Source organism: Gossypium arboreum, chromosome 1, assembly GCF_025698485.1.
Source record: "Gossypium arboreum isolate Shixiya-1 chromosome 1, ASM2569848v2, whole genome shotgun sequence".
Classification (NCBI taxonomy): domain Eukaryota; kingdom Viridiplantae; phylum Streptophyta; class Magnoliopsida; order Malvales; family Malvaceae; genus Gossypium; species Gossypium arboreum.
This window is the reverse complement of record NC_069070.1, coordinates 23,225,136-23,297,224: the sequence shown is the minus strand read 5'-3', so window position 1 is coordinate 23,297,224 and position 72,089 is coordinate 23,225,136. Positions and strand designations below refer to the sequence as shown.

The 72,089-nt window shown below is 32.8% G+C and overlaps 2 protein-coding genes across 5 annotated transcripts; one reads left to right on the top strand and one right to left on the bottom strand.

Moving 5' to 3' along the window:
* The first annotated feature begins 20,244 nt into the window (after positions 1 to 20,244).
* LOC108480273 (uncharacterized) lies at positions 20,245 to 25,463 on the top strand. The gene is made up of 4 exons (XM_017783202.2): positions 20,245 to 20,511; positions 20,697 to 20,873; positions 21,750 to 23,084; positions 25,045 to 25,463. Exons 1-4 carry the CDS (start codon positions 20,497 to 20,499, stop codon positions 25,072 to 25,074), a joined length of 1,557 nt encoding a protein of 518 aa, XP_017638691.1. The 5' UTR covers positions 20,245 to 20,496; the 3' UTR covers positions 25,075 to 25,463.
* A 21,515-nt stretch (positions 25,464 to 46,978) lies between these two features.
* LOC108483479 (TORTIFOLIA1-like protein 3) lies at positions 46,979 to 51,163 on the bottom strand. Of its 4 annotated transcripts, XR_008282915.1 has the most exons (6): positions 50,200 to 51,162; positions 49,977 to 50,085; positions 49,167 to 49,699; positions 48,249 to 48,624; positions 47,683 to 47,888; positions 46,979 to 47,453 (listed from the first exon to the last, which is right to left on the bottom strand). XR_008282915.1 is itself a non-coding variant. In XM_017786911.2 (5 exons), the coding sequence occupies exons 1-4, from the start codon at positions 50,980 to 50,982 to the stop codon at positions 48,265 to 48,267; spliced, it is 1,785 nt and encodes a 594-aa protein (XP_017642400.1). In that variant the 5' UTR covers positions 50,983 to 51,163; the 3' UTR covers positions 47,015 to 48,115; positions 48,249 to 48,264. The 4 variants fall into 4 exon arrangements, 3 of the variants coding, with proteins under 3 accessions (XP_017642400.1, XP_017642399.1, XP_052883884.1); XM_017786911.2 differs by having other exon boundaries at positions 47,015 to 48,115; positions 50,200 to 51,163; XM_017786910.2 differs by having other exon boundaries at positions 47,015 to 47,888.
* Positions 51,164 to 72,089: the final 20,926 nt, after the last annotated feature.

Sequence of the window (72,089 nt, the reverse complement as noted above, 5' to 3'; positions counted from 1 at the left end):
ATGGCACAACACATCCTTGAATTTGATACAAATAGGGGAATTGCTACTATCGTGTCACAACATGCATCTTCTACGACACGACACACAAGCCATTTTTGGCAACTTTTCATTCTTAATTCAATGTGATATTCATATATTTTCACTAAGATTAGACGATAAGTAAAGCCTAATATAGTTTCTATATATTGCTTTACCAGATACACCACCATCCAAGTTGTCATCGCCACATAAAGCAACGTTTACCACTTTTTTCGTGGGATTCCGTGAATTCTTTACTTCTTTTGTATTAATTTACTCCAAAATAATGACCAACAACCGACACAATGAATAGTCGGTTGCTTATAATTTTGAAAATCTTCAACAAAAGGAAGAGAAACACTTGATAGAGATTCAATGAGAAAAATAGATTTCAAGAGAGAGGTTTCTAGCCCTTAGCATCATTGATGAGTGAGACTAGAGATATAATCAAAACACTCAGTTGGGAAAAATACTATATGTAACAGCCCGATTTTGGGGTTAGTTGGAATAGTGGTATCAGGACCACAAATTCGAAGTCAGAGAAATTATTTTATTATTATTTTCGATTCATAGCATGTTTATATTAGTACATGAAAAATTTGGTGGGCTAATTTTGACGTTTGTGAGCCCAATTGCGAAAAAGGACTAAATCGCATAAAATGCAAAAGTCTTAAATTGATAGTTAGAGGTTTCAAATAGCTATAGAATAAAATTGGGGCTTTAAAGGGAAATTAGACCCAATTATGATAGCATAGCCAGCCATGAGAAAAAGATGAGACAATTTTCAAGGTTAGGTGGAAATTGGGTGGCTTATTTGACTAAAAAAGAAATAAAATAAAAAAAAGATGACATCATCCCTTTTTCATCTTCTTACCCAACCAATTTTTAGCCATTTTTTGGGGTGTTTGGACTTAAAAATTTTTAGCAACTTATCATCCCTAGAAGTAAGTGATTTTCATGTCCTTTGTTGATGATTTTTGTATTTTTGAGACCCTTGAAGCATGAGCTTTCAAATGAGGGGTAAATCTTGCAAAATGGTTGAAGGTATAGGGTTTTGACACTAAAGCATTTAGGGTGTTTTCTGAAATTTTATGAAAGAATATGAGTCTTAGTTGTGTAATAGACAACTTTTGTGAAAGGTGCTACCATGAAAACACCTAAAGGAACTATTTTGCACAAGTTGTAAAATAGTTGATAAATGTGTGAAATATGATGAATTTGAGGTTGCTATAAGAATAAAAAGAGTTCAGCTAGGCTAAATATGCAAATAAATTCAATAAAAATTAATTTTCGAGCATAGGGGTAAAATGGTCATTTTGCCAAAGTCTAGGGGCAAAATGGTCATTTTACTGAAAATGTGAGTTTTTAATTTCTTAACTTTGTTTAGTGACTAAATGAGTGTATTTTGCTAATATAGATCAAGAATTTTCAAATCCAAACCTAGACTAGGGGAAAGCCAAGCAAGTCGACTAAACCGACTAGTCGTATACGTTTTGTAATCCGAGGTAAGTTGTATGTAAATAATACAACTACATTGTTAATGTATGTATTGAATTATATTTATTTAATTTAGCATTAATTGTTTGGTTGTGAAATTGAGAATGTATAATGATAATTGAGATAGTAGAAATTTCGTTGTAACCTTAGGAAGTAAATCGGATATTCATGCCATGACGTTTGGGTCATTTGTGTGTGAGCTAATGTAAGACATGTCTGGGACATGCATCGGCCACATTATGAGAGCTAGTGTAAGACAATGTCTCAGACATGGCATCGGCATTGAGACGAGAGCTAGTGTAAGACATGTCTGGGACATGTATTGGCCTTGAGACGTAAGCTAGTGTAAGACATGTCTACGACATGCATCGGCTACGAGATGATAGTTAGTGTAAGACCATCTTTGGGACATGGAATCTGCACTTTTACCTACGTTTAAGGCTTAATGAATATCCGATAGTGTTCCAAATGGTTCAATGGTGAACGTTATGTTCTTAAGCTAATGAGGAAAGTATAACCGTGTTGTAAATAGTACAGGTACCTAATTGGTACGTATGAGATATGAGCTATAACCGTGTTGTAAATAGTACAGGTACCTTGTAATATCCTGATTTTGGGCCTAGTCGGAATAGTGGTTTCGTGACCATAAAATCCGAGATAAAAATAATTATTTTATGATTATTTTGAGTTCTATGATATGATTGTATGATTGTGTGAAAATTTCATGAAGAAATTTTATGCATAAAGTGCTTAAATTGAAATTAGGGACTAAATCGAATAATTTGTAAAACTTGCATTCTAGAAGTTTCTAGTATGAAATTGTTTTGAAATATTAATTAGGAGGTCTTAAATAGAAATTTTACCAATTTCTAAGTCTATGGACAAAATTGGACATGGATGGAATTTTTGGAAAGTTTAGTAGTAAGGGCATTTTGGTCATTTAGGGTAAAATGAATTAAAATACAAAATTAAAAGCCAATTTTGCTCATCTTCAACCCCATGGCCGAATATAGCAAGGAGAAACCATGGCTAGGGTTTTCAAGCTTCCAAGCTCGATTGTAAGTCCGTTCTAGCCTCGTTTTAATGATTTTTACGTTTTGGAGTCCGGTAGCTCGATTAAGCTTATGCTAGCAATAATTCAAACTAGGGTTCATATTTGGAAAAATACCCATAGGTTAAATTTGTGTATTTTGGTGTTTTATGATAGAATATGAGGTTTTAAATTATGTTAGACAACTTGTGCTACTCGGTTTTAAGCGAAAACTAGCAAAGGGCTTAATCGGTAAAAATACCTAATAGTCATAAGTACATGTTAGAGTGAGAATTTGATGTTTCCATAGAAGGAAAAATGATCAGCATGTCATAAAACATAAGAAAATAGGCTGAAGTTTAATTTACGAGCTTTGGGGCAAAAGTGTAAATATGCAAAAGTTTAGGGCAAAGCGTAATTTTTCCAAAATATGATTTTGGGTCAATTTGAATAATGTGAGTCCTAATTAGACTATATTTTAAATGATAGAGCAAGGAAAACTGAAATTCGGGCTAAAATGGAAAAATACCAAGTTGTGGACGAAATGGTAAAAGTAGCCATTTTCGCATACGAGGTAAGTTCATGTGTAAATAATGTAGCATAATTGTTATTTTTAAGTTATTGATTTTAATTATATGATATGCTGATTTTTTTTATCGTGAAATATTATGCTTTGTGGTTAATGTTGAGTAATATGCAAATTATGTTTACTACTTGATAAATATGAATTGCTACCGAGTATCGGTTCCGATATTCCATGGAAGACGGCAATGTAAGATCGAGGAAAAAAGCCCGTTTGAACCTTAGGAATAGATTAGGATACAAGTGACATGTCACTAGGATGGTTGAGCATCCGAACTCGTTGAGTTGAGTCCGAGTTCACTTATGGATGCGAATGTCCGAACTCGTTGAGTTGAGTCCGAGTTCGTGAAATGTAGCTAGGCATCCGAACTCGTTGAGTTGAGTCCGAGTTCACTTATGGATGCGAACGCCCGAGCTCGTTGAGTTGAGTCCGAGTTCACTTAGGGGCGGGTTACATGATTTCTTGATTACATATGAGGCACTTATGTGCAAATTATCCGTGTATCCGAGTTGTATTCGATGTGTTCAACGGGTGAAATTTCTAGTGAAATGAAAGAACACTTAAGATGCAAGCGACGTTTTGGTAAGTGTTGTGAAATGGACACTTTGGACAGGTATGTTCTTAACCCTCGGGTTGATAATAGATACAACAACGATAAGGTAGTAAGATGATGAATGATGTTTAGAAATATGATATATGTTTTGGTGATACCATGCTAAAGTTGTTTGGTATAATTGTATTGTTATGTTACTTGTTATTTACATATGAACTTACTAAGCATTTATGCTTACTCCCTCCTCTTTATTTACTGTAGTTTTGAACAAGCCAGCTCGGGAATCGGAACGGGTCGAAGGTTCGATCACACTATCCAAAGGACTTTCATCTGGGTAAATGGCTTGTAAAACTTAAGTATGGCATGTATAGCAATATATTTATTTTGTGTAAATAATTTTATGATATGGCCATGATTGGTTGAGAAAATGTTTGATATTGATAAGTCATGGTGATGGTTAAATTTAGATCATGTTTGATATCATGCAAGTTTAATAGGTTATCTAGTTCATAACAACTCATGAAAAGATGAAATTTGCCTTAAAACAGAATATTGCTGTAGCAATGACATGAATTTGAAAAATCACTAAAAATAGTATAAATGGAATTAAATGATGAGCAAGTTATGAAATTTAAGCTTAATGAGTCTATTTTCATATGGATAAAAAAAAAGAGGCATATAAATTATACTTTATGAGATATTTGAAACCTTGTGAAACAGGGCCAGAGTGATTTCTGGATCCTCTATTCTGACTTTAAAAATTCATAATAAATTGTAAAAATATAATTAGAAGTGATTCTTTATATTTACAGATTCCTTATTAAGTCTATTTTTAATAGAAACAAACCTCGTAGTCATTGAAATTCTGTATAGAGAGATATCTGATTCGTAATACACATATGTCAGAACAGTCAAACCCTGAACCAGGGGAGACTTTAACTAATAAACTGTACTAATTGACCCAACCAAAAATTCTATAAAAAAAATTAGTAAATAGATATATGAGTCCAGATTTAGGGAAAATTTACGGATCTTGATTTCGAGTTTTGTAACTCGAGATATGATTTTTCTTGTAACTGTGACGCGAGTAGCTAGAAAGCTGTGAATGTAGAAACAAAAGATTTGAAGTTCTTAATTTGATAAATTATGTTCGGTAACTCCTCAAGCTCGACTCCGACGACTGTTTCGGGCGTGGGGGCGTTACATACCTAATTGGTACGTATGAGATATGAGCTCTCTATATATATAACTTGTGATTGGTATGGACGATAATAAGTAAGTTATACTTATGCCTACCTTGGTATTATGAGCATGCTGGTATTGGTATATTGTTGTTGTATATTTACTTATATGCAACTTACTAAGCTTTTATGCTTACTCCCTTTTCCTTTCCATTTCCTTACAGTGCTGCCTATCCAGCTCAAGGATCACCGGGAGTCAGAGATATCGATCACACTATCAACCGAAGCATTCGGTATAGTTGGATTTATATTTTTGAATATGGCATGTATAGGACTTAGACTTTATTATTGTGTTTTTGAGAATTGGCCAAATGTGTTGGCTTGGGTTGGAAGCACTTCAATTTGTATTATGCCTTGAGTGATGTCTAACATTCATTTTGGAATTTATAAAATATGCATTATCATGGTGGAATGAATGTCTATTGTGGTAGATTTAATTTGAGAAATTGTGCTCTCTTTAACATTAGTTGGAATTTGTAACACCCCTTACCCAAGACCGTCGCCGGAGTCGAGCACGAGGCGTTACTAGACTTATCTTACTTGTTCGGGGCATAATTTTTTTAAAAAAAAATTAATTCACTCGAATTCATCCAATAAATCCCTAAAAAAGGCCTTCGAGGCCCTAAGAAGTGCAATTGGAACAATTCGAGACCAAACCGGAAACATTAAAAATTTTCCAATTACTTACACAAATCAAAACAATTTATTTCACTATTCATAATAAAACTGTCCATCTGCATAATAGTAACTAAATTAATTATAACTCGAGTTAAAAAAATTGAAATTTAAATCAGTAAATTTTCCCTAAAAATAGACTCATATATCTTCTTACCATAATTTTTCCAGAATTTTTGGTTTAGCCAATTAGTACAGTTTATTCATTAAATGTTCCCCTGTTTCGCAGTTCAGTGGACCTATCTTCTCTTCACTTAAAATCTATTATCTCATTATACAGAATTTGGATAACATTTTCGTTTGTTTCTAATGAAAATAGACTCACTAAGGAATCTAGACATGTAAACTATGACTTTAATTATTTTTTTACAATTTGTAGTGATTTTCCAAAGTTGGAACAGGAGATCACGAAGTCACTCTAAACCAGTCTTACAAAAATTTTAATATCTCAGAATATAGACTGCCTTTGCTTGCTCTGTTTCTTTCCTATGAAAATAGACTCAACAAGATTTAATTTTTTTATCTCATTCACCATTTAATTCCATTTTTACATTTTTTTAGTGATTTTTCAAAACCACGTCACTGTTGTTGTTTCCTAATTGTTCCGTGGCCAACTCTTACTCTTTCATAGTTTCTTTGCATCAAGCCTCATTTAGGTATACATAATACCAAGTATTCATATGTGATTCTTTAATCATATCATAAAGACATGCACACAAAATAGTCACGTCCCTATACATGCCATAACTTAAAGTATTTCTAGTCACAAAATACCGAGATAACTAGTTGATAGTGTGAAGCGATCTCCGATGTCCTTACGATTTTCCGAGTTGGCTTTACGATACTATAAAAAAGACAGAAAAGAAAGGGAGTAAGCATAAAGCTTAGTAAGTTTGCATGTAAATAAATAACAACATTCTAAATGAATTATCAAGATAACCTAAACCTTTTGAACATGGACTTATCTTACCTTCCCTTTGGTACACTCTTTAAATTTTTCCATTGAAACATTTGGAATACTAAGGATACACGGGTACCTTTCCTTTTTAAACTTACCATTTCTATGTCTTGACATGGTCTTACGTGGTATCCTTGACTTATGAACTCACCATTGCCATGCCTTGGCATGGTCTTACATAGGATCTTTGCCTTATAGTAGTTTATCAATCCCATGTCTTGACATGGTCTTACATCATTTCCTTGCCTTGTAGAACTTAACAATGCCATGCATTGGCATGATCTTACTTGGTATCATTAAACTCTAATGTCATGACATTTATATCCTACGCATTCCTAAGTTTCAACTAGGACTTTTTAAGTATCATTTCTCCGTCAATTCTTGCTTGAATCATCAAGGAATAAATTTACAAAATAAATATATAGATGCTGAAAAATAACATCATTAATTATAAATAATAAAACATTTCATTTATTTATCGCAAACTTACCTCGATACAAAATACGATTAAATATTTTGATTTAGTCCTCAACCTTTTTCTTTCCTCGGTCTAACCCTGAATTTCGTTCTTCTTGATCTATAATAGAAATTTTAACTTATTTAATATTCATATTTATCAAAATAGTCCTTAACTCTAACTTTGGCAAAATTACAATTTTATCCCTAAACTTTTGCATATTTACACTTTTTCCCCAAGGCTCGGAAATGAAACTTTATCCCTAATTCTTATGTTTTATGACATGCTGATCATTTATTTACCTACAGCAACATCAAATTCCCACTCTAACATGTACTTATGACCATTAGGTATTTTTACCGATTATGCCGTTTTACTCGTTTTCGCTTAAAATCACTTAGCTCAAGTCGTTTAACATAATTTCAAGCTTCATATTCTACCATAAAACATCAAAATTAACATATTTCACCTATGGATATTTTTTTTCAAATATGAACCCTAGGTTAAATTATTGCTAGAATAAGCTAAATCAAGTTACCAGGACTTCAAAAACGTAAAGAACATTAAAAACGGAGCTTGGAATCACTTACTATGAAGCTTGGAAGCTTGACAAAACCCTAGCTATGAAGAACCCTTGAAATTTTGGCCTAATGAAGAAGATGGGCACATTTTGCCATCTTTTTCCCTTTTTTAATCTTTTAATTACCAAATGATTAAAATACCCTTCATTAAAACTTTAGTTATTTTTATCTATGTATGTCCATTTTTGTCCATGAAAACCTAATGGTCTAATCACCATTTAAGGACCTCTACTTCAATTATACTTTTCAATTTAATCCTTTAGCATTTAAAACTCATATTTATCAACTTTTGCAATTAAGCCCTAGTAGGTAAATTAAGCATGCTATCTATAAAATTTTCCATCGATACTCTAACACATGCATCTAATCACTTGGTAAATTATAAAAATTAATCAGAATAAACTTTTCTACCTCGAATTTGTGGTTTCTTAACCACTGTTCCGTTTAGGCCCTATTTTAGGATGTTACAGAATTTGTATAGAAATAGGCAAGTAAGGGTGGCAATGAGGCTTGGAAAATAGCCTTATATTATCCACACGGGTAGACACATGGGCGTGTGTCTAGGCTGTGTGTGACATGCGGTCTGCCCCATGGACGTGTAGTTTGGCCGTATGTCCCCTGCACGTAAAAATTTCAAGTTAGTATGCATGAAAATAAACACACGGGCAAAGACACGGCCCTGTGGAGGACACGGCCTAGTACACGGGCGTGTGCCATGGCCATGTGTCATTTTGGGAATGCTGACGTCAAAAACAGAATACCTAGGTTTTTGCACACGGGCTACGACACAGGCGTGTCGTGGCTGTATGAGGGATACGGGCCAATGAAATGGGCGCGTGACTGGCCATGTGAAAACCCCTATAGGTGTGAACTAGAAATTAATTCTACACAGGTGTGAGACACGGGCGTGTCCCAAGGTGCTTAGGTCATGTGAGCCACACGGGCCATCAGCACGACCATGTCGAGTTGGTCACACGGGCATGTTGCCTTTCCACACGGGCGTGTGCCCTATTTTAAGGATAAAATTTTCATAGTTGGTTTAAGGACCCGGTATAGTCCTGAATGTTTTTCAACGGTTGATTTAAGGCTCGTAGGCCCACAATAAGAAGTTTAAGGTAGAAATTAAAAAAAATTAATTTCGACCGAGTCTCAATGGCTTAAGATTGTTTGTATCCATGAGATCTAGTAAAGGTAATGCCTCGTACTCCGGCCCAGCGTGGGTTACGAGTTTGGGGTGTTACACTATACACCCCAAAAGAAATCAGCATGCATCCTGATTGTCCAAGAATTTTACGCCACCTTGAAAGAAACTGAATCAAATCAAGAATAGGGCATGCCCTAGCATTGATTAATTGTCTAAGGAAAAGAAGTTCCGGTATCACATTTGGAAATATCAAGGTATTATGCCACCCCCTATATCTCTCTATGATTCTATACAATGAACGGATCTCATGCAAATTCTGAGAGTGAAAAAAGATGACATAATCAATCTTCTAATGAATGGACGATGTGCATGGGAACTACATCTTGGAATAAACTTCCCAACATCAATCTCGCAAGAACAACTAACTCCAAAAACAAGAATGTGGTTGTAGCTTAAAACTCTCGAGCTTACCCAGCCTCTATTATGTTTAACATAGATACGTTCCAAGCTACGATGTTGTATGTCATACTATAGAAAGAAAGAATTTGTGTTGGTACATGGATCTACAGGAGCATGTTGTTTTGTGCTAGGAAAACCAAGGTCGAATTACTTTTCCCACATTTAGTAATGGCCTTATGTAAACAAGCACGAGTACCAATGGAAAAGTTAGAATGTTCATCGAAAGTACTATACATGAAAAAAATAGGAAACACTTGGTGGGAAACAGGAAACAAAAAAAAGGGCCATTAAGTTGAAACCTAATCTAGGTACAAACTGTTGGGTCACGGGGATGCCCCGTGGCGTATTGAAAAAATTATTCTGGTAATCCAAACTAGGAATCCATGCACGAGGAATGAATTTGGAAGAAAACATTTGAAAAATAAACTTTTCGTAATCTAAAAAATAGGAAGGAACCACTGTTGTTTTAATCCACTTTGCACGCTACCGATCCAAAGCCGCAATAGAATCATCCCGACCTCTACGTAGTCCACCCTATTGCAAACGAACGAACAAAAACTCTTACTGAATGTTTCAGAGAGTTTTTTCGAAAAGAAAAATGCGGCTGCTATACCTAGGTTCCTTTTCTTTTGTGGTCAATGTTGGTTAACACTTTTCTGCACCCTAGGGTTTTATTTTATGACTCCTTTCATTTTATTTAATATTTCCTAAAAAAGAAAAAGGGAATCATTTTTTTATGCCATAATATATATGAAAATATCACATTGTAAAACCCTTTCCAAAAGATATTAATTTCCATATATATTTTATGTTTGACCAAAATTGATTATTATAATACTTTATTTTAATAATTTCGGTAAACAAATCATAATTAATATTTTATATGAATCAAATTCATACATTTATTTTAATTATATTATCTATTCTTGTGCAACGAATTTGTACATATATTGTGTTTATTATTTGACTGTCATATTTAAATTAATTCAATAATTAATATAATTCTCGTGACAGTTAAATTTAATACCAACTGTGTTCAGATTCTGTTCATTTCAACCATAGGATGTAACCCTGTAGGCTCTTGCAACATTGGTAGTAATACTAAAACACTTCTAACGTTACAAACAATGAGTGACATCTAGCAATGCATCATCGCTACCCAAGTTACAAGAAGTCGTGGTTCAACATAACCTTTTTGTGATAAATTTTCATGTATTATATCCTTTTGTCTTTTATATCTCTATTAGATACAAGCCATGGAATAATCACAATTGTAAAGTCCAATATCATGTTCCTTGATACCTGAAGTAGATACAATAAACAAATAAGTGTAATAACTCATATTAACTTATTTGAACATGGCCATGCATTTCTAGTCTCACTTCATCAAGTGACCTAAGATATTGTTCCCATTATGTAGGAGGGACAAATCCAATCTTGATTAATCATATCTCACAGCATAGATTGTGACATACCCAACACTAGTCTTTATAGTACAACCTGTTACAATAGATGTTTAACTGTATCAAAATATACGGCTCGCTATGTTGGGACAATGATGATCTCAAGTTTAAGGATCATATACATAGTTATCACTATGAGTAATGTTGTGACTATTACATAACAATCTAAGAAACATACATATAGCGGGTCAGTCCAATATGTCGTTCTCTAACATATACTCATGTATTGATTTTGATATCCCTATGTCAATGACAACACTTTGTCATCAATCAACTACATGTTAGTCTTAATGCGTTATTTTTGTTCAAGCCCACAATAATACTCAACTAAGAACCTTTTAAGAATAATCATATTATTATCAGGACATTGTTATAAAATAATTTATTTATATACGCAGAAAAGAAACTGAAATAATAATGGTATTGCCTTATATTAATAAATGAGGTAAAACAAGTATGCTATTACAATTATCTTATGATTGGCCTTTGGGCATACTCTAACACAAATATGTTACTTGATTTGGAATGGATGATTCAATAATGTAAAAAGTGAAGCCAATAGATGAAGAATATGCAATGACAAGTAGAAGGAAGCCACCATGATTTCCAACTGATAAGTACAAGGAAAATATCAAACCAAGCCAAGAGAGGGAATTGGAAAACGAGGAAGATCCCCAAAAAAACCTCGAGGAGTCAAAAGGCAAACCAAGAGAATCTGATGAAGTGTCGGATCCTGAGTCTAATTGATTTTGAACATTTATATATTTGGATTTTGTACTTTATTTTTATTTGCATGATTTTTTAATTTTTGCATTATTTTAATTAGTAATCCAATCAGTTCCTCGAGTAAAGAAACATTAGACATTCCATCTTCTGAAACCAATACTTTTGATGTTATTTTACGTACAATAATTTCTATATGCCTATTATGGGTTTGTACCCCCTGAGATCGATAAACATTTTGGATCTTATTAACCAAAGAGAGACGACTTTACAATATAGTTAGCTCATCACCAATCACGAATCCCCAAGGAATTCTAAGAATTCTTGTTATATATTCGTTCCAACCTTCAATTCTCTTTTCTAGGTTCATCAAAATTGAATCAAACGTACTTCTAACACTTGTTCCACTTTTGGAAGACCCTGCATTATATCACCAGATCCTAATTTTTCATATATAAATGTAACTAACATATCTCCTTCATAAAGGATTTCTCCGTCGCCAAATAAGGTATAGTTGATCTTATTACTATAGAATCAGCTTGAACAATAAAAACATGACCCGATTTTAGGCGTGGTCTACTTTTGGCTATACATAGGTAAAATAGATTAAATATACCAAGTGATAAAGGTAGATACGAATAGGTAATTATATTTTTAAAAATGTAGGATATTTGAATTAAATAGAAAATACTCAATAAAATCCATGGTTAATGAAATAGTGTGGTATGACTAGTATAACCCTTATAAAAAGTGTTTGAGAAAAAATCTCGAGTATGTTGGCACATAGGGTTATCGGGGAAATATTACTACATTAGAGTTCAAAGCATGGGGGAAAATGAATCGATTAGAAAAAAGATTATTCGAACTGACTATACTCTACAAAAGCAAGTATTATATTTGTATATACATTTTGATGGAAAATATATTTGATTTTCTTTGACTTGTTTACTTTTTAATTTATTGAACTAATTTGTTTAGGTGTAAATAACTTTGAATTGTTTAAATCTCTGGCTAGAGTTATATATTTAGGCAAATCTTCTTAGTGTCAATGCTCTAATCCAATCTTGTGCATTAAGCTGGCTCAAGTACATTTTCTTTTTTTGCACGTTTATTTGTTGTTTTTCGTTTCAGTTTATTTTTGGGTAGTTTGCTTGAGGACAAATAAAGACTTAAGTGTAGTAGTATTTGACCTGCTGTCAAATGCAGTAGTCAATTTGGGTCAATTACGCACTTAAGGAGCTTGTTTTTTATGCAATTTAGGATTTTATATTTTTTTCGGTATTTAGGCCTTATAATATAAATTAATAAAATAAGTTTTTTTAACACATTTTGTAGGTGTTGTGACCCAATAGGTTGACAAGAAATTGTGTTGATGTGTTTAGTTGGGTGTGTAAGATGAAAATATAAAGCCAATTGGCGTGGAAGCAAAGGATGAGTGATGCACAAGCTTCTTGAGCCGTCAAAGCACCAAACAATTGACTAAGCCCAGAACTAGGAGTCGTGTTGCGCCATAGCCTTGGTGTGGCACAACACATGTCGACGTATTGCCCAAGTAATTCAAGGTTATTTTTGTCCACACGGTCAAACTTAAATAAAGACCTAGGGCTGTCAACACCTCTAAAAATAAGACACTAGGGGTTGAATGTAATTAAGTCGTCTTAGACACCTTTAAAAACCCTCGTAATTTAGAACTAGTTTTAGATTTTTTTTTTCAACTTTTAGATACTTTCTTGTTTTTCTTCTTGAATCAGTTTTGATTCAATGACTTGTTTATTTAACTAAAGTATTCACTTTATATTATTTTTTTCACTTGTTTTATTTCGTCATTCTAATCGAGAGATTTTATACTCTATTCCCCATTTGATACTCAATCCACAATTATTTAAATCTCTTTTCTTTTCCAAACTGATCATGTTTCTTACATGGTTTATTTAATTGAAGTTAAGGTTATGAATAACATGAATGTCTAAATCCCTTAGGGAATATTAACGAGTGGATAGGGATGTGGTTAATGGAGGATTTGGGATTTCTCAGGATAGATTGGTTGGTATAAATTATGTGTTCTTAAAATGTTAGGCTTGACAACCTAATCAGTTATCATAGGGTAGACGAGATCGGAAGATGGAGCCAAATTGAGTAACTCTTAATTTATCCTAGTTGAGAAAGTTATGTTGGAGGATAAGTGAGTATCAACCAATTGATTAAGTTAATTAGAGTCAAAAGGTAATAATTATCTGAAGCAATGACCAATCTACTCTATAACTCCAATTCGAAGTTAGTTGCAAGAACTAAAGCGAGTTAATCTTCTTGATTGGTTTATCAGTTTAATTCATTTGTTTATCCCTTATTTATTTCTTTATTAGTTATTTTTTTTAATCCTTTTAATCTATCTTATGATCCATCGAATTATTGGAATTAACTATTACTACTTAGACTTAGTATTGTAAAAAGTATTGCCATTATTTGTTCGATCCTCCATTGGGTATGATCCTCGTAATACTTATGATATTTCATTGTACAACTATATTACAATTTGACCCGTGCACTTGCGGACATCCCTGTTCTCAATTCTTATATTTTTGGTGTTAGATTTATTCTATAAACGATAACTCATTTATAGGCGGTCAGTTGTGGTGGAGCAATTGGAACATAAACTGCATATCCAAAAATTCTAATATGAGAAATATTTGCCACTTGAACAAAATTCAATTGTAATGGGAAATATTTATTATAACTTGTAGGCTTGATGCATACAAGTGTTGTTGCATGTAAAATAGCATGTCCCCATGCTGTAATAGGGAGTTTTTTTTCTCATAATTAATGTCCTAGATATTAACAGGAGGCGTTTGAAAACAATTGGTTAAACAATTTTTGTGTATGAGTATGAGCTACAGGATGTTTAACTTTTATCCCAAATGAATACAATAATCACTAAAAGCTTAGGATGTGAACCCACCAGCATTATCAAGACGGATAGTCTTGATTATATAATCATTATGCTCTTAGTCAAATTATTTAAGCACGTAGTATCACAAACGCCAGATTGTGAGTCAATAATAAACACACATATGACCACCTAGTAGATGCATCTATCAAAACCATAACATATTTGAATGGTCCACATGGTGGATGAATGATTTCACATATATCACCTTGAATATGTTTCAAAATTGCGGGAGATTCAATCCCAAACTTTTTTATAGTGATGGTCTTGATTGCATAATCATTATGCTCTTATTCAAATTATTTAAGCAAGTAGTATCACAAACGCCAGATTGTGAGTTAATAATAAACACACATATGACCACATAGTAGATGTATCTATCAAACCCATAAAATTTTTGAATGGTCCACATGGTGGATGAATGACTTCACATATACCACCTTGAATACGTTTAAAAAATACGGGAGATTCAATCCCAAACTTTTTTCTGATGATGGTCTAATAAAATTTGGATGTTCAACCCCAAAATTTTTGTTGTAATTTTTGTAACTCTTTTTGAATATGTTTTGTTTAAATAGGTTTACAAGTATATAGGGCAAAAAAATTGACAATGATAAGTCTATGATCATGTTGAACCCGAGAACTCCTTTGAATAGAAGACAAAATTTTAGTTCTATGCTCGGAATGTGTATGGTAGAGACTCTTGATAGCTACTTAGGATTACCTTTACCCATTAATGGAAAACAATCAATTACTTTTACTAACATTATTAATCAGTGTACTTGCAGGATCAATAGTTGGTCAAAATAGTTACTGTCCTATGGTGGGAAAGAGGTATTCCTTAAAGTCATTCTTCAATCCATACCTACATACGCTTTCTCTATTTTCTTGCCAAAAAAAGAACCATTGAGGAGCTTCATTCAAAATGAGTCGAATGTGGTGGACGAGTAACGAGAAGACTCACGGTTAGGCTATGATGGTCTGGAATCGTTTATGCTATCCAAAAGGGATAGGAGGCATAGGCTTTCGGGATATGCACTTGTTTAATTTGGCCCTCTTAGGAAGACAAGTGTAGAGACTCGTTAATTTCAAAGACACGTTATGTTTTAAAGTCTTGAGCGCTAAATACTTTCCCGAGGGAGACGTTTTCAAGCCTAAACATTGCGATAAATCGTCGTTTACCTAGATGAGCATTGCTAAAGCGGCAGCCGCGTTAAAGGATGGTTTTTTGTGACAATTCGGGGATGGCAGTATGATAAATATTTGGTGGGACCAATAGGGCATTGAGGGGCTTAATGGGAACTCTATTGATAGGTCTTTGTTGACCAATTATGAAAGAAGAGTTAATGATTTGTGGGACCAACATAACAAGCAGTGGAAAATGGAAAAGGTCATTGAGCTTTATGGAAAAATTATAGGGGAGTGTATTTGCAATTTACCCATTCCTCATAATGGTATAAAAGACAGCATAACGTGGATGCAAAACCCCCATGGGTTCTATACTTCGAAGTCAGCCTACTCCTAGTTATCTTTTAAGAGAATCAATTTTGGCCCTTACAGACTCCTCTGGGGAATCATTTGGAAGCTCAAAATGCTTCCTAAGATTAAAGTTTTTAGCTGGAGAATTGGCCATAACATTTTACCAACCTACGACAACATCTCTCACATCTGCCAGAATTTTTCCACAACCTGCCCAAGATGTAAAAACAGTTTAGAGACACTGCTACATGCCATGAAAGAGTGCCCCAAGGTCCGTGAAGTTCTTATTATCAGGGGTTTAAATAACAGACTTCTTGACAGTAGCTACGACCGCTGCATAGACTGGCTGGAAGATACACTTTGTGAGCTCGATTCAAAGGCTGTAGTTGATTTTTTTACTCTCTTCTGGAATTGTTGGAACAACAAGAATAAGATGGTGTTCTAGGGCAAGGAGGATCCTACTATGGTGGTGTGGAAGAGAGCGCAGGCTCTTAGCAATGAGTTCAGACTTTTCAACTTAAACGATCCCCTGTGATTCCCCTTACTCTGGTGTGTAAAGGCTGAAAGAAGATCTCGAATGATTTTGTTAAGGTTAACGTTGATGCCGCGATCTTAGATGGGTGTGTTGGTTATAGGGTAATTGTGAGAGATGCTAATGATTTTGTTTTGGGAGGTTGTTATGGCTTTGCTTATAAGACTCTCAATGTAATTTGGGAGGAATTGGAAGCCTTATCTATGGGGTTTGAAGCTGGCCAAAATAATGAAAATATCCAAGCTAATAATGGAGTCTGACAATGCAACCTTAATTAACACAGTTAGAAAGCATGAAAATGATGTTACTATATTGGGCCAATGTGTTAATAATGAGTGTATGGTCCTTAGAAATTTTGAGTCGGTCTATTTTAATTAGGTTGACCGTAGAAGTAATGAAGTTGCTAATTTACTTTGTAAGCTAGCTATTAAAAACAGATGTGATTTGTACTTTAACATGGATTATCCGTTGGAAATCCACAATATTATTATTCGTGAAGCAATAAAATGAGGTTGATCTTCGGATTGTTTTTATAAGAAAAAAAAAGAGTATCAATGTTCTTCATTAAAACAAACAAAATTCACTATAAGAAATATTACAAATAATCATAGAAATATTGAAGACCTTGAATCAAAGAGAAATGAAATTTGATTCTAATCAAGAACTTTAAGCAAATTCGTATTGATAATGTATTATAAATTAAGAGAATTATAAAAGGACAAGAGAAAAGTGTAGAAAAATGAAAAGATAATTCAACTTTCACTTGGATACCAAAAAGTTTATATATCTATTTATAAAGTTTCAATCACCATAATTTACAAAAATATATGAACATCCATTTGTCAAAAAAATTAAAACAATATCATTAATTTTGTTTTTATTTTTGAACTTTTCATGAAACAAAAAAGTTACCTTCCTACCTAATACCTTCAAAAAAAAAAAAAAAGTTTAGATTCATGAAACGGTATAAACAATTAGAAGTTTACATGACATTTGAGGATTACAAGCCTGTCAAAGTCAAAGTTGAGTTCTAATAAAACTCTGAGCATGTCGACACTTTTTACTATACAGAATTAAACATGAATTCTGAAATTTATAGCATACTGCAACTGTAACTTGTACCAAACACACAAACTTAGTTATGTTTATCAAATCAAGCAACTACAAACCTTATATAATTTTATCAAATCATCATATTTATAATCTTATCAAACATTAATTGTATATGTGATATCCATTTAGCTAGAAATATATGATAAAGTACCTACATATGATAGTGATAAAAGGATGATTTTATCATAATTTAATTACTGAAATTTTTTAATAAAAAATTATTTTAAATTCTAATCATATTTGTTTTTTTTTGTTTTTATAATGTCTAACTATTCATAGCCACTCTCTAATCCACAAATAAGAGGATAATACGTTTTAGCGTATTCGAACCCATGTTCTCTTATATTGACAACAATTTCCATATCAATCAAATTAAAATTCAATCGGCATTAATAAAACTTTAAAGCATAAATAGTTGACATTATATTATAAAAAACTAATAAAAAAAGCAGAAATAAAATACAGCATACCCATCATAACTTTTTCTAAAACATCAATTGCGTTTTGTCAGTATTTACATCTTGACATTTTAGGTCCTGAATAAATATGATTTTTAATACAAAGAAGGTAATTTTAAATAATATTGTGTTCACAACATGTTATAAATAAATAATAAAGAAAGCAAAAAAGAAAAAAATAGGAGAACAAAAAGAATTATGCATTTTATTAATTAATAAGATATTTATAATGTTTCTCCTTTTAATATATCAGACATTTTATCCTAATAGATATCCAATTTATAATAAAATAAAATTAATTAAAAATAATAAAAATTAATAATGATATAATTTTTATTTGTAAAATTTAAATTTGATAATATTATTTTTCACATGAATAAGATTTTCAAATGTAAAATTAGAAAAAAACCAAAAAAAACAAACTAAACATTTATTTAAAATCTTTTAAATAAATAAATTTTACTTATGTGTCATGTCTACATTAGGAAATCATGCCACACAAGCGTACATTTTATATAATATATACGTGGAGAGTGATCTATTTATATGTCAAAATTAAATTATTTTTATATCATTTTATATATTTTGTACAATTATTTTTAATGATCAAATCATTAAATTTATCAATATAATTACATTTTTTATGGGTGTAAAATTTAGAAAAATTTAATATTTCTATTATATTAATATAAAATAGTATATGCATTAATATTTATTGAACGTTTTAAATCTTTTTACATAAAGCACATATTTAAAAATTTTAATTTACATTAAAATTTACACATATGATTTATATAAATAAAATATAAAATATGATGGAGCTGTGGTTAAAGTTTTATCACACTCATTTGGCATGGATCTAAACTGTACTACCTCCATCCCCACCTAGAATATTGTATAAAAAATCATTAAAATATTAATTGTATAACATTATAAGAAAGAGTATGTAATTTTATATCGGTATAAATGGATACAACAAATAAATAAATGTACACTAACAAATTAGTCACCCAAATATTAGTGTGTTTCAGTTTCAGTCACTAAATTATACAACTTCTCAATTTCGTCACTAATATTTTAGATTGTTTTTGTTTTGGTCACTCTTCATTAAATAGTGAATGGAGTTGATGATATGACATTTTTAACTAATATAATAACATATTTAGTCCTCATTACTTATACATAGTATCAATTTAATCTTAATTCTAAATAATTAATAAAGTTAACTCTCTATATTTACAAATTCTATTAATTTGTTTATTAAACACATATAATTAAATATAATTATAATTAAATGATTATTTTATGTTATGAAAAGTACAAAATATAATATTATTTAAGGAAACATATACTATTATTTTATATATATTATGAATTCAAATTTTTTTAAGCTATGTTAGTGAATATGAAATTTATGGGCACGAGACTGAGAATGATGAAAGCTTCTGCAAACTTCTTTGCTACCAATGCGGGAATTTAACTTTCTAGACATCAAGATTTACCGAACCATTAACCTTAATCTCCTCAAAATCACGTGCCTTAGCAAGCTTCATTACCAGCTTAACAACATTAATCTCTTAAAAGCAAATGATTTAATTGAAGTCCAAATTTTTGTAGGTTAAATTTTAAAACAATTGCAGTCTAGTTTTTAGTAGAATCTGTTGTCAGTCATTGTGTGATTATTTGTGTTTTTTATCACTAAATGTTGTTTTTGTTTCTTCATCTCTCGTTTTCTTATTACTGAAGGCACAAGTTATTAATCTAATAATATTGTTTAGTATCATGTTATTTAGATTCGTGTAAATATAATATACAAGTACATGCTGATACGAAATAATATAAATAATATTATATTTTTTACTATTTTATAATAAACAATAATTTAATTATATATGTTTAAGGATTAAATTAATAGAACATATAAATATTGAAGAGTTATTATACCAGTTAAAAAGTCACATTATCACTCTCGTTAATCATTTAGAGTGACTAAAATATAAACAATTTAAAACAAGAATAATAAAATTGAAATTTTTATAATTTTATAGGTTACCCAACAAATAAAAAGATTATGCGGAGGTTGACAAGCTTAAGCTTAAATTAACCGCTCGCAAGTCCCAAGTCTCAACTCAAAACTCCAATGTGGCCTTTGCCGTTGCCAACTGCTTTTACTTTCACCCAACTTCCAGAGCCTCACTTATCTACCCATTACCTCACGCTAGGCCCTCCATCAAGCTACCGCCCAAACGCAAAACCACTTCACGCATCGAAAGCCACGTGTCCATCAAGTTCCTTAGTGGACCCCACTTCGCTGGCGCGGAAGGAAGAAATAGAATAGAACCGGAAACATGTTATAACTTAAAAAAGAATAAGAAAAAACCGCCGCTTAAGTCAGCTGAAGTCGCTTTGTTGGTAAATAAAAGGGAGAGTGGAGGGTAAGCTTGGTATTTGGAAATAAGGGGTCTTTCAGTTCGTAACAGACAGCTGCTGCTAGGGAAGGAAAACAAAACCTCCGTTTGCATACTGTTGTTGTTGTTCGCAACTTGGTCTGAAGGGAACTTAATCAATTCGATGCATTAGTGGCTACAATGGCGGATTCTCAGGTAAAGTTTCTCTATTCTTTTACACTTAATCTAATCTACTTTTTGTTCTTTGGGTATGAATTTTGAAGCTGCTTCTTCTTCTTTTTTGTTAGAAGGACTTGGGTTTTGATTTTTAATTGGTTCAACAGGAGTATTTTCGATGTGGGTTTTCTTTGATGTTTTCTTTTTTTTTTTTCTTTTAACAGAAATTGACGGCTTTGAAAAAGGCGTATGCCGAAATCATTCTGAACACGGCTAAAGAGGCGGCGGCGAGGATAATGGTGTCGGAGAGAAAGGCTCTAAGATATCAGCAAGAGCTGTTCGCTGCTAAAGATGAGGCGTTGCGTATGTTGCTTAGGTTGAAACAAATGTTGGATGCTAAGGTAACTATTGGTTTTTTAAGATTGTTTTTGTTTTTGTTGTTTGACGATGTTTCAGCTTGGGTGTTATAATTTCTTTGCTCACTGCCTTTTGCATCGTAATGTGGGTTTCGTCTCATTGTGTGTTTTGTTTGGTGATAAATGTTTTTGATGTTTGATCTCATTTTTCTGATATAGTTTTATTGAACTCTAATAAGCCTTTTTTTGAAATAAAAGCTGTCTACTAAGGTTTCATTCTTGGTCACTAGAACTAAGAGTCCAACATTCCCTCAACAGATTGCTTTCAATAATATAGACATTTCAAACATTTATCACAGGTGTAGCGTGCTTGAAGGAATGCAAGTTTGTCAATTGGAATTACAATTTTTGGTATGCGTTTGTATTTTGTTTATAGTTGTATTTGCTTTGCCTGCATTGGGTTAGTTTTCTCTTAAACCCATTTAGTTTTCTCTTAAACCCCAGAGGCTTTTATGAATTGTGGTGAGAGAAAATGTATTCGATCATGCAAATTCATTGGTTTATGTGTATAAGAATTGTCCAACAACTTGTAATGGTGAACTTGCTAAAGTTGAATGTATATGGCCTAATTGATCGAGTAGGTTCAAGCAGCAAATCATGATTTTGTGTTTCTTATCTTGGATTAGAAATTGTTTTGTTACATATGTTGTGCTCCATCACTCCAACTCAGCTATGACTGTGGTACCCACCTGACATGGATAAGCTCAAATGTTTGTGAATTTTTTCCTTATGTTTGAAATTGTTATACTCTCATACGGTTACCCGTTCGACTTATGTAATATTTATATACATTAAAGAGTAGTCAGTGCAGTGACAACAATGCTGAATAACTGACGTATTTGCTGTCTGTTATGATTGTAGGTTAATGATGCAGAGATGATGTCCTTGAATCAACAGAAAAGAATTGAAGAGCTCGAAGCACAACTGGGAGAGGCTGAGGATATAGTTAGAGATCTTAGAGCAGAGTTGAGAGAAGCACAGGATGAGTTGGAGAAGCTGTCACAAGACTCGGTGCGTTATTCGGATGAAAAAAGGTTGAAAGATGATGTTGCTGCTTCAGTAGAAAGATCACTGGAAAATACAATCACTGAATTTTGGTCTGTCAGATCTTTACCTGATGCACAAACTAATTTAGTGACTGTTTCTGATATCAAGAGTTCAGTTCTGAGCGGAACTAATGTGGGTAATAAGTGTTCTTGTAAGGATAATTGTTATGTTTGTAACCCTGATTTTGCCTCCATAGTGATGAGACGAAAAGAGCCTGACCTGTATAGAAATGGGTGCACTCATAGGATTCGTGCGCTTGAAAGGTGCCTTTTGAATGAAAAATTATCTCTTTCTAGGCAAGTAGATGATGCAAAAAATGAAAATACCGGAGAAGGTGAAGAAGGTAAGGGTATGCCCTCGAAACTTTCTACAAGAGCTGACATGTGCAGACTGGAAGGAAAAACAGATGAGTTGAAAGTGATGAACAACATTACCCAAGTTCTTCCTCTTAGTTTTTTTCATATGAAAAGGAAAAGAGCTGCTAGATATAAGAAAAATAAAGCTTCCTCATCCATGAATGTACTTGATCAGGTTGTAGCAATGTGCCAAAAACCTGATCTATTGTGCTCAGAAAGTTTGTCGCATGATGCTGAAAGTAACGCTCAATTTGGGGAGGACTCTAGGATCATCAAACATGATACTCAGAAGGGTCCTCATTCTCCTAACACTAGTTCACCTTTAGATGCTGCTAAAGTAATTGCTGAATCAGGATATGAAGATCAGAAGGATGATGTGGAGTTTGGGAAAGCTTGCGACTTCAATGATAACAAAAATAATGATAAATCGCTGATAGACAAAAAACAGTTGATAAGGCAGGAAAGTGGATCTGCCGAAATTTCAGGGGATCCATCTTGCAAAACAGATCTTGAGACAGTTGATGTGTCTACAGTGAACTTGGATGTTAAATCATCTGAAATAACTGAAAGGTCTTCTCCTCAACTGTCAAATAATAAGTTTCTCATGTACACATTCAAAAGAAAGAGGAAGAAGGATTCTTTGAGCAGCCCTGACAGAGATTGCTCACATGATGATGACATTTTGCACAAGAAGATAAAGGAGAAACAAAATGGTTCTCTAGATTCAGAAAAGTCCACGGTGACATCTGAAGAATCTAGAGATAATCGGCGACTAGCTCAAGTTGCTCGTCAGGTTGGTTATCAGTTATCATATGCGCTTTATACTTTCATATTTGTGCATAAACTGGTGTAGGCATTAGCTAGTTCATGTTTCTGTGTGCTTGTGGTATCTTAATATGAAAGAAATACCCTGTAAATAATTTATTGTTCCTAATATCTTAGCGTTATCCTCTTTTTTCTTCAACTCTAAATAACTTTATTGCCTTTGATACCTTTCTTGTGATCTTAAAATTCCTCTTAATCTCATAGATTTTATGGCTATAAAAATCATTCTAGTCACCAAAGTTTTGTCCTCCAGATAGGTTGTTGATTTCCTTGTTCTGTAATCTCAATTTAAATATTTTCTGGGTTTCTTCTGGCTGAAAGTGTGACAGCATAGATTTAGAGACACCCTTGTTTGTGTTTTTTGAAGATGCTTGCAGCTTGTTCTTTGAATGAAAATGAGTGCATAGCTTATCCTGATTTTCATTTATGTATCACTAAGTGCATCCTTCTCTTCTCTGTTCATTGAATCGCTTATATTTGGTTTCCTACTTATTGTCATGTCAGAGTGAACCATATGTAGGTTTGACCAGCCATTTCGATTCTGTTATATTTTTCATCTAATACCTCATGGATACAACTAGGTACAAGAGAAAATAAACAATCATATTTTTCCCTCTCAAATTAAGCCTCTTGCAGGTAACAACAGGCGTTGTGTATAAAGCTAATAATGCAATCAGTGCTAATGCTAAAGCATGACCATCTAGCTTTATTATGATGGTGGTTTCCTATTCTTTTTTTCAAAATGCACTCTTTGAACAAGATTTGTTGAAACCTGGGTGACCAAAAGAGTCACTAGTTTGTGTTGGATTATATTATTCGTGATTCTTTGTGGTTCTATTATGGCATGTGCCTAGGCATTGCTGTTTAATGCAAGGCGACAAAGGGACCTTAGATCCTTTCGTGTGAGACACATTTGATCTAGTGCACATCTAGTTGCCTAGGTTCCCTTTTTTCTAAGGTGGTAGCTGAAAAAAAAATAATAACTTGCGTTGAAATTTTCTTTAAATTTCTTTAATTTTCAATTTTCTATTTAATTATACATTTATTAGTACAAAAGGGATAATCAAACTTTCTTCTTCACAATGTTAGTATTCAACAACATACATGGTATCACTAAAAAAATCAATTTGCATGTCTTTTTAGAAGAAAAATTGGATCAGTCTTGCCTTGACAACAGCGGTTTATGGTTTGGTTTGCACCATGCTTGCCACATATATATATATATTTTTTTGTTCATGTATTCGATTGATTGAACTTAACAGTATCAACAATTTGCTTTTGTTTAGAGATAGACAACATATTTGCCTCTGGTGTTGCAAACAAAGATGACGTCTTCCTGCATCTTCCCTAATGTTAAACAGTGAACGCTTGTTTGCATTTAGACAAATGTTGTTTGTATTAAACATGACTTTCTCATAGACAAATTGGATTTCAAGTTCTTCATTCTTCTCCTAGAGTAATCTTGGTTTCTGTTTGAGCCTTCTTTGGAGAGTTTCGAGAATAAATTCTGTATGTTTCTTGAAAATTCTGCATGATCACTATGTTCATACTAAATATTCCGTCTAGAAGATTTCATCATCTCTCTTTGTCGTTCTCTTAGGCTTTGCCTGGTAAGAAGGATGGAAAAGAGTGAGGATGGAAAATTTGTTAATCAAATGGTTAAGATTCATAATCACTTACTTTATAGCTTAACCATTAAATTGAGAGTTTTTCTATCCTCCCGCTTTTCCATTTCCGTACCAAGCAGAACATTAAACTGGTGTCGAAGTGTAGCTGTCACTTTTAGTCCTGATTTTGACAACCTATGTATTTAGGTCTCGCACGCATGTATTATCCTTATCAAGCAGCATGTCACCGGTGTTTAATCATTTGATATCTGTTCAAGGTAGCTACACATATTGATTTATCTGTTGGTTCTATTTTTGCAGCTCATATCATTATCGGAGAAGTTGAGGTAGTATCTGCTCCTGCTTGGTGTATCCATACGGGGATGCTGAACCGATGCAGTAAATCGTTCCGGTCCCCTCTAGGTTATAGGTGTTGAGCCAGTTTTTATACTGGCTGGCTGAACCAGGAAGAGCTATAGGTGTGGGATTAATCAAATAGTTGCATCCATTATGGACATTATTGTTTAGTGCTGTTTTGGTCTCATTATCATTAATATAGTATATGTAGAATATTTATCAAAATTCAGTTGTTTTGAATTAGCTTTACTAAAAATGATTAAAATTGCAAGTTTTGCTCATTTTATTTCATGTAGGTTCGGATAATGTATATCCAAAGATTGACAACTGTTTTGATTTCATTGCAAATAGTTGATTAAAATATTTGAATATTTAAAAAAGAACATTTCAGATATTCACGAATATCCAAATTTATATTACTAATTATCACTTCAGAAAACTTAATGATGATTAAATATTAAATATTCCAGTCAGGTCTTCATGGTAGTTGTTAAGTCCAAACATTTTTACAGTGTTCTATGGTTGCCATTTGTTGTTTGGAAGTAGTTGAGTTTGGTTCCCTTATCTTTTGGAAGGCACAACTACAATTTAGTTGTTGACCAATTATCATCAAATCCGCAGATTTTGCCCATATATATGTAAGGCTATTATCTTATCATCATTTCTGTTCATGATTTAATATAGGATAATTAAAACCGAATGATAATGTTAAATGATAAAATTGAAAATTTTATAATTCAATAATTAAAATAAAATTATGTTTAAAGTTAAATGATTAATTATATCTAGTTTATCTTAAATTAAATTAGGTAAGTTTTTCCATAAGAAGTAAAATTTCCTTTTAACATTTTGCTACCAAATAAAAAATATCAAAATACTCAAACATATTCATTACTATTTTTTGTTTTTATTAGGAACAAAAAATATTAATTCTTTATGCGATAATTAAGACTGAAAACAAACCTTTGCTAACCTGAGGAGTAAAAACAAGCATTAATCCATGATTTTTGTCTTTAGAGGAATATTTGTCTTTGATTTCAACCCTCTATATTAAATACAATTGTTTCTTGAAAAGCACTTCTAATTTCACATTCGTGCTAACCCTTGTGAGCTGACCACCAAATCTCTCTTTCAAAGGAGTTGGTGAATTTTCAATAATTCAAATATCTGAACACGTCACGAAATCCAATTATACAAAATATTTAGAGGTAAAAGTGTTATAGAGGAACTTTTATTAAGAGTATTTACCTTTTTTTATTAAAAATAGATAAATTAATTCTTACATGTTAGATAAGGGTGAGGTTCAAGGATAAACATGTTGATTCGCGTGCTGGTCTCATACGTCCTACCAGTGGCTAGGTAGCCCGGCATGAGTTACGGATACCTAACAGCTTGTGTGAGCAACACTTTATAGCTACGTCCTGACTGACAGCTTGTGTGAGTAGGCTCAAGAATAGCTCGAAAATTAGTCTATATGTATTATGAGATATGAGGGAGCTTTGGCTACATAATTGGCATTTATGTGCAAGATTTCTGAGTATCTGTTAATATTCCGAGTGTTCAACGGGAATTTCAAAGTTGTAAAGGATATGCTTATGACGCGAGTTGGTACAGGTATGCACGTAAAACTCATACATAATGAGCTCGATATGTGATGAACTCCTGGTAAGGTTGTGATTTTGCAAATCTATGATTATGAGATTTTAATAACATTTATGTTAACTTACATTATGTTAATTTTATGCTTATTATTTGCATAGGAACTTACTAAGCTTTATAGCTTACTCCCCTTCCTTTCCCTTGTCTTATAGTGTCACCAAGCTAGCTCGAGGATAGGAGACCGTCGAAGATCCACTCACACTATCAACAATTATTTTGGTACAAATGATTTCAACATTTTAAGTTATGGCATGTATAGGGGACTTGGTTATTTTGTTATGTGTCATAATTGATTTGGCCAAATGTATTGGCTTATATTGGGTGAAAGTTCATTTTGTATAAGGCCATTTGAAATTGGTTGCTTTTGTTATAATCAATTTATATGATGATGTTTTTCATAGATGTGGGAATCTACTTGATTGAGTTGATAAGTATATGATTTTTATGCATGATAGATGGTAGCATGTGAATGATGTGTTGATGTCTCGGTTGTGGCTGATTTGGTTATATGTAAATGTTCGGATTGGTGCTATGTTATGTTGTGTAGGTGTGTGCAACAAAGGGTGGCAAAATGGCTTGATAAATAGCCTTATGTTTGTCCAAAAGGGTAGGCACACGGAATGTGTCTAGGCCGTGTGCAACACACGGCTTGCCCCACGGGAATATGTTTAAGCCGTGTGTCCCCTTCATGTAACACCCCTTACCTGAGACCGTTGCCAGAGTCGAGCACGAGGCGTTACCTGACTTAACTTACTAATTCGGGGCATAAAATTTGCTTTTAAAATTAATTTATTTACATTCATTCAATACGTCCCTAAAAAGGGCCCTCGAGACCCTAAAACATGCAATTGAAACGGTTCGGGACCAAACCGAGAACATTAAAAATTTTTCGAATACTTAGACAAATCAAAACAATTTATTTCATTATTCCTTATAAAACTGCCCACCTGCATCATAGTCACTAAATAAATCATAACTCGAGCCACAAAAATCAAAAGTTAAATTTGTGAATTTTCCCCGAAACTAGACTCATATATCTTCTTACGAATTTTTTTCCAAAATTTTTGGTTTAGCCAATTAGTACAGTTTATTAGTTAAAGTTTCCCCTATTGCACTATTCAACTACTCTGACATCTCTTCACTACAAATCAATTTTCTCCCTGTACAGAATTCAAATAACCATGATGTTTCTTTCTCTTGAAAGTAGATTCACTAAGGAATCTAGAAATATAAACTATAACTCCTAATTATTTTTATACAATTTTTAGTGAATTTATAAAGTCAGAATAGGGGATTCAGAAATCGCTCTAACCCTGTCTCACTAAAATTCAAATATCTCTTAATATACACTTCTTTTGCTTACTCTGTTTCTTTCATATGAAAATAGACTCAATAAGATTTAATTCTATATCTCATTCATCACCTAATTCCATTTCTACTATTCTTGGTGATTTTTCAAGTTCACGTCACTGCTGCTGTTCAATACTGTTTTAATGCTAATTTCACTTTTTCATGATTTCTTTGTATTAACTACCATTTAGGCATACATAACACCGAAACATGTTCTTCATTAGCCATTTCAATAGCTAATCATTATCAAATATTTACATACCATTATTTAGCCATATCATAAGGACATACACACAAAATGGCTAAATCCATATACATGCCATAAACTAGAACGTTCGTACACGAAGATACCCAATTGGTAACTTGATAGTCGATAGTGTGAAGTGATCTCCGACGACCTCCAACCCGAGCTTGCTTTTAAGTACTCTAAAACACGGGAAAGTGAAAGAAGTAAGCTTATAAAGCTTAGTAAGTTCACATGTAAAATAATAAGCATCAGCAATCAATTTAGCTTACTACAATGCTGTCATAATTTGTTTAAATAATGTTTAATTCTTACTTTCCCATCTTACTCATCGGTAACCTTACCAAAGGCTCAGAATACAAAAGGCACCTTACTTAATAGCTTGCTTACGTACCTGCAACATCTCACTTAACACATGAGTACTCTTTCATAATATAGGCATATTGCCAATCATGTCATAAAGTGTCACAAGCATAACTGAAAACTCATCACTTACTTAATACTTGATGTGAAAAATAAAATAGAATAAAATAAATAAAAATAAAGAACACATAAATTTTACGTGGAAACCCTTTCGGGAAAAAAACCACGGGCAGAGGAGAAGAAAATTCACTATGTCGAAAAAATTTTTTTACTCAAATACAAGAGGAATAGACTATGTCTATTTATAGGCTTGCAAAGCCATATTCTAGTAGGATTGAAACACCTTATCCTAATCAATATAAAATAGATGGAGTTTAATAAGGTTTAAAAACCTTATTCTAAAATAAAATAAAAGAAGTCTAGTTCTATATGGATTTTACTTTTATTTTATTTTCCATCGTATTTTATTTAAATAAGAATTTTGGGTCACTTAATTATAACAATCTCCACCTTGACACAAATTCTCAATGAACAAGTTCTTCATCGCGAACTTTCAATAAACAAGTTCTTCACCTCTTCCAAAAAACCCCTTAAGGGTTTAACTTCAACAATGAACACCGACCAAGTCTAAGCAATGCTCAAACTTGGTTATAGGAAGTGACTTAGTCATCATATCTGCAGGATTTTCATGAGTGCTAATTTTGCTCACAACAATATCACCACGAGCAATAATATCACGAACAAAATGATACCGAATATCAATGTGTTTTGTTCTCTCATGAAACATTTGATCTTTTGTAAGAAAGATGGCACTCTGACTGTCACCCTTTGCAACAAGCCTTGCTTTATATCCGGGTTCTTCAACTCCGAGTCCCTTCTTTCTTTTTAAACACCCATTTACAACGAATGACCTTTTTACCTTTAGGAAGTTTTACAAGATCCCATGTTCTGTTTTTGTGGAGTGATTCCATCTCCTCTTGCATAGCAAACATCCACTTTTCGAGTCTTCACACTAATCGCCTCGAATAATTAAATGGCTCTTGATTCGCATCTATATCTTCACCACATTTAAAGCATAAGCAACTAGATCAACCTCGGCATACTTCTTTGGAGGTTTAATTTCTCTTCTTGTCCTGTTTTTGGCGATAGAGTATTGCGGTGAAGAAGCAACTCTATTCTCAATTTTGTCTTGGCTTGAGGAGTTGATTCGTATTAATCGATGCTCCACCGCTTTTAGTTTTCTTTATTGGAAGAGTCTTTAAGAGATAAGTTAGGTAGCATAGCGGTTTCATCAAAAACAACATCTCTCGCTAATCACAACTTTTCTATTTTCAGGACACCATAACTTATAGCCTTTTACACCAGCTTTATAACCAAGAAAACGCATTTAATGGATCTTGGTTCCAATTTTCCATTATCAACATGAGCATACGCAGACACCCAAAAATCTTTAAATCGAATAATTAGCGGGATTACCGGACCATACCTCTTGTGGAGTCTTTTTCTCAATGGCAACGGATGGAGATCGGTTGATCAAAAACATGCGAGAGGTCGCTTCGCCCAAAATGACTTCGTAAGTTGGCATTTGACAACATACATCGAACCTTCTCCATGATCGTTCGTTCATTCGTTCGCAACGCCGTTTTTTGTGGAGTATGACAAACCGTCAAGTGTCTCATGATCCCTTCGACTTGCACAATCTATTAAACTCATCGAGCGAACTCTAAGCCATTGTGCATGCGGAGGTATTTTATCTGTTTTCCGTCTGCTTTTTCAATCATAATTTTCCAAGACTTAAATGTGGAAAACACATCGCTTTTCGCTTCGGGAAGAACGCCCAAACTTTTCGGAAAAATCATCAATAAAGGTTAGCATATAATTAGCTCCACCTCTCGAAGGCACTCTGACGGCCCCACAGATCGAATGGATATACTCCAACGTTTCTTTCGTGTTATGGATTCCTCTAGTGAATCGAACTCTCTTTGCTTCCCAAAAACACGGTGCTCACAGAAATTCAGTTTGCAAATTCCTTGCCCATTAAGAAGTCCTCTTTGCTTAATTTCGCCATGCCATTCTCACTCATATGCCCTAGGCGCATATGCCAAAATTTAGTAATATCATCATCGACAAGGAAGAGGAAGCGACAATTGCATCACCGAGAATGAGAGAACCTCAGAAACATATAACTTGGCAATCTTTCTTTGCCCTTTCATCACAACAAGGACCCTTTGAAATCTTTAAAACCCCACTTTCATTGTGTATCTGCACCCTTTTGAATCAAGAGTACTCAACGAAATTAAATTTCTTTTCAATTCGGAACATGCCGCACGTCACTAAGTATTCGACAACTCCATCAAACATCTTAACTTTAATTGTTCCAACACTGCGATTTTACATGAAGCATTATTTCCCATCAAAATAACACCTTGAGATCATTGTTTCATAAGTTGTAAACCAATCCCGATTGGGACTCATGTGGAAGGTGCACTGAATCAAGTATCCACTCCTCGCTTACTTTAGAATCATTGATGAAGCAACTAGAAGTTCACCATCGCTGTAGTCTTCTACAACATCGACTTCACCGGAATTTTTCGTTTGTTTTCCCTTTTGATTCGCAGCCTCCCTTTTAATCTTATTTTGTAGCTTATAGCACTCAGATTTAATGTGCCCTTTCTTCTTGCAGAAGTTGCAAGTTTTACCTCTGTTTGAAGATTTCGATCTACCCTTAGATTTACCACGAGGATTCCGTTCCTGTGTTCTACCACGATCATCATCAACATTCCGGTTTTGTCTCCCACGAACAATGAGACCCTCTCCCTGAGAGTTGGGTTTAACCACAAGATGCTTCATCTTATCATACGAGGTTAAAGAATCATAAACCTCATCAACTGTGAGAGACTCACGGCTATATAAAATCGTGTCTCTAAAGGTTGAATAAGACGGGCAACGAACAAAGTAGAATCAACCCTAGATCTTCCTTATCATACTGAACCTCCATGGCCTCCAAGTTTGAGAGAATTTCTTTAAACACTGTTAAGTGTTCGTGTACAGACGCACCTTCCTCCAAACGATGAGCATAAAGACGCTGCTTCATATGCAACTTGCTTGTTAGAGTTTTCGACATACATATTTGTTCTAGCCTCTTCCATAATGCAGCGGCAGTTTTCTCTTTCATCACATCCTGCAAAATTTCGTTGGACAAATGCAGATGTAATTGTGTTAATGCCTTTCGATCCTTACGCTTCTTCTCTTCATCTGTTAATGTCGAAGGCATCTTATCTATCCCTAGCAGGGCATCCTCTAGATCCATCGTGCAAGAAGCGCTTGCATCTTAATTTGCCACAACGCAAATCGGTGTTGCGATCCAACAATGAATTTCATACTTCAAAGACGCCATTACCGTGATCGAGATGAATAACCGGAAGCTCTGATACCAATTTGTGAAAAATAAAATAGAATAAAATAAATAAAATAAAGAACACATAAATTTTACGTGGAAACCCTTTCGGGAAAAAAACCACGGGCAGAGGAGAAGAAAATTCACTATGTCGAAAAATTTTTTTACTCAAATACAAGAGGAATAGACTATGTCTATTTATAGGCTTGCAAAGCCATATTCTAGTAGGATTGAAACACCTTATCCTAATCAATATAAAATAGATGGAGTTTAATAAGGTTTAAAAACCTTATTCTAAAATAAAATAAAAGAAGTCTAGTTCTATATGGATTTTACTTTTATTTTATTTTCCATCGTATTTTATTTAAATAAGAATTTTGGGTCACTTAATTCTAACACTTGATAATCTCAATTACTTACAATCTCAATATTAAATAAGTCTTAAATGCATACCTGTACTCTTTCTTCATGTTCTTACCTTGTCGTTTCTTTGACTTACTCTTTGGATTACTCGGGAACCTTTTCCTTTTTGAACTTACCATTGCCATGTCTTGACATGGTCTTACGTGGTATCCTTGCCTTATAAACTTACCAATGCCATGCCTTGGCATGGTCTTACATGGGACCTTTGCCTTATATTAACTTATCAATGCCATGTCTTGACATGGTCTTACATGATTTCCTTGCCTTATAGAACTTATCAATGCCATGCCTTGGCATGGTCTTACATGATTTCCTTGCCTTATAGAACTTATCAATGCCATGCCTTGACATGGTCTTACATGATATCCTTATCTTACCAAATGCCATGTTCCAAACATGGTCTTACATGGTATCCTTGTCTTAGTGCCAATGCCACATCTTGATGTGGTCTTACATGGAGTCCTTAGTCAATGCCGATGCCATGTCTTGACATGGTCTTACACGGGATCCTTGCCTTACCAATGCCATGTCTTGACATGGTCTTACATGGTATCCTTAACCGTCAATTCCTCCTTAAATATCATGTTATGAACGTGGACTTTTCCGTCAATTCTTCCTTAATTGCCATGGTACAACCATGGACTTTGAGATATCAATGTCTTGTCAAGTCATAGCTGAAACATACTTGCTCAAATTATCAATGTTAGTCGCATAACTCAATAATAACAATACTAATAACATTAATTGCATAATAATAAAATGCTACTCAACTTACATACTTACATTCCCAATCTCATCATATCATCAACTTAACTTATTCTCATCAAAATATGCTAATCAATACTTTCTTGTTATCATACAAAGCCATAATACAAAATATGGTCTTACATATAAATTATACAAGTTCTCTTTCCAATATCGAATTATTATCAAACATTAATCATTATATCTGAAACTCTTACTGATTTTTTATTTTTCTCCCGTTTTAGATCCAAATCTCACTTTTCGGGATCTAAAATATCATATTTCACTTATTTAATTAATTTAATATTCAAAAAACTCCCTAACTCAAACTTTTTCAAAATTACAATTTTGCCCCTAAACCTTTGCAAAATTATGATTTTGCCCCTAGGCTCGGAAATTCAACTACATCCTATTTTCTTATGTTTTATGACATGCTGATCATTTTTCCCTTCTATGGAAACATCAAATTCTCACTCTAACATGTACTTATGAACATTAGGTATTTTTACTAATTATGTCGTTTTACTCGTTTTCACATAAAATCGCTTAGCAATAATTGTTTAACACAATTTCAAGCTTCATATTCTACCATAAAACATCAAAATAAACACATTTCAGCTATGGTTAATTTTCCAAATATGAACCCTAGCATGAATTATTACTAGAATAAGCTTAATCAAGTTACCGGGACTCCAAAAACGTAAAGAACCTTAAAAACGGGGCTTGGAATCACGTACTATAGAGCTTGGAAAGCTTGGAAACCCTAACCATGGCTTCCCCCATGCTATATTCAGCCTCCATGAAGAAGATGGACCAATTTTGGCTTTATTTTCCCTTTTTAATTCTTTTAATTACTAAATGACCAAAATGCCCTTAAAGGCTCTTCTTTCAAATTTGTCCTATTCTTGCCCATTTTTGTCCAAATTTAAATATAATGGTATAATTACTAAATAATAACCTCCAATTTAAGAACCCATTTCAATTAAATCCCCTTTATTATCTAGAACACACATTTTACTAATTTTACAATTTAGTCCTAATTATCAAATTAAGCACTTATACATAAAATTTCTTCACAAAATTTTCACACAATTATTCAATCAATGAATAAACCTTAAATCTTAATTGGAATTTTTTTTTGACCTCGAATCCGTGGTTTCGCAACCACTATTCCGTTTAGGCCCAATTTCGGGATATTACACTGCACCTTAATTTTGAGAAACATAATGCTCAGAATTGAGCACACGGGCAGAGACACGAGCGTGTGTCTCAGCCGTGTGGATGACACGGCCTCAGGCACTGGCATGTGTCCTAGGCGTGTGAAGCCTGCACCTATTTTATGAAAAATCATAAATTTTAAATTGACCACACGGCCTAGCACACGGGCGTGTGACTTGGCCGTGTGTCTTCAATTTGTTATTGGGTGACAAATAGAGAGTTACATGGGTTTGAGACACGGGCGTGTGTGACCACACGGCTTTCCCACATGGGTGTGTCCCAAATCTACACAAGCGTGTGACTACTATTAATGGAAAAATTTTTCTAAGTGTTGTAAAATTTTCTAAAGTTCTTGGTTTAGTCCCGAACTATTTCCAAAGCATGTTTTGGGCCTCGTAGGCTCGTATAAGGGAATTTATGATTAAATATAAAAAGTTTTAATTTGGAAGAAAATTCATGGCTCGAAAATGTATGTTTGCTTGTGTTTAAGTCCGGTAATGCCTCGTACCCTGTTCCGGCGACGAGTATGGGTAAGGGGTGTTACATACATGTTCATAGATGGGATGAGATAGTATTTTTTTGTATTTTTTTCTTTAATTTTGGATTGAATTAAGCTTAGATGAGATTTAATTGAGAAAAAAATTGTGTTTGAACTCAATCAAATATAACTTGAGCAAATAATTTGATTCTTTGAATAGTTTGTTGTTTTAGTTGAAAATTTGTGACACATTTTCTTGGTTAAATTATACTATTAATGTTTGTAAGTTGTGGATTTAATCATTATATTTTAATTTGATCATTTTTGGTTCTTATGAGTTTTTAATTTAAATTTTTAATCCTAATTAAATGTAGATTTATTGTGTTTTGAATCTTAAAATTTTAATCCTTATTAAATGTAGTTGTTAAATTCATTAAGTTAAGTTTTGTTGTTTCTAAAATATGACATGTTAAACATATCATTACATGTATACCATGATAGTTTGCTATTTTCACATATTGTTAAAAAAACCAGTTAATGAATTTAACTATAGTCATTTGTTTTAAGACTGAAATTTTGAAATTTAAAAGTATAGAAACTAAGAATGATCCAATTAGATAATATAGACTAAATTTACAATTTTAAGCATAGTACGATACTAGTATATAGCAAAATTTAAACAAACAGATTGAATATTTGTGAATTTCCAACTTGACCAATTTAAAAAGTATAGAAGTTAACATTAACCAAATCAAAATTTAGGGATTAAATCTATAATGACACAACCTATAAGGACTAAAAACAAATTTTAAGTAATCTTCTTTTGTCAAAATTGGCATCCTTGATCCTTGGAATCACAATACAAACTACCCCACATTTTTTAAGGTGAACTTGGTGTTAAATATAAGCATGCCTAAGCCTATTTGTGCAGATCAAGATGATCTTGATCGAGGCAAGTCATAATGGGGGCAAGTAAGAGTGGTGACCTCATACGATCAAGATGTATAAGAGAGAAATACAGTGTAAATTAGGCGACGGTAGAGACATAAGCTGAGGCAAATTTTCAGAGAGGTAGAATCTACCCAACAGAGAGAGTATTTGGGAATAAATCAAGGCATTGAGATCGTTCTGAGATGAGTCAAACCAATGTCATCTCATGGACACGACAAGGGCGTCGCGAGAATGGGTGGGGAAGAATGTCAGGGGAAGCTGATCAAAGCCTATGATCATTACATACAGAGCATCCCATAGAGGCCAACTTATTAAATGGGGCTCATTTGACCTACATGAATTGACTCAATTCGTGGAACCCATGGAAAAGCTCATCTACTAAAAGCCTTAGTGGCCTAGAGAAACACTCTAGTAAAACTATAGTTACCAGGGTAATTAATCTAAATCCTAAAGGATAATGATGTATAGAGTTTAAACCCTTAAGACTCACATCTTGTAAATAGGCACAAATCTCGACCGTCAATGTAACTCAATCTATAACTTTAGTTTTGGGGGAGCTCAACTATAAATAGAGGCATTCCCCTTCATTTGAGTTCACTTAGTGGTATCCTTCATAGTAATTGAATACTATTGAAAGCATTTACTCAAACACTTTGTGTGAGCTATTTTTTTGTGGCTTTTTGTTCGTTCATAACTTCTTTTTTCTTTAGAATTTGCTTCCGCTCTGCTTCGGTGCCTTAGAGAACTTTTACAATAATTCTCATTTTTCAAGAGTAGGCTGAATTAGACAGGATTTGAACCCAAGAAATCCCCTAAAACTGCACGGTTTGCCAGACTAAAGATCTAACCGCGTGACATAAGAATGCCGTTATTGAGAACTTATCAGAAATCATGGATGCTAATATCGCCCAAGGTTACAACCCCAAAGAAGCTTATCAAGTAGTTCGCCTTGCATTGCAATGCGTAAGTGAATCTAAAAATCAACCGCCAATATCTGAGATATTATCAGCATTCAAAAAGCTTTGTTCTCCCTCATCTTCCTTTACGAGCCATACTGAATAGACTTGAAACATGAAACGTATGTTTTTATAAAGAAAAAAATAAAAAAATCATCTTTTTTCTCTCTCAAATGAAGCCTCTTGGAAGTAACAACAGATGTTGTGTATATACCTAATATTGCAATCAATGCTAATGCTAAAGCATGACATTCTAGCTTTGATATGGTGTTGGTTTCCTATTCCTTTTTTTTTTTTAAATACACTCTTTGAAAAAGATTTGTTGAAACCTAGGTGACCAAAAGAGTCACTAGTTTGTGTTGGGATATTATTCGTGATTATTTGTTATTGTATTATGGCATGTGCTTAGGCATTGTTGTTTAATGCAAGGCGACAAAGGGGCCTTAGATCCTTTCGTGTGTGAGATACATTTGATCTAGTCCACATCTAGTTGCCTAGGTTCATTTTCTTCTAAGGCAATAGCTTAAACAATAACTTGCCTTGAAGTTTTCTTTAAGTTTTGAGCCGATTTTCATATGAAATAATACGCATTCGAGGGTGGATGGCTGGTTGAACTAGGAAGAGCTATAGGTGTGGGATTAAATAGTTACATCCATTATCGACATTATTGTTTAGTGTTGTTTTGGTTTAATTATCATTAATATAGTATATGTAGAATATTGATCAAGATCTAGTTGTTTTGAATTAACTTTAGTAAAAAAGATTAAAACTACGAGTCTTGTGCACTTGATTTCAAGTAAGTTCAGATAATGAATATCTAAAGAAGATATACATCTGCTTTGATTTCATATGAAATAGGTAAATAAAATATTTGAATATGAAAAAAAAATAAGATATTCATGAACATTCAAATTTATACGGTTAATTTTCACTTTAGAAAACTTAATGATGATTAAATATTAAATATGTTAGTTAAGTCTTCATGGTAGTTGATTAGTCCAAACATTTTTACAGTGCTCTATAATGTAGGAATCTTAATTGGTTTCCATTTTTTTTGTTTGAAAGGCACAATCATAGCTTAGTTGTTGACTAATTATCATCATTTTTGTAACACTCCTGGCCTAGTCCGGTTGCCGGACTCACGCGATAAGATGTTACAACAATTTACAGATCAAATACACACAATTCACAATTCCTTAAAATTCAATTAAACATTGAATAACTACTTATGTTCATATAAATCACGCATAACAAACCAAATCATGTTTAAATTGAGCTTAACAAACCAAATCATGTTCACATAAAGCATTTTGGAACTTTTACAAAAAGAAGGGAAATTGTGCAAATAAAGGTCACATAGCCGTTTCCCAGGCCGTGTGACAAGCTATAACCTTGTGAAACTGGAGTCACACGGCCATATATTCAAACATTGTAACTCACTGTAGTCGTATGGGTTAAAGATGCAATTCTTCAATAATAGTCACATGACCGTGTAACAAACTGAGGTCGTATGAAACTAAATGAACATACCAATAACTAGTCACACAGGCGTGTGGCCAACCCGTGTAACAATCAGAGACCATGTGCAACTTGTACATGCTATATTTCAATGGAATACGGTCGTGTAGCCAGATCGTGTGACACAAAATGTGTCATTAAGAACCTAATTCATACCTAACCATGTTCCAAACATAACTTATGTTCAAATGCATTTTAATTCCTATTCCAAACCTACTTAAACTCTATATAAACATACCAATTTGGCTCATTTTAGCTCAACCATACAAAATACCAATATGCCTCAAATGGCACCTCAAAACAACCAACTAGACATAATTCAACTTAACCATTCAAGCATATCAATATGACTCACAATTCATTCCCACAATTTATACACCAAACTTGCTAAAAGATACAAATTCAATTCAAATGTCCTACCATTCCATCACCCAATTTATGTAGCCAAAACCTATTCATGGCATATCACTCAAACACTATTTAACTATTGAACATACATACCTTAATCACTTATCAAAAACACCATATATTATACATTCCAATTCACATTTATCATTCAACTACTTTATTACCAATATTAACATGACAAATTGACATTCATTAAACTCATCTCATTATCAACCAAATACTACATATACATATATCATACCAAAACTACCAAAACATCATCTACAACTATAGCATTGTATAATCATAAGGCTCTCTTAGGTACATGTCATTTACAAACAACCACATTACTCGTTTTTTTAGTCCGGGATCCCTGTTGGATGTTGACGTTGATAAGCGAACAAAATTAGAACCTAATCTGCCCACGGAAAATAAAATCGTACACTAAGAATGCACTTAGTGGTGTTTCCATAATCCGAAAAATATAATTTATAAAACATAAACCATTAAAATGCATAATTCATAGTTCATAAGGATTATATACAATTCAAATTTTACATTATGTTATTTTATCGTTTTTATTTACTACTATAGCATTTTAATCCCAATTATACCAGAATTGATATGTAACAGCCCGTTTTTGGTTAAATCGGAACAGTGATTTCGGGACCATAAATCTGAAGTCAAAATATTTATTTATTATTATTTTAATTTCTACAACATGATAATATGTTTGTGTGAAAATTTCGTTAAAAAATTTTATTGTTTGATTAGTCAATTTGATAAAAAGGACTAAATTACGTAAAGTGTAAAAGTTTTGTTCTATTAGCTAAAGGTGTCTACTAGATATATAACCTTATAGTTAAAGCCCTTAAGTTGCAATTAGACCATTGGTTTTCTAAATGGACATTTATGGACTTATAATAAGTGATTTAAGTGATTAATACTAAAGGTTAAAATAGTAAATCATAAAATAACTTAGTAAAATAGTAGAAAATGTTGTATCATCTTCTCCACTAAGTATCCACCACCAAAAATAAAGGTTTGAAAAGCCATTAGAGAGCTTGAAGCATTCAGCACTTTCAATTGCTAGCATGTAAGTGATTTTGACTTAGTTTTTAGTGATTTTTATGTTTTTGAGATCGTTGTAACTAGCTCTAGCTAGCCCAGGACTAATTTGCAAAAATGTTAAAGATTTTGAATGTTTACATTGATGAATACATGATTATTTTGATTTTTTATGATAGATTTTGAATGTTTGATGATAGTTATACAAGTTTTGTTAAGTGATTTTTAGTGAAAATGCAAATTAGGGGTTAAATTGTGAAATGTGGAAACTTTGTGGTTAAAATGTGAAATAAATGAAAAATATGGGCTGCTAGGGGCATAATAGTAATTCAGCTAGGCTTGGTTTGTGATGAAATTGAATGAATTTTGTTTTACGAGCCTAGGGACTAAATTGTAAAAGTGGTGAAACATTAGGGGCAAATGTGTAGATGTGCTTAAATGTGTGTTTTGGATTAAATTGAATAGAGATATTATTTAAATAAATTAATTTTGAATATATTTAGATCAAGAAAAGCGAAATTTGAATCTAAATCGGGGAAAAAATAAAGTTATCGACTAATCGACCTATTTTGTCGTTTTCACATCCGAGGTAAGTTTGTATATTATAAGTTTTGATATAAATGTATTTCATATGTTTTGATATTTCATAAATTGTGAATATGAGACTATGGATATGATCGATAGTGATTCGACGATGATTCGACATTCGAAATCTCAGTTGAACCTTAGGAATAGTTTAGGATACTAGTGACATGTCATTAGAGGATACATGGATTTGGCTTCGGGCCGTGATATTTGCACTTCGGGTGCGAGTTATACCGATTTTCTTCAGCCTATGAATATCGGTTGATTTGGCTTTGGGCCATGATATCAGTATTTCAGATATAAGCTACCTTGATTTGGCTTCTAGCCATGGTATAGGTACTTAGTGTGCGAGACTCTTGAGTATCCAACTTCTGTTCCGAATGGTTCAATGGGTAAACGAAAGATGTGATTGAGTACGAGAATGATATGAGATGGTATAGGTACATATGTGACATGTATAAGCTTTTCTATGAATAAACTTGTGAAGAATGTGATTAATATCATAATTGTGTATATGAAAGGTTTGTTAGCTAATATATGCTAAATGTTGATAGATTCAAATTGTTGAATCATAATTTTGAGATTGAATTGAGTTTATTTTATACAAGCTTACTAAGCTTTATAGCTTACTTTGTTTATTTTTCCTGTGTTTTATAGTGTTATCAAGCTAGCTCGGATTCGGGGATAGTCGGAGATCGATTTGAGTATATGGCATGTATAGGGACTTTAGTCATGTTGGTTATGCTTGGTAATGATTTTGGCCATTTGAATTGGCTTGTAAATATGCTATGTTTTGGTTTGTATAAATAGCCATGAGTGATGGTTTGGATTTATTTTGGTATGGTTGAATCATGTATTGATATATGTGTTTATGCTTTGTGATATGAGTTATATGATGGTTGTGTGATGCTTGATGGCTATAGGTATTATGAGTATCAAATGGTTGAGCTAAAGATAATGGTATGCTTATGAATTAGGCTTAATATTGCATATTTGAGTTTAGCCATTTTTTTTTTTATGATTTAAGTAAGTAAAGTTTGGTACAATTGGTAAGGTATGTTTTAGTGATTTGTGTTTATGTAAAATGGAAGTATGGAATGTGCAGGCCTCACATATGAGCGTGTGAGTTGAAATTAAAATCAAGTTAGTATGCTCCACACGGCCTCACATACGAGCGTGTGAGTTGGCCGTGTGACATAAGTCAGTATACCCTACAAGTTTGGCATGGCCTAACACACGGTCTCGCACAGGGGCGTGTATGGCTATTTTTAGGGCACACGGGTGTGTGTGTTGGCTGTATAACCCAAGTCAAAGAGTTACATGGGGTCGGACATGGGTTGGGACGCGGCCATCTGCTCCCATTTCGAAAGTCCACATGGTCTATGACACAGGCGTGTCTGTTGGCCGCGTGAAACACACGGCTGGTCCACACGGGCATGTGTCCCCTGTTTTTGAGAAAATTTATTAAGTGTTCAAAAAGTTTCCAAAGTTATCGATTTAGTCTCGAACCACTCCCAATGTATGTTTAGGGTCTCGTAGGCTTGTATTAGGGACAAATTGATTGAGATTGAATGATGAATGCATGAATTGTGAAAATGTATGCTAAATGAATGTTTAATTGTTTTATAAGTCTATTAATGCTTCGTAACCCTATTCCGGCGTTGAATACGGGTGATGTGTGTTACATGATATCTTTATGATATATATAATCACATCTTTATTTCAAATTTCGAGCTTTCGAATCACTGAGCATTATTGATCATCATGCCAATTCATTTCACTATTCATTTTATCATTTTACGTTTTTAACTCCCTATTAACTTGACTCGAACTCAGACGAATACATGAATCTAACCAACACACCAATTTAGCACATAGTGCCTCATCAGATAAATCTGAAGTAATAAGTTGCAGCCTACACTCATCGGTATAACCAAAGTGATTTGGGACCCAGTGCCTCATCGACACATAGTCGAAGTAACCCAGAACTCTTTCTATCCTATGACATGCCAATTATACCCGACCCTGCCTGAACAGTTAATAGGGTAACCATTTCACAATTACATTGATGAGTCAATATCTCAATTCAATAACATTTGTTCATTAGTCAATCATTAATACACACACACACACATCATCATAATTCATCTCGAATCACATTTAATTGTGCATTTACGTTATTATACAAACATGTCAAATTTATTTAATCTAGTCCTTACTATAAACAACTATTCAATTTCAATCGAATCAACTCAATTCGTTAATTTTAACTCACCTTATGATCTTACAAAATAATACACTTCATAATTTCAGCAACTAAAATGATTTCGGGTTATAGAAACACAAACTGTAAACTCGAAGCTATTCATCAACAACTTTGTCTTTTCCTTTTTTTTTTTGAGGAATCTAGGTTGATGTTAGCTACAGATTAACATAAACACATCCATTCATCAATATACAAAAAAATATACAGTCAATTGAAAATTTTCAGCAACTTTTATAATTATTCAATTTAGTCCCTAAAACTGGGAGTAACATAACTTTCAATTTAGAACTCATATTTCTAATACGTTTTTACTATAGTCCATTTAGTACCTTTAATTTCTTAATTCTTCCATAAATTTTGAAATTTGTGCATTTTAGTCCCTATAGTGTAAAACTATAAATTAACTTCACAATTTAGTCCTTTTTCACTCCTAAGCTTAATCTATCAAATTAGTACCTAAAAATTCCAAGATTCATCAAAGCCAACTCCCTAAATCTTTAACAGTTCCAAAAAAAAAAATACACAGTCAGCTACCTTAAGCTCCCGAGATTCCAAAAATATAAAAATTACGTAAAAAAAGAGAGACTAAATTAACTAACCAATTGAAGCTTTGAAATTTTGGACCTTAAGGTCGATTCTTCTTCCTCCTCAAACTGGTGGTTTTAGTTTGAATGGATGAAAAGATGAATATTTTGTTTCCATCCACCAACTTTTGTTTTATTAATACTATTATTTTTACATTTCATACTTATTTATTAAATTACCCTTTTACCTTTTTTAAATTTCATATCATTAGTCTTCATTGACTATCATTATCTTGCTCATGTTCTATTTGCCAAATAAATCCTTGTCTTTTGTTTCTAGTCATAAATTCCATAACAATTGAAATTTCACTACTATTATAATTTAGTCCTTGTACCTTATTTAATTACTAATTCGACAACATTACCTATCTAAAATCTAATTCACTTCTAAAATAACCCCATAAATATTTAATAAGAATATTTCCAAACTCGGTTTATTGAAACGGAGTCCCAAAATCAAATTTTTTGACACCACTAATTTTCAGTCCATTACAATTTTTGTTCATGCTTTAACAGAGGGTAATTAAAGCAGAACTGAATGACAATATTAATGATTAAATTGAAAGTTTTTATAATCCAGTGACCAAAATAAAAATATGCTTATAATTGAGTATCTTAAATTAAATCAAGTAAGTTTTAAGTTTTTCACAGATAGCAATTTTTTTAAAAGTAGGAATAGAACATTATCCTACCAAATAAAAAATATCAAAATAACTTTTATGTTTTTATTAGGAACTAAAAATATTAATTCTTTATGGGATAATTAAGATTGAAAACAAATCTTTGCTAACATGAGAGAGTAAAAACAAGCATTAACCCATGATTTTTGTCTTTAGAGGAATATTTGTCTTTGATTTCAACCTTCTATATTTAATACAATTGTTTCTTGAAAATCACTCCTAATTTCACTTTAATGCTAACCCCCGTGAGCAGATCACCAAATCTTTCTTTCAAAGGAGTTGGTGAATTTTCAATAATTTGAATATCCAAACACGTCATGAAATCCAATCATATGAAGCATTTAGAGGTAAAACTGTAATTGAATTGCTTGTATTAGAAGTTGAATTTTACTTTATATTTTTTATTAAAAAATAGATAAATTAGTTCCTATATATTATATTAAAAAATAAATTAGTCTTTTCTATTAAAATTTATTTATTTATACTGTTAAAAATTGATGTGCTTGATAAAATAATAGGCAGTGATACGTGGCGTGCCATGTATACACCATGTTGACATATAGGAACCAATTTTTAATAGTAAATATAGATAAATTTTTACCAAAAGTCTATTTTGCTCTCTAATCTAAAGTATAAGGATTAGTTTAATTTTTTTTAGTAAATGAGACAAAATATAATCTAACTCTTATTATAAAATCTTCCATAATACTTTTACTAACATTTATTCGATAAAACTTTCAACTATGCAATTATATATAAAATCATAGATGATCCAAGCAAGTAAATGTTTATAAAACTTTCTTTTAAATTTCTTTTTTCAGATCCAGTGATAATCTCCCCTTAAAGAGTTCCCCATCAACTTCAAACATCAACAAATGGTTAAAATTAAGAAAAAGGGGATGAAAATTGAATAAGGAAATAAGAGAAAGTTTTCCATGTATAATAAATGATTGATTGCAATGTGTTAGCAGATTCAAATTTCATAAGTACTGATATGATGTTGTCATGAAAACACCACATACATGGTCATAGATGGGATGAGATAGTTTTTATTTTATTTTATTCTATTTTATTTAATTTTGGAAGTTTATATGAGATTTAATTGAGAATATTTTTTCAAACTCAATCGAATATAAATCAAGCAAATAATTTGATGATTTGAATAGTCTGTATTTTAGCCGAAATTTTGCTATATATAATTTTTAAATTCTACTATTAATTTTTATAAGTTGAGGAGATAAACATTATATTTTAATTTGATATTTTTAATTATTATGATTTTTAATTTAAAATTTTTAATCTTGATTAAATGTAGTTATTAAATTCATTAAGTTTTGAATTTTAAAATTTTAATTATTATTAAATATAGTTAAATTAATTAAGTTTTGTTGTTTCTAAAATACGAATGTTTCAAACATATCATTATGTGTATACCATGCTAGTTTGTTATTTTCACATATTGTTAAAAAAACACTCAATAGATTTAATTATTGTTATTTGATTTAATATTAAAATTTTAAAATTTAAAAAGTATAATAACTAAAAGCGATCCAATTTGAAAACATAGACTAAATTTACAATTTTACTCATAGTACGGGATTATTATATAGTAAAATTTAAACAAACAGATTGAATATTTGTAAACATCCAACAACCAATTATCAAAATATAAAGATTAAATTTATAACATAGGAAAAGTATATGGATTAAAAACAAAATCTTTCGCCAAAATTGGCGTCCTTGCATCCTTGGAATCACAATACAAACTACCCCACAATCACATTAATGTTATATTAAGTTGAGATTCCCGGGGTGAGAGGCCCTACAAGTTTTATTTATTTATTATTAGGTATGCAATAACTTAATTTTCATTTCGAGAAATAATACTTCCAGCACATGATGTTATACATGTTTAATAGTAGGTATATTAAAGTAGTTAATCCAATATGGGTGAACATATTGCTTTTAATTTTAAGTTCCTTAATGGAACATATAATACTTGCAAATATACGTCAATTACATGTTAATACAAGTAATTAATATTCATAATTAGATTAATATTAGAATTGCATTGGAGATGAATTTTTGAAGAAAAAAGCTTTCAAAATGTTTTTGTTGACTATAAAACAAAGTTGATTAAAGAAAATTTGGCACATTGCATTTGGCATGCATTTCAGGCATGTCATAATTGTCGGCAGAGGAGACATTGAGCCCTTTCACTGCATTTGCCCCTGTCGGCAAGATTTCAAGTCCCTGCACCGCTATTCATAACAATCCCTAGATCATGAAAGTATCACTAAATAGTCTTGTCCATTGTTCTTCTTATGTTGTTAATCTTAAATTATTTGTTGAAGATGATTGTTTAGGAAATGAAGCTATGATTGATAAAAGTTAAAATGAGGAAATTTTGAGAGACTCGTTTTGAACCTCATTTCGTAAAAATTATGGGTAGTCTATTTAATTAGTTAAACTGAGTTTGATTTGTTTAGTTAATTTGAATTAAATTATTCGATTTAATATTTGTAATCATTAATTTTGATTGAAATAGAAATGATAACAAGTTAGATATTTATAATTCATGTAAAATTTGGCTTAAAATATACAATTCACCTTAAAATTTAAATTAGTTTACTATTCACATAAAATTCGAGCAATAGTATCCAAATCCTAATTTATTAAATTATTTGTGAGATTTCTAAATTAATACATTTTAAAAAATTTAAAATAAATTTTTAAATCTAAGCAATTAGGATCATGGATACTTAAATCTAAATTTGTTATTCACAAAGTAAAGTAAATTCAAATGATTTGAATAGTTAGTCATAACATTAAAAAGAAATAACAGATGCTTGCTAAACACTTATATAGAGGTAAAATTAAAGTTGTTATAAATATTTGTGAATTATTTTCGCCAAAATAAATATTTGTGAATTTATGTCTTTTATATTTGTCAAATAGCTAATTATATTCAACCTTAACTTTTTCCTTTTTCTTTTTTTGCATTGGGATACCTACATATTATAAACATTTTGTTCTCTAACATAAATCCAAATTCAAGTGGTCTTGATTAATTACTTTACCCCTACAAACTTTTATTTTCCAGACATGTTTAATAAACATGAAAACAATCAAATAAATACGTTACAACACTTTTAAGCAAGATGAATACATCACACATGATCAAGTTTTTGACACATATACACACGCAAAAAGACAATAAAAATAAAATAACAAGATACAATAATCATGCCCACCATCACAAAGTTATTTCTGGTGTGGTTTATACAACGCAAATCTGCAAGCAAATTCATTATAATAGTATACCAATAGCAATAAGGAACCTTTTTATGTAATGTAGGACAAAGGGTTAGGTCAAATTAGCATTTTTCTTGTTTGCATTAACTTAAATCAGACCCCTCCATCATTATTAAACAACTAACTTTCCCTGTATAAGGATGCTCATCATCTATGTCAACTTATCATGATTGCAATTTCAGATTATCTGTAAAGAAAAGAAAGAATTTACCATATGAAGAAAAATAGTGCTCCAAAAAACATTAGAGAAAAGCTATACACATTTTCACACTCTATTACAGGCTGGAGAAAATCAGGTGGTTTAGCCCATCTATCTCCACTCTTCATATGCCTCAACATCTTAGAAAAAAAGAAAAAGAAAAAGGGGGGATAAAATGGGGGCCTAAACTATAAATGAGTATATTAATAGATGATACCGTTTCTTGTGATCTCTCTGGAGGACGCAAGACGGTAGATTGTGTGAGGTAAATTTAAAACGAACTGCATAAGAACTCCGGTAAGCAATTTGCTATAGACTACTTCGTAATAGAGCATATATATATATATATAAGTTGATCATCATATTTGTTGTCACAATTGACTGAAATTTGAGTGACTTCCAAGTCCCAGTCATGCAGCAAGCCTACAAGGACTCAGTTAGAATGCAACTCAGAAGCCTTGTTAAAAGAGAAAATCGAACCTTAACCATAAATGTCGAGAAAGAAAAAGAATATGTCAAATGCCTTACTACTGATAAAAAAACATAGACGGGCTATGATGCCTGATGCATGAAAAATGTAAGCTCATGAGAATACAAGGTTGATTACTGGGTAGCTAAATAAATTAGAGAAGGTGCTCCTGTAACTGAAACTGAAAGCATGAATTTGAAGGAACATATCAAATAGTTGTTGTACTGAAAAAAGAGGTAGAATCTATTGACATTTTATCAGGTCTAAATGAAAATGGGACTAAAAGACAAAAGGTAAAATGCAATGTCCAATACCTGCAGCTTCTGGTGGTCACTGAATTTCTGCCAATGGATTCGTAATAAATCCACCACCTCCTTGAAGTCGTAACCTATGGTTCTCAAATGTTTCATTGCAATTTCTATAAGCTCTATAATGTGTGGCAGCAGCGGATGGGGTGCAACTGGATGTAGAAAACGTAGAGGTACCATTTGTGTTCATCCCTGTTTTCCTCCAGAACTTGGATCTCAGAAAACCTGCAGCAGGTAGTAGGCAACAAGTGGTCCGGCTGGAAGTAGACATCCTTCCAGTTGATACAGCCAAGTCATACGAGATCTCATCCAAAGCCAATTCTAGACCATGCACACGTGTCTCCAGTGAATTCATCCCATTCTGTGAGCTACATATGAATCTCTAGACAAAAGAAGGAAGAAATAAGAAAACAGGAGATATAAAGCCTTGTTGTGATAATTAGTACAATTGAAGTAGCAGTAGAAATTGATGGAGCATTTATACCTCCTTAAGGCTTCAATCATAAATAAAATGATTATGGTTATTCATTCCCTATTTGTAAGAATACATACAACAGAGGCTTGACCAGTAGTCGGAATAAAATTATTAGTCACACGAAGTAATTCTACCGGCCAGTGCAATCAATTACATATATTTGCAAGCTTTTAATCACTCAATGACATGGAACCAATGGTTGGAGCTAGAAGTCTAGAGAATGGTGGATTTCAGCATAACCGATGAAGCAAGTACCCAGGAACTTACTAGATTGGTCAAAATCCAGAAATTTAATTCATTTGCCCTGTGAGTTAACAGTTACTTCAATAACGCAATGCCTAAGCACCATATGTTACTGAGAAAAGCGTCTTCAGAAATACATCACTAGAACACTCAAATTTCAAGACAATAATTTGAGAAAATTTATTTTTCAAGCATTGGAAACAAACCTGTAGAAGATCTAGTAGGCTAGATTGCTGCTTTTCTATCTGAACCAGTTGGGTGCGGATCAAAGATAAATCCTCGCAGTCCTTGTGGTTTGAGCTGAGATTTTCAGAGGCAGTACTAACCATAACAGTGGATTCTGGGATTTCCTCTTGACAAGGAGCAACACGAGAGCCAGACTTTGAACCACTGATTTTGTGCGTCTTGTCATCGGAATTCTTATTACTGAAAAGGGACCGCCTTATTTCAGACTTTGCAGATCTCGCATTCTCATTATTCCTCCTCTCCTTAAAACCATTCTCACGAGCCCTTGGCAGAGTAGCAGCAAGAGGAGAAGCAATATCAACCCTCCGGTCTAGGGGCTTCTTGCCATTCGTTTCTTGAGTGGTTGGCTTTAAAGGACTTCTCTTCCTCCCTGGGGTTGCAAAGGAACTATCAGGTGAAGTTGACCTTTTTGTTGAAGTAGGCTTCTTAACAGCGATATCCGAATTAGATGAAATTTTGGCACCAGGCGGACCGCATCCATCACTTGCATTCTCTGTTATTAAAACAGAACCAAATCCAGTTAGTAAAAATAAGTGTGTACATATCAGATTCATGCCGCCAGAAGTGTTAAAAGTATTACACAATACGGATCATATCAATCTCGGCAAAGACTTAAAAAATAAGCAATGACCAAATAACCAGCTCACAACAAAGATGCATTGATCCTATGCGACATTTCTAATTCGGATAAAAGAAAATCTACCGGATAAACTAGTACAGATTAGCCAAGAAATCTAACTTCCATCAAGCAGAAGCAGATCACCATATACCTCTCGAAGAAGCCTGTGATCGAGGCGGTGGAGACGCCTCTTCTGAAACATCCGGAACCTGCTTCCACGCCTCCAACATCTGACTCATAACCTCCCTGGCGGCCTTTACCTATAAGATCCACATCCAAATATGGCAAAAAAGAAAAGAAGCAATTAAAAATAATAATATAAACCAAAATACAAATGATCTCACCAGAATTTGAATAAAAATTAAGTTAAAAACCTTATCAAATCTTCTAGCCTCGAAGACTTTCATGCAACCAGCTTTGAGCTCAGCCAATGAATCTCTCTCAACCACCGCTAACCTCCCAAGCGCCTCTGCCGCTCCCTTTCTCGCTGCCCAATCATGACTACTCAAGAACCCAATCAAGCACCCCACCAATGCTTTCATCATCTCATCACCCAAATTTGACGCCCCACCCGATCCGATCACACTCCCGATAACCACCAAAACTGCCGCCTTAGCCTTATAACCTTCAACTTTCACGAGTTTCTCCAGCTTCGTTAACATCTTCCCCAGCCTAACTGGATCTGGATCCGGTGATCCATCGATCGCCGCCGCCAAACACAATGCCGCCCCGATCTGCGCGTTCGGTTCTTGCTCTGTGAAAAGCGCATCGCTCAAAGGCTTCAAAAACGAAGATGAGAAGTTGCACTTGGTGAGGTTAACGGAGAGAGCTGAGACGGCGTCGACGCAGGCGGAACGGACAACGGAATTGGGGTCCCGCAGGCGACGGAGGAGGCTAGAGAGGATTTTAGGGAGGAAATGAGGGAGAGAATTCGGATAAGTAACAGCCAAAACAGAAATGAGCTTCACGCATTGCTTTCGCACTCCGCTTTTATCGGAGGAATCGACCGCAAGAATACAGGAAATGAAAGTCGGAAGTGATGTGGCATCAAGGTTTCTAGCAATGGAGTCGAGCTCAGCAGCTGCGAGAGAGAAGGTGTCTCGATCGCCGAGCTTGTTTAGGAGGGTGTTAACTTTTAGTTTAAAAGGTTGCGCCATTACTCTTTTACTAATTTTATGGCAACGGCGGAGCAGCCGACGGTATCATTGGGCGGCTCCCCAGTGGTGGGAAATCTCCAAGATCCATTCAGGCCTTTATAATTTAAGGTGAAGAAGGAGAGTCGTTAAAAGAAAGTAATAAAAGGGTCAAATTCTGACAAAAAGTCCTTGTACTATGTATTTTTGGTATATTTAGTCCTATACTATAATTTGTTCGAAATGTTATTTTAAATCCTATGACCAAAATTTTCCATTAATTGTATCAAATAATTTCACATGATCATTTATATACATTGACATTTCTTAATATAACTGGACCAACTTTTTGCACTTTATGAAAAAGAGATTATTTAACTATAAAATAAAATCAAAGTGTGTATGCCATACGTTAAAAAATAAATAAAGACACAAAAACATTTGATTTTATAATTGAGATTAGAAATAAGAGGAACTGAATCTTCTAGAAATACATAGTAGAGGGACCGTTGACAAAAATTTACCTAATAAAAGAAGCAGGTGAAACGGTGGCGTTTTAAGCAGGTCATGGCAGCTGTCTGGTAGCTTTTATTATTATTATAATTATTATTTTTATATGAGTTAATTTCACCAGACATCCCCAAATGACTGTCCTCATTTTAAATTGGTCCCAAAACTTCAAAACATTCTAATTATAGCTCAAGTTATCGATGTTGTGTCAATCAAGTCCTTTTATTAAATTTATTAATTTAAAAGTTAAATGATACGTCAAATATTACGTAACTAAATTTAAAATGAAAACTTTTAAAAGAAAAACAGCTAAAAATAAAGTAAAATTGAACAAAAAGTTAATGATAAAACTTCTTTAAAAGCTTTGAAAACCTCAAAACTATACATTTTTTTAAAACATCTATTTTTATAATATTAGTTTTTTCCTAAAATTTTCATTTTAAATTATGCCATTTAAAATTTAATGTGTCATTTAACAGTTAAATTAACAATTTTAATAATATAAGGATCAAATTACTATACCCTCAATAGCTTGGGAATATAATTAAAATAACTTAGAGTTTAGGGACTAATTTAGAATGAGGGTCATAGTTTAGGGATGTTTGTGTAATTAACTCTTATTATGTTTGTACTCTACTCAAGGTGGGAATAGGGTTGTCAACAATGATAAGGGAATAAGCAGATCTGGCAAATGGCAATTCTTGCTTAGGATTTAATTTATTTTTTCAAACAGAGTACTGTCGCTATTAATTAATTAATTAATTATTTTAACTTATTGTCATTTAAGGCTTGCAGTTGGAATCAGCATGAGGAGATAACTTTATAAATCTGCAAATATCCAATAATATTTCATTAAAATATCACATACTTAGGGTAAGGAACTATAGTTGTTAATTTTCTTCAAAAGTTTTTGGAGGTTGAAAATTCGTTTTCATCAGTAAATTTTCTCAAAGGTACTATGGACCGACAGATGTCTGACCCTCAAAATCATTACTTTTCTCACTAGGTAATCATGTATATGTATTTTTGAGTAAATTGCATTCAATGTTATTAAATTATTATGTTTTAATCATTTAATTTTAAAATGTTATAAAATGGTTATTGAATTATTTGAAAATTTTCATTTAAGTTATGAAAATGTTAAAATCACTACTGCATGACCTTTGTTTGCATTGTTTTCACCAATTCAAAATTTCTTTTTTCATTCTCTTCTACAGTTCATTTTTTTCTATGAAATAACTTAAAATATTCCAACTTTATGAATCAAAATTCAAATAAATATTTCTCTGATCATCAACACTGATTGTCAGATCAATTTGGATCTAAGGTATGTTCTTTTACTCGTCAATGGGTATTGATCCACCATATTGATTATAGAATCATCGTTTGGAGCTTGCTAGCAGAATTTTTTTAGAAAAGAAAAATTAACAACCTGGTGACTTAAATAAAAACTTTTGCATAGTTTAGTGACCTATGAAAACTTTTAAATAGTTTAATGACATTTTGTAACTTTTTGAAGTTGAGCGATCAAAACGTAAATTTACTAATAGTTTAATGACCTTGGATGTAGTTTATCCTTTTGTTTTTCTTTCCAGCCATAAAAATTAAGCCGATTAGATATTGACGCAGTTGACAAATGTAGAGTTCTTACGTCTTGAGTATCTAGGTTCAAGACTCATCATGTGCAATTAAATGCGTGGGCCTTCGAGTCCCATCATAAACTGTTGTTATGTGTGAATTTTAGTTCAATTTGTAGTTCTTAGTCTAGATTATTTCAATTTATAGTTTATTTATGTGGTAACAATTTGGTTCTTTGTTCCAATTCTTCTTCCGTTTATGTTGTAATAGCTTAATTTTGCACCTAATAATTACTCCAACATGTATTTAAATTATATTGTACTCCTAAACTTTTAAAAATAAAAATTGAGGTTTGGCTTTGGCTTTGGAGCAAAAATTTAGGTGTTTTTATTAGTGCTGGTGTCACTACAAATAAGTGATCAATTTTAGGAAGAAGACAGATAATAATAATAATAATAATAATAATAATAATAATAACAACGATGATGATGATGATGTTCTATAATTATTTTTCATACTCATATTAACTCTTAAATTTATCAAATTGATTTTAATATGGGTAAATTATCCATATTGTCACTTAAATTTAAGGATGTTTCTATTTTGTACATAACTTTTTTTTAAATTTTGTGACTATCAGTAAATCAAATTTAAGTTATAATCACTCCATTATTTGGTCAACAAACAAAAGATTGACGTAATTTTTATTGATAAATAACAAATTATACTTTCTATCAATTTAATATTAATATTAAAAATTCAAATAAAAATTCATGATTTTGCATCCACAACCAATAATATAGCACCACATGTACTAAAAAAAAACTCTTTAACTGATCTGTAATAACATGTCGTAAATAAAAGGGATAATGGAAAAAAGTACTTTAACAAATATATCAATGTGAACCACTATTGTAGTGACACATGGTATAATGGGTCACACCAAAAACTTTTAACAAACATTGGGGCTTGTTAAAAGTTTTCCATTTTAATTTGTCAAGATAAAAATCAATTAAAAATTAATAACCCAAAATACTTTTTAACAAAAAAAATTAAAAATAAAAAAAACGCTAATCATTCCGTTTATTTTATAAAATAATATTAAAAAACAAAAAAATTTATAAAATTTAGATTAATTACAAAAATAGGTTATTTTCTATTGTGTTTTCGGGTGCTGCGAATGTGTCAGGTAGCACCACCCTAAATTTCCCCAAAACATCTGACATTGATTTTGTTGAATTTTTTTTTAATTGGTGTCACTTGACAAATTAGCTGCACTAGTATGAATTTTTAAAAAATACATATATTTATGAGTTTATATAGCACGAAAATATGCGGTACAAAAAATATCTTTTTTGCTACCTGACACATTGGCGGCATAAATGTATTTAAAAAAAATGGCAAAAAAGAAAAAAGTTGAAAAGTGAAAAAAAAAGTTGTTGTTCAGGTTACGGAGCCCGTGACCGATTGGTCACATCGAGCGCAAGCGTTAAGCCAGTGTTGCCTAACAATTAGGCGGCACCATCCTAACGCTTGCCGCCAACGTGACCAATCAGTCACTACTCCTTACCCTAAACGCTAACCTTTTTTTTCTTTTTTGTTTTTTAATTTTCTTATATAATATTGGTCCTCATACACAAATAACATGGGAAGTAAGTAAAGAAGAGTGAAAAAAATTGTTTTAGGCTATTTTATGTTGGTGTTGTGGGAGAAAAAAATGTTTGTGTTGGAGTTCTAGAGAGAATTTATGATAGTTTTAAGGTATGTTTTATTGTTTGTAATAATAATTTGTATATTATATTTTTATATTTTAATTTATTGTTGATGTTTAGATTTAATATTTAAGATTATATTTTTGTTTGTAAAAAAATTGTTTGTTTTTGGAGTTTTTAGGGATAAATCATAATAGTTTTAAGGTATGTTTTTTTTAGTTTGTAATATTTTTTTATATTATATATTTATATGTTATTTTTAATATTTAGATTTAATGTTTAATATTATATTTTTGTTTGTAAAATTTTGTTTGTATTATTTGTGTTGGAGTTGTTGGTTATTATTATTATTTGTTTGTAATATATATTTTACTACATTAGTTATGTTTATATATATATATATTTTTTTTCATAAAGACACTTTAATTTTAGTTGCAAACATTTGAGTTAAAGTAATTTATTTTAATATTTTTGTTTGCTTAGTTGGTGATTAATATTATTATTTAGCTATTTTATTTAAATAAAACAAAAAGAAATTATATATGAAAATGGGCTGTGATATGTTTATTCAATTTTGTTTGTGCAGATATCAAAATGCATTTATTGATTGGAGCAATCAATCACACTGTCTTGATGATTAATGTGTTGGTAAAAAATTTGCACCTTGTTATCCACAGGTATTTTATAAATTTGCGCGTCATTATTTTTTAATTGGCATATTTAACTAATATGATAATTTGTTATAAATAGGGTGAGTACCACGTTTTAAGAGCGTGTGTCCATGGTTCGAGCTACCATATGAACAAACGTATTTTCCCTTATATGGATGGAATGATGACATTGATTAGGATGTTTGAGCTTAAGGTCAACTTTTCGCTTTGGTTGAGAGGTGACATCTGAAAACCCACATATTTTATTTGTCTGTGGGGAGTGTGACTGTTGTCAAACATGCGAACTTCTGGACTAGAAATACTGCAGCAAAATAAATAAATAATTAAACAGAGGTGTCCACAAGTATACAGGTCAAATTGTAGTATAGAAGAATGTTACAATGAAACACTCTGGAAAGTTTTTCGAGGATCGTACTCAGGGGAGGTTGAATTAAACCAAAATTAATTATCTATACTAATAAATCTAAATAGTGCCAATTTAAAATTATATTACAAAAAATCAAATAAACATAAATTAATCTAAGTATCCTAAAAATTAATTAAACTAAAAATCAACCAATTTAACAATCGAAAATAATCCAATAAAACAAGCAGGAGATTAACTAAACTAAATAATGAAAAACTAATATATTGAAGCCTTGGATCGAAATAGAATCCAAGTTAAAACAGTAACAAAAGTATAAAAAGGACTAATTGAAAAGAAGATAAAACTAAACTAAAAACCTAAAAAAAAAAAAACTAAAACGACTCACTTGACCAAGCCTCCTCAAATGAGACTTAACATTGCTATTTATAAAGTTTATGCTAAGACCTAATTAGGGTTGCTAAGTAGCCAAAAATTCTAATTAAGATACAATGTGAGGACTAAAATACCCCTAATTAATTTTTCCTGTTCGTCACTAAATGTCGTGAAACCACAGGACTAGTATCGCGTCTTGCCTTCAAAATCTGGGTATTTTGGCTTCGAAGTTCAGTGTTACAACACCATTTCCCGGTGTCGCGATGCTGTAGTTGTCCCTCGTCTTCTAAACCCAAAAACAGTGTCCTACACACTAGATGAGCCGTTAAATCATCCCTAGGCCTATAGTGGCCCATTAGGTCATAACATAACTCAAAATTGTGTAAAAACACTTATGTTGCATAAATTAAATACAAAGAAATAAAAACTAAAAATGAGATAAATACACAGAAAACCGTTATAAAACAAGCTTGTTAAGTGCCGAAAAGACCTTAATTTGCCACAACGAATTGTGGCAGACCAAACTCCCTAACATTTAAGTCATTACTTGTCCTCGAGCAACAAGTTAAAAAGAAACAAAATAAAACACACACACACAAAAGAAAATAAATGAAAATAGTGCTCGAGCATGTCATATACAAGAACTAGACTAGAACTATGTATATAGGACAATACAAATGAATACATAACTTTAACACGATATACAATTGATTCTCGACCTTCAATATCACACACATTAGTTTACAAAATTACAAAAAAAACAAATTCAAGAGTGTCAAGTACATTGATCCATCGGAATAGGTACACAAAATATACATTTATGCTCGAAGAACAAACAAGTAATTAGAAATGTCAAAATTTAATCAAATTTCATTCATAAATCATATCACTTAGGTTACATAGGTCATTCAGCTTGTAACATACTGCTACTTAGGTTGGATCAGAATCAATATATCTATAACACCCTATACCCGGCCTGGTCGCCAAGCCAAAATAGCAAGATGCCATACCATCGTATCATGTCATACTTATAGTAAATTGTCACATTATTAAGAACTCATCTTCTTTATCAATGATCTTATAAATTTTTAGTCAAACATATATCAATCATCATTAAAACATTTGAAACATACTTTAAATAAACTTATAATAATTAAACATGCATAGGGACTATTTAGAAAAATCTCAAAACTGACCACGTAGGTATTGATACTGAAGGTGAGGTATCGATAATTCTCTCAAGTGGTATCGATACCGCTTGGAAAATTGGTACCAAAACTGCTTACTATTTCTCGTCTAAAAACCTAAACCTCGAAAATTATCGGCACCTCTGCCAAAGTATTGATATTTCTACCCCAAGTATCAATATTCGTGATAGGGTATCGATACCAAATTATGATTCTGACTTTATGCACATTTCAAATCACAGAGGTATTATTTTTACAACACCAATATTGATACCTCCGCTTCAAACTAGAAAAATACAACATAAATAAGCATAAAAATCATTCCAACTTGTACTATTCACCATGTTATCATATCGTCATCAAATAAACATCAAAATGACCGTAATAGTAGTCTCAAACATCAAAAATAAGTTCAAATGATAATTGACATAATACGATTCAATTCTCAAAATTTGAAGAGCAATTAAGCCATGGATGTAACGCCCCCCAGCCCGAAACCGTCGCCGGAGTCGAGATTGAGGAGTTACCGAACATAATTTATCAAATTAAGAACTTCAAATCTTTTGTTTCTACATTCACAGCTTTCTAGCTACTCGCGTCACAGTTACAAGAAAAATCATATCTCGAGTTACGAAACTCGAAATCAAGATCCGTAAATTTTCCCTAAATCTATACTCATATATCTATTTACTAATTTTTTTCTAGAATTTTTGGTTGGGCCAATTAGTACAGTTTATTAGTTAAAGTCTCCCCTGTTTCAGGGTTCGACTGCTCTGACATATGCGTATTAAGAATAAGATATCTCTCTATACAGAATTTCAATGACTACAAGGTTTGTTTCTATTAAAACTAGACTCAATAAGGAATCTTTACATATAAATAATTACTCTAATTATTTTTTTACAATTTATTATGAATTTTTAAAGTAGGAACAGAGGATCCAGAAATCACTCTGGCCCTGTTTCACAAGGTTTCAAATATATCATAAAGTATAATTTATATGCCTCTTCTTTTTTATCCATATGAAAATAGACTCATTAAGCTTAAATTTCATAACTTGCTCATCATTTAATTCCATTTATACTATTTTTAGTGATTTTTCAAATTCATGTCATTGCTGCAGCAATATTCATTTTAAGGCAAATTTCATCTTTTCATGAGTTGTTATGAACTAGATAACCTATTAAACTTCCATGATATCAAACATGATCTAAATTTAACCATCACCATGACCTATCAATATCAAACATTTTCTCAACCAATCATGGCCATATCATAAAATTATTTACACAAAATAAATATATCGCTATACATGCCATACTTAAGTTTTACAAGCCATTTACCCGGATGAAAGTCCTTTGGATAGTGTGATCGAACCTTGACCCGTCCGGTTCCGAGCTGGCTTGTTCAAAACTACAGTAAATAAAGAGGAGGAGTAAGCATAAATGCTTAGTAAGTTCATATGTAAATAACAAGTAACATAACAATACAAATATACCAAACAACTTTAGCATGGTATCACCAAAACATATATCATATTTCTAAACATCATTCATCATCTTACTACCTTATCGTTGTTGTATCTATTATCAACCCGAGGGTTAAGAACATACCTGTCCAAAGTGTCCATTTCACAACACTTACCAAAGCGTCGCTTGCATCTTAAGTGTTCTTTCATTTCACTAGAAATTTCACCGTTGAACACATCGAATACAACTCGGATACGGATAATTTGCACATAAGTGCCTCATATGTAATCAAGAAATCATGTAACCCGCCCCTAAGTGAACTCAGACTCAACTCAATGAGCTCGGGCGTTCGCATCCATAAGTGAACTCGGACTCAACTCAACCAGTTCGGATGCCTAGTTACATTTCACGAACTCGGACTCAACTCAACGAGTTCGGACATTCGCATCCATAAGTGAACTCGGACTCAACTCAACGAGTTCGGATGCTCAACCATCCTAGTGACATGTCACTTGTATCCTAATCTATTCCTAAGGTTCAAGCAGGCGTTTTCCTCGATCACACATCTTTGCCATCTTCCACGGAATATCGAAATTGATACTTCGGTGATAGTTCATACTCATCAAGTAATTCACATAATTACATATTATTCAACAATAACCACAAAGCATAATATTTCATGATAATAATCAGCATCATATCATATAAACAACATTAAATTGCTTAAAATGACAATTATGTTACTACATTTACACATGAACTTACCTCGTATGCGAAAATGGCTACTTTTACCATTTCATCCATAACTTGGTATTTTTCCATTTTAGCCCGAATTTCAGTTTTCCTTGCTCTATCATTTAAAATATAGTCTAATTAGGACTCACATTATTCAAATTGACCCAAAATCATATTTTGGAAAAATTACGATTTGCCCTAAACTTTTGCATACTTACACTTTTTCCCCAAAGCTCGTAAATTAAACTTCAGCCTATTTTCTTATGTTTTATGACATGCTGATCATTTTTCCCTTCTATGGAAACATCAAATTCTCACTCTAACATGTACTTATGACTATTAGGTATTTTTACCGATTAAGCCCTTTTGCTAGTTTTCGCTTAAAACCGAGTAGCACAAGTTGTCTAACATAATTTAAAACCTCATATTCTATCATAAAACACCAAAATACACAAATTTCACCTATGGGTATTTTTCCAAATATGAACCCTAGGTTGAATTATTGCTAGCATAAGCTTAATCGAGCTAGGGACTCCAAAAACGTAAAAATCATTAAAAGCGAGGCTAGAACAGGACTTACAATCGAGCTTGGAAGCTTGAAAACCCTAGCCATGGTTTCTCCTTGCTATATTCGGCCATGGGGTTGAAGATGAGCAAAATTGGCTTTTAATTTTGTATTTTAATTCATTTTACCCTAAATGACCAAAATGCCCTTACTACTAAACTTTCCAAAAATTCCATCCATGTCCAATTTTTTCCATAGACTTAGAAATTGGTAAAATTTCTATTTAAGACCTCCTAATTAATATTTCAAAACAATTTCATACTAGAAACTTCTAGAATGCAAGTTTTACAAATTATTCGATTTAGTCCCTAATTTCAATTTAAGCACTTTATGCATAAAATTTCTTCACGAAATTTTCACACAATCATACAATCATATCATAGAACTCAAAATAATCATAAAATAATTATTTCTATCTCGGATTTTGTGGTCACGAAACCACTATTTCGACTAGGCCCAAAATCAGGATATTACAATGGAACTTTCAAAACATCATGACAAATATCATTAAAAGTCTACCACATTACCTTATTCCCAAAATGTAAACAAATGACAATAGCACCTACAGTAAAATGGAAATAAACTTTCTTGGATGGGAACCACATCGCTCACACTGGCACACTACTAATCTGCAATGGTTTAAGAAAGGAGTGGTGAGCTTAACAAGCTCAGTGAATGCCTAGAACAACTACCATAAAAACAATTCATCAAGCATCAATGAAACAACCATATAGCATAACCTCAACCGTTCCAACTCTAGTGTCATATTATACTTACTCGTGCATTATTTTATAATTCTTTTACATGGTAAACATACTCATTTTTAAGCATATATCATATTACACATATAATCACCTAACATTCAAGCATATATCACAATACTCATATAATCACATAACATTTATGCATATATCACAATATACATATAATCACATAACATTTAAGCATATGTCACAATACTCATATAATCACATAACATTTAAGCATATATCACAATATACATATAATCATATAACATTTAAGCATATGTCACAATACTCATATAATCACATAACATTTAAGCATATATCACAATATATGTAACACCCCTAACCCGTATCCATCGTCAGAATAGGGTTATAGAGCATTACCGAAATTTATAGAATAATTTTAGATAATTTATGTTATTTACTATTCATGTTATTTACTATTAATATTATTTACTATTTATATCCAAAAATAATCATACTGTCCATTGAATGGACCCTCGAGACCTAATTTAAGTATTAGAAACAAATCAGGACTAAATCGGGATCTTAGAGAATTTTTCGCAAAATTTTAAAATTTTTCTTATATACAGGGGGTCACACACGGCCAAGTGACATACCATGTCTCAGGTTGTGTGGGCATTTGATGTGAAGCACACGGCCCTGTCACAGCCCGTGTCCTTACTCCTATAACTCTCTGACTTGTACCACACGGCCTGCCACACGCCCGTGTGCTAGGCCATATGGTTAATTTAATTTTTACGAATTAGGTGCAGGTTTCACATGGCCAAGACACAGGCCATATTCTAGGCCATGTGTCACACACGGCTGAGACACACGCCCGTGTCTCTACCCGTGTGCCTAATTTTGAGCATTCTACTTCTCAATTTTATGATGCAAGGGACACACGGCCAAACCACATGCCCATGTACCAAGCCGTGTGTCACACATAGTCAAGAAACAAGCTCGTGTGTCTACCTGTATGGACAAAATAAAGCCATTTCCTAGTTTTATTTCTCACCCAAATTTTCCAACAACCTACACCAATACTTGCAAACATATACCAACCAATTCAAGCAATATAACCAAGCCAACTCTAACATCTAACTTGATATATTATCACATACATTCATGTTTATAAACTTACCTTTTATAAACATATATGTTTAACATACTTCAATCAAACCATACTAAACACACATGTAATTACCATGATATAACCTTATAAACATACCAAATCAAACCATCACTACCTATTCTAATGGCAAGATTACAAACTATCATTTACAACCCAACAATTGGTCAAGTTAACCTACACCTGCCATTATACCAAAATAAGCTTACTATTTATACCAAAAGGTGCTGGTGGATAGTGTGATGATACTCCGATAGATCTCCAACCTTTGCGAGCTTTTGAACACTATAAAACAGAGAAAAGAAAACCTAGTAAGCATTTAATGCTTAGTAAGTTCATATAACAAGAATTAAACTTACAAATCATATTTAATTAAATAAGCATAAGAATAACATGCTTCCCAAAAAATTGGCAATTTGCCTAATCACATACACTCAATTAAGGAAGTTAGTTACATAATTCGCATGTACATCAAATAAACATGGATGAGCTCATCATGTTTCACACTTTCCGGTATTTCAAAAGCATTAAAGATAATTCTTTTAATCTCATAATTCCTCATATCAGGAGTTTTATTCGTTGAATTTTTAAAATAATGATGGATACTCAGGTGGTACACATAAGGTGTACAAAATTGTAAACCGTCAATTTATAATTAGGGGTACCAATTAGGTTACATAATCATGAAGCACACTCTCGAGCCACATATCAGAATGCTCAAATGAGCCATGTAACGGGACACTTATTCGGGCTAAACAAGAAACTCTTAAGAGTTCTTATCAGGGAGCTCATAGAGCTTTATAGGTAACTCCGAAGAGTTACTATCAGGGAGCATCGGATAAGGTACCAAAGAGTTCAAGCGAGCCATGTTAGGAAGCTCATAAGAGCCTATATTAGGAAGCTCACGTAGAGCTACACTTGTGTCCGCTTGATATGCTGGATCACAACCGACCGAATCATGTAACAGGACACTTACAAAAGTTGCGGTAGTGTGCAACAGATACAGAATCACTAGTAGAACTATATAACAGGACACTCAAGAGGGCTTTTAACAGAATTGTTCGTCCGAGCTATATTCTGTCGCAACATATGCAGGACCACATTCAATATGGGAAATCACATATATTTATTGAAATTCATCATTCAAATGAAACTTAACTCCATTGAAATTCACCATCCAAACAGAACTTAACATTTTCCGGACATGATTAAACATGTGATTGTTTCATATATTTATAACATTTATACAATTCATATAATCACATATCACATTTAATTCAAATATAAAATAAACACAATTTAGTTACACGAACTTACCTCTATACTTGTTTGTATTTAAAAGTCTACTAATCTGACACTTTTTCTTTCCCTCGATCTAGCTTTGAATTTGAGTTATCTGGATCTATATAACTGAATTTAATCATTGATTTAATCCATTTCATATTCAATTGGATTCAATTTACACCCTAGGAAAAATTACCATTTTACCCTTAAACTTTTCACAAATTCCAATTTCATCCCTAGGCTCGAAAAATGAAATCCATACAATTTAATCCTTATTCATAGCCTAACCAAAATTTTTATATAACATTTGCAGCACATGTATTTCACAAAATTCAGAGTTTTCCACAACTTTTACATCTTTACAATTTAGTCCCTAAACATAATTTCATCAAAACTCACTTTACAGAAGTTGTTTATCTATCAACAACCTTTCTTTTTCTACCATAAATTTCAAAATTTCAACATATTCATCCATGGGAAAACTTTTATACTTTGATAACTTTTCAAATTAATCCCCAAAATACATAGATTAAGTTATACCAATCTCAAAAATATAAAAATTACTTAAAACGAGACAAGAATACTTACCCAATTGAACCAATTAAGCTTGCTTGAACACTTTTCTCTTTCCTAGGGTTTTGGGGAAGATGACATAAAATGATGAGATTTTTTTATTATCATCTTTTAATTATTTTAGTTTCTAATTTAGTCCTTACCTTTTTTTAATTTTTCCATGGATGATTCATCAAAAATATCAACTAACTTTTATTTAATGGTCTAATTACCATATAAAGACCTTTTATTTTGAATTCCATAGCTATTTCATCCTTCTAGCTACTAAAATTCATCTTTTTCATTTTATGCAATTTGGTCCTTTCCATAATTAAACACATAATCGGTAAAAATTTTTTATCAAAATTTTCATATAAAATTCATATCATAATACAGACCATGCAATAATATTAGAATAAATTTTCTTTTTGGCTCGAATTTGTGGTCTCGAAACCACTATTCGATTTTAATGAAATTGGGTTGTTACAACTTTTCTCCCTTTAAAAAAAATTTTCGTCCTTGAAAATCTTACCGGTAAAGAGGTTTGGGTATTGCTTTCTAATGGTATCCTCCAGTTCCGAGGTAGCTTCTTCTATACCATGTCATTTCCAAAGAACCTTTACTAAAGCTACCTTTTTATTTCATAACTCTTTTGTCTTATGTGCTAGGATCTTGATTGGTTCCTCACTGTAAGTCATGTCAGGTTGAATCTCAACTTCTGTTGGAGAAATAACATATGAAGGATTTGACCGATATTGTCGTAACATAGACACATGGAGAACATTATGAATTCTGTCAAGTTTTGGTGGTAATGCCAACGAAATGCAACCGGTTTGATTCTTTCAATAATCTCATATGGCCCGATGAATCGTGGACTCAGTTTTCCTTTTTAGCCAAATCGGAGAACTTTCTTCCAAGGTGATACTTTCAAGAATACCTTATCACCAACCTAAAATTCTATCTCTTTTTGTTTAAGATTGGCATAAGACTCTTGATGATCAGAGGTTGCTTTTAAACTATCTTGAATTACTTTCACCTTTTCTTCAGTTTCACGGACGAAGTCAACTCCGTGTATCTTTTTCTTACTAAGCTCTGTCCAATATAATGGAGTTTTACATTTACGACCATACAGAGCCTCTTATGGTGCCATTTTAATACTGGTCTGGTAACTGTTATTGTAAGCAAATTCAACTAAAAATAGATATTTTTCCCAATTACCTTCAAATTCCAGAATACAACACCGAAGCATATCTTTTAAAATCTTTATAACATGTTCGGATTTTCCATCAGTCTGAGGATGGAATGCAGTGCTGAAATGTAACTGTGTACCCAAAGTTTCTTGCAATTTGTTCCAGAATCGGGACGTAAATCGAGGATCTTTGTTAGAAATAATGGAGACAAACACTCCATGCAATCTGACAATTTCAAAAATATATAATTCACCCAATCTATCCAAAGAGAAATCCATACGTACCGGAATAAAGTGTGCAGAATTCTTTAAACGGTCAACGATTACCCAAATGACATCTTTCTTCTTCGGAGACAAGGGTAATCTTGATACAAAATCTATAGTAATTCTTTCCCAGTTCCATTCCAGTATCGTAATAGGCTGTAATAATTTTGAAGGCACTTGATGTTTAACATTTATGTGCTGACATATCAAACATTTAGATACATATTCAGAAATATCCTGTTTCATTCCCGACCACCAACACATCTTTTTCAAATCATTGTACATTTTGTTACTACCAGGATGAATAGACATGGTACCATTATAAACTTCATGTAGAATCTTCTGTACCAGTTCTGAGTTCTTTGGTACACATATTTTGCCTCTAAATTAGACAATCATCAGACCCAATCTAAAATTCTGAATTAGAATTCAATTCACACTGTACCCGTTTAGCTTGTAGTCCATCATCATTTTTTTGAGCTTCAGGAATCTGCTGCAAAAACGTCGGTCTAGCTTTTAAATTAGCTATGATTGAACCATCATCAAATAATGACAATCGGATATTCATTACTCGCAAAGTAAATAAAGACTTTCTACTGAAGGCATCAGCAACCACATTAGCTTTTCCCAGATGATAGTCCATAATAAGATCATAATCTTTCAATAATTCAAGCCACCTGCATTGTCTTAAATTCAAGTCTTTTTACTACATCAAATACTTCAAACTTTTATGATCAGTGAATATGTGACACTTTTCATCAAACAAGTAATGCCGCCATATTTTCAGTGCAAAAACAATGGCTGCCAACTCCAAATCATGTATCGGATAATTTCTTTCATGTGGTTTTAGCTGTCTAGAAGCATAGACTATTACTTTACCTTCTTGCATCAATACACAGTCTAAACCATTTAATGATACATCGCTATAAATTATAAATTCTTTACCTGATTTAGGTTGAACTAACACAAGTGCTTCAGTTAACAAGGCTTTTAATCTGTCAAAACTCTGCTGACATTTATCAGACCATTTAAATTTTACATCTTTCTACAACAATCGAGTCACCGAAAAAGCTATCATTTAGAACCCTTTAACAAAGCTTCCGATAATATCCTGCTAGTTCCAGAAAACATCTGACTTCAGACACATTCTTCGGTGGTTTCCAATTAACAATTGTTGAAATTTTATTTGGATCCACCCTGATACCTTCAGTAAACACTACATGTCCGAGAAAACCAACTTCTCATAGCCAAAATTCACATTTATTAAATTTGGCATACAATTGTCTCTCACGTAGTATTTGCAGCACAATTCTCATATGATCAACATGTTCATTTTCATCTCGAGAATATACCAAGATATCATTAATAAATACCACCACAAACCTGTCTAGATACAGTCTGGAAATTCTGCTCATCAAATCCATGAATACTGTAGGTGAATATGTCAAGCCAAATGGCATCACAAGAAACTCATAGTGCCTATACCTAGTTCTAAAAGCTATCTTTGGAACATCTGAATTTTTTACCTGTAACTGATAGTAACCAGAACGAAGATCAATCTTCGAAAATACAATGGCACCTTTCAATTGGTCAAACAAATCATCAATACGAGGCAGTGGATACTTATTCTTTATTGTGACTTTGTTGAACTGTCTATAATCAATACACAGTCTCAATGATCCATCTTTCTTTTTTACAAACAAAACCGGTGCACCCCAAGGTGAAAAACTAGGTCGAGCAAAGCCTTTGTCAATCAATTCTTGTAACTGTGCTTTCAAATCTTTCAATTCAGTAGGAGCTATTCTGTAGGGTGTTATGGATATCATTGTTGTCCCCGAAATAAGATCTATATAGAACTCCACTTCTCTAATCGGTGGTAAACTAGGTAATTCCTCCGGAAATGCATCAGAAAATTCACAAACAACCGGTACTGACTGAATCTTTGACTCAGATACTTTAGTATCTAACACATATGCAAGATAAGCATCATATCCTTTTCTGACATATTTCTGATATAGTTGAGATTACACTAGATAATCCATCCAGTTTATCAGATTCAACGTGAAGTAACTTACCATTTTGACACTTTAACACAATGTATTTTTGTTTACAATTCATCACTGCATCATGCTGGGTTAGCCAATCCATTCCCAAAATCACATCAAATTTATCAAAGGGCAGTAGCATCAAATCAGTCAAAAAACAATAACCCTTTACCATCAATGAACAATTTTTACACACTTTATCCACTATAACGTACTGACCTAGAGGGTTTGAAACTTTAACCATAAATTCAGTGAATTCAATAGGTAAATTTTTAACAGAAACTAATTTCGTGCATATGTATGAATGTGTTAAACCGAGAGCAGTCAAAGCAGTAATATCAATATCAAGTAGAGAAAATGTACCAGTAATGACATCTGGTGTAGAGGCATCCTCTCTTGCATGTATAGCATATGTCCTCGCTGGTGCTCGTGCCTCAGATTTAACTGTTTAATCTTTTGTAGCACCTCAGCTACCACTAACATTGCCGGGGTGACGAGGTGGTCTGACTTTCGAGGCAGGATTACTCGGCTTCGAAGTCTGGTCAGTATCTTTTTCAATCCTTTTCAGACAATCTTTAAGAAAATGATCAAGAGAACCACATCTATAACATGCTCCACTTCTCAAATGGCATTCCTCAAAATGAAATTTGCTAAATATTTACATTTTGGTTTGGGATTACCAACACTTCCCACACTCGTTACTGATGGAGACAAAAATCTCAGGTTGGAACGTTGAGAGCCTCGCTCTTTACCAGAATATTCCATAAGTGTGGTAGAACAATCATGGTACTTCTTTGATTTCTTTGAAGTAGATGATTGTGACTTGCCCATAAATATTTTATCAGATACCTGAGCTTCTTTTTCTGCTTGCTTCTTTTCTTTACTTAATTATTCGGCTTTGTGTTCTCGATCAACCAGTACCATGAATTCCCTTAATTCATGAATTCCAATCAATAATTTGATATGTTCATTTAAACCTTCCTAAAAACATTTACATATATCAGCCTCGGTCAGAATCCATTCTCTGGCATACTTGCTTAACCAAACAAATGCCAGCTCATACTCAGATACAGTCATGTTTCCCTGTTTAGGTTCTAAAAATTCTTTCTTTTTCTGATCCAGAAATCTTTGACTGATGTACATCTTTCTATATTCAGTCTAGAAGAATTCCTATGTAACATTTTCTCTTGGTACGATAGAAGTTATAGTATTCCACCAATGATAAGCTATGTCTTTCAACAGTGATACAACACATTTTAGACACTCAGCTGGTGTGCATGATAATTCATCTAAAACCTTGATGGTATTTTCCAACCAAAATTTAGCCCTTCTTTGATCATCATCAATAGTAGCCCTAAATTCCTTTGCCCCATACTTACAGATTTTATCCACTGGAGGCTTACCGATTCTAACATGTTCAGCATCTTGTGGCATCTCTGGAATTGGTTGAGGAGTAGGTGGGAGAGGTTTTTGTACAACAAGATTTTTTTCTCAAATATTCAGTGAACCACTCGTTCATCATTTAAAAGAAGGCTTCTTTTACCTCCTCACCTCAACCCTCAAATACGGGCTTTCTACTACTAGATACTGCTCATTGAATGGAAGCTTGAGCAGTGCTCTCAGCCTCCTCAAATTCAGCTCTAGCTTGGTTGGATGACATTACTATATGAAAAACTTATTTAAAAAAGGTCAGGAGATATCACACTATCATAAATCTTATAATGACATGCATAGCTAAACTCGTACTTGCTACATTAGTTCGAGAATTGACTAAATCGTAGCTCTGATACCAATAAATGTAACACCCTTAACCCGTATTCGACGTCAGAATAATGGTACAGAGCATTACCGAAATTTATAGAATAATTATAGATAATTCATGTTATTTACTATTCATATCCAAAAATAATCATACTGTCCCTTAAATGGACCCTCGAGGCCCAATTTAAGTATTAGAAACAAGTCGGGACTAAATCGAGATCTTAGAGAATTTTTTGCAAAATTTTAAAATTTTTCTTATATACAGGGGTCACACGCCTGTATGGGTAGGCCGTGTGGCTCACATGGCCAAGTGACATGCCCATGTCTCAGGCTATATTGGCATTCGATGTGAAGCACACGGCCGTGTCACAGCCCGTTTCCTTACCCCTGTAACTCTCTGACTGGTACCACATGGCCTGCCACACGCCCATTTGCTAGGCTATATGGTAAATTGAATTTTTACAAATTAGGTGCAGGTTTCACACGGCCTAGACACACGCCCATATTCTAGGCCATGTGTCACACACGGCTGAGACACACGCCCGTGTCTCTGCCCGTGTGCCTACTTTTGAGCATTTTATTTTTTAATTTTAAGATGCAAGGGAGACACGGCCAAACAACATGCCCATGTGCCAAGCCGTCTGTCACACACGGTCAAGACACACGCCCGTGTGTCTACTCGTATGGACAAAATAAAGCCATTTCCTTGCTTTATTTCTCACCCAAATTTGCCAACAACCTACACCAATACTTGCTAACATATACCAACCAATTCAAGCAATATAACTAAGCCAACTCTAACATCTAACTTGATATATCATCACATACATTCATGTTTATAAACTTACCTTTTATAGACATATATGTTTAACATAATTCAATCAAACCATACTAAACACACATGTAATTACCATGATATAACCTTATAAATATACCAAATCAAACCATCACTACTTATTCCAATGGCTAGATTACAAACTATCATTTACAACCCAACAATTGGCTAAGTTAACCTATACATGGCATTATACCAAAATAAGTTCACTATTTATACCAAAACGTGCTGGTGGATAGTGTGATGATACTCCGACAGATCTCTAACCTTTGCGAGCTTTTGAACACTATAAAACAGAGAAAAGAAAACCTAGTAAGAATTTAATGCTTAGAAAGTTCGTATAACAGGAATTAAACTTACCAATCATATTCATTTAAATAAGCATAAGAATAACATGCTTCCCAACAAATTGGGAATTTGCCTAATCACATACACTCAATTAAGGAAGTTAGTTACATAATTCACATGTCCATCATATAAAAATGGATGAGCTCACCATGTTTCACACTTTAAGGTATTTCAGAAGCATTAAAGACATAATTCTTTTAATCTCATAATTTCTCATATCAGGAGTTTTCTCTGTTGAATTATTGAAATAACGATGGATACTCAGGTAGTACACACAAGGTGTACAAAACTGTAAACCGTCAACTCATAATAAAGGGGTACCCATTAGGGCACATAATCATGGAGCACACTCTCGAGCCATGTATCAGAATGTTCAGATGAGCCATGTAATAAGACACTTATCCGGGCTAAACGGGAAAATCTTAAGAATTTTAATCAGGGAGTTCATACAACTTTACAGGTAACTCCGAAGAGTTATTATTAGGGAGCACCAGATAAGGTAACAGAGAGTTCAAGCAAGCCATGTCAGAAAGCTCATAAGATCCTATATCAAGATGCTCACGTAGAGCTGCGTTTGTGTCTACATGATATGCTGGATCACAACTGATCGAATCATGTAATAGGACGCTCACAAAGAGCTGTGGTAGTGTGCAACAGATGAAGAATCGCTACTGATCAAGATGCTCGCAGAACTATATAACAAGACACTCGAGAGGCCTTTTAATAGAATTGCTCGTCTGAGCTATATTCTATCTGCAACGTATGCAGGGCCACATTCAATATGGGAAATCACATATATCCATCAAAATTCATCATGCAAATGGAACTTAACTCCATTGAAATTCACCATCCAAACAGAACTTAACATTTTCTGGACATGATTAAACATGTGATTGTTTCATATATTTATAACATTTATACAATTCATATAATCACATATCACGTTCAATTCAAATATAAAATAAATATAATTTAGTTACACGAACTTACCTATATACTTGTTTGTATTTAAAAGTCTACTAATCCGACGCTTTTTCTTTCCCTCGATCTAGCTTTAGATTTGAGTTTTCTGGATCTATATAAATGAATTTAATCATCACTTTAATCCATTTCATACTCAATTGGATTCAATTTACACCCTAGGCAAAATTACCATTTTGCCCTTAAACTTTTCATAAATTCTAATTTTGCCCCTAGGCTCAGAAAATAAAATTCATGCAATTTAATCCCTATTCCAAGCCTAACCAAAATTTTTATATAACATTTACAGCACATGTATTTTAAAAAATTTAGGATTTTTTCCATAACTTTTACATTTTTACAATTTAGTCCTTAAATCATAATTTCTTCAAAATTTACTTTACAAAAGTTGTTTATCTATCAAAAACCTTTCATTTTCTATCATAAATTTCAAAATTTCAGCATATTCATCCATGGAAAAACTTTTATACTTTGATAACTTTTCAAATTAATCCCCAAAATAGATAGATTAAGCTGTACCAATCTTAAAAATAAAAAAATTACTAAAAACGAGACAAGAATACTTACCCAATTGAACCAATTAAGCTTGCTTGAACAGTTTTCTCTGTCCTAGGGTTTCCATGTCTTAATTTGGGGAAGATGATATAAAATGATGAGATTTTTCTATTATTATCTTTTAATTATTTTAGTTTCCAATTTAGTCCTTACCCTTTTTTAATTTTTCCATGGATGATTCATCAAAAAAGTCTACTCACTTTTATTTAATGGTCTAATTACCATATAAAGACCTCTTATTTTAAATTCCATAGCTATTTGATCCTTCTA

Excerpts from the sequence above, each read along its gene's own strand:
- LOC108480273 (XM_017783202.2), top strand. Across the intron at positions 20,874-21,749 it reads AACAAATGTTGGATGCTAAG|GTTAATGATGCAGAGATGAT; the intron begins GTAACTATTGGT and ends TTATGATTGTAG. Across the intron at positions 23,085-25,044 it reads TAGCTCAAGTTGCTCGTCAG|CTCATATCATTATCGGAGAA; the intron begins GTTGGTTATCAG and ends CTATTTTTGCAG.
- LOC108483479 (XM_053027924.1), bottom strand. The coding sequence starts at position 50,982 with ATGGCGCAACCTTTTAAACTAAAAGTTAACACCCTCCTAAACAAGCTC. Across the intron at positions 49,700-49,976 it reads ATCACAGGCTTCTTCGAGAG|AGAATGCAAGTGATGGATGC; the intron begins GTATATGGTGAT and ends TTTTAATAACAG. Across the intron at positions 48,625-49,166 it reads GCCTACTAGATCTTCTACAG|AGATTCATATGTAGCTCACA; the intron begins GTTTGTTTCCAA and ends TCTTTTGTCTAG.